Source organism: Battus philenor, unplaced genomic scaffold (assembly GCF_028537555.1).
Source record: "Battus philenor isolate CCGP_79_NKW_IND1 unplaced genomic scaffold, ilBatPhil1.0.hap1 SCAF_1, whole genome shotgun sequence".
NCBI classification, from domain to species: domain Eukaryota; kingdom Metazoa; phylum Arthropoda; class Insecta; order Lepidoptera; family Papilionidae; genus Battus; species Battus philenor.
In genome coordinates, this window is record NW_027181661.1 from 11,059,909 (window position 1) to 11,111,496 (window position 51,588).

The window sequence follows — 51,588 nt, forward strand, 5'->3', positions numbered from 1 at the left end:
CATAGTTACAATTTCACAGGATCGGGAGGCCGCCGAGCTCTAAGTTCGCTTCAGCGGGTGCTCCGTAGAACCCTCGAGGGGACGTTGGCCTAGCCGTCGAAAATACCCGTTTAGCTTTCTAACACAAAGTCGTTTAAAAAGGTGAACTTTAACTTGTTTGGTTGCTATCACCTGGATAATAACAATACTACAACTTCCCAGTTAGTGGTAGAAGAAGTGACGAAAGCAAAACCCAGCAACTTAGTATCTACAATAGTATGATTGGAGCGGCCTAAGCGCGAGAAAGGGAAGGATGTAAGTATCTTTTCGGCGAAAGCGCACGCAGGGGCGGAGGGTAATGAGAGGGCGGACCAGTTGGCCAAGGACGCGGCCCTGAAGAGTAAGTTATTTCGTCTCCATAAATCTTCTAATTCCACCGAGGATTAGTTTTTCGTGGATTTTCTCAACAGACTGATTGATTAGGGATCAGCGGTAGCTGAAAAGATTTTCGGATTTTGGTGTAATTAAAAGCGGTTTTGGTCGTTGTGATGCCTGGGGTAGTAGCATCAAAGCAAGGTAAGACCAGACAGTGGTAAGATTTAATAGAGATCTCAAAGTTCGATGCGTCTCAGAGGGCGTCGGGTGCACTCCGTCGATCGTTGACGGGCATGGCATTCCGTTTGGTGTATTTAACTTAGTAGTATTCAGCCAAAATGGTCACCTCTCTAATTGTAAATAATGCATCAGGGTCCGAGCGGATGAGGATAGAGTGACGCTGTAGTGATAGGGCCCTGGCCTGTCATGACTAGACAACAGACCGAGGCCTCTCGATGATGAGATCTAATGGGCACGTAACGTAAAAATATTTTATAATAGATTAAGGTACTGCCGAGAGAGGTAGCGCCAATTATAAAACGAGATTATAATTAAGGACTTTCAGACCCTCTTTGAAGGTTTGTCAATATGTAAGATTACATAAATTGGTAATATTTAAAAAGCTATTTTAAGGGAGTCAGCGGTAATTATACTTTCCTTGTTTCTTGAGAGGGCTAGCTCGTAAGGTCTGTTTCAAAGCTAAAGCATATGGAGGCATCTGCTTACTATGTATTTATACAAAAATTAATTCCTTTTAAATTATACATAAACATATATAATTTCACACGAATTATTTTTACACACATATACATATATATATATATAAAATATTTCTATGTACATATTTCAAAATACTGAATTTTGAAGTATTTATATAGTAGTGTGTAAGCATAATACGAGACATTATTACTTAAAAATATTCTACGATTTCTCTGAAGTTTATAATTCAATTTAAATTATGTAATATTACACCTTTATTTTAATTTTTCTTATTGAAATTTGTAGAATTGCTGATATCAAATGTATCCTAATCAACTGTATGTAATTAAAACAAAAAAATAGAAAGCATTATTTATAAACCTTGTTTAACACAAGGATTTCGTAAGCTTACCATTACTTATAATTAACCGTGCTATTTTTTGTTGAATGGTAAAACTAATGAGACAAAGTTTGATTGGTATCAAACTGCAAAGAAAGAGTTATCATGTGAATAATACATATTTTGTTACGTTATTGTTTAGCAACTGATTATTACAAAATATTTGTGAGCTCTAGAACAAACGTGTGTTCACCTTTAGCAAAACTTGTGACTAATGTATTTATTTTGACAAACTAAGTTATTTTGTTATATTTATATGTTAAAATATTAACAAATAATAATTTTTGAATAATTACTATAGGGAAAAGTACAAGTGCGGACTAAGCAATTTCAATGCAGCTATAAATGTTTAAAACTAAGTAACAGTTAATTAAACAGGAATAAATTTTGTTAGTGTTTTATATAATGATTTGTCCGACGGCCTAGTCAAGACATTTCTTCATTACATTCAGTCGGGCCATCTTCACCTTTGCCCCGATGAAAGTAGCTTGCCTCTCTACGTATGAACTCACTCATATATAAGCCTGTGCATACACTCACACACATAAGCTTATTGTATTAATTAGTGTTTTCTTGTTTTACACAGGTTTAGACTGGGTGATGTAACAATATATAGCGCAAAAAAATTGAAAATATAATGTTTACCACTACTGTTAAAACATATACACTCGAAGGGAGACAACAGAGAGAGAGAGAGAGAGATTAAAAACCGTAACGCACACGGTGAAAATCATTATCACAATATCACAAAGGAATTTTATTTCGAATATATTTAAGAAAAAATAAGTAAAGTTTTAAGGTACAGTCGACCTAATGTACAGCGACATTTATAGCTTTTGCAAATCTGCTGAGATACTCAACAAGAATATTTGAAGTGTATGTTATATTCGTTAATTATAGTTTCGGATGGCATGGATAGTATAGATATTATTATGACACAAACCAAAAACCTTTTTAATGCACCATACTTTTTGACGTAAATTTTAATTAATATTTACTAACAAATCGGGCCACGGTATCGCTGCAACAGTGGAATATTCACCTTGCGCGAATGTTACAGTAATCGTAATGTCACAAATACAATAGAATTTACTCTATTTTTGAGATTACCAAACGTTTGAAATTACCAAACGTTGCCATGTGGACAATGATCGGTATGTGTCGTGGCAAACGTGCCTCTGTGCATATAAATCAGGCAAGGTATGCCGGGTGGCGGGCGGACCAGTGCAGCGGCACCGAAACTTGGAGTGTACCCGAGGTGTTCGTGTTGGAACGGCAGATCAAGCGTGGCCTCCGTACACACTAGACCTGCACATAGACGCTCCGCGGAGAAAGGACTAACAGCAGTGATTCTTGCGACATTCGCGGGCCCGATATAAACATGAAGATTCTTCCATTGTGAGTAACTGCACATCACTTATCTTACGTAGCTCCTCGCTTTCTATATTCTGTAGTTAAACTTGTAGTACGAGTGCTGAGCGACTGCGATAGCGATGTCATTGTAACTGATCATTCACAACACGTATTGGTGTTTGCAAATTGTAAAATTAGGTAAATAAATGGTAGTATTCGGTTAATTTTAATTATAAGCTTCGCGATATAATGTTAGCAGTGAGACGCATAGACAGCAATAAATATTAGTATTTAAAATTGCATATTTTTAAAAAAGATCCCAGAACAATAACTTGTACAAAGTGATTTTCTTTAAGTGTTTTGCCTTTCTAATATGAACACGATTGTTGTTGGCGTCACAAGGGTGTTGTGACTGTAAACAATGTATGGCATACGGATCTCGTGTAACAAATATAACCTTTGGTAAATACCACTCTCTGACAATTTATTTTTAAGATTACCATCTCATATATATAAAGTAATGGATCCAAAAGTTTATTTTAATAATTAAAGGTCAATAATTATTTCTGAAAATGTTCTAGGTACAATAGGCTAGACAATTTAGTAACAAAACTTAAATTAACTGGCAGTTTAAACAAAAACAAATTAGACTGTAATAATGTGTTAAAACCATGTTTAGAGAATGAACAAAATATTTTATATTTTAAACGATAGATGATAGAAAAATATCGGTGTAAAATAACAACTTCAGTAACTTTGTTTAATTTCTTAATTAACGTTGCTTACCGAAGTTATAATAGCGACTTGAAGTAGAATGAAACCACCGAACCAAATAATGTTCAAATTAATTGAGTGAAACCACGAACCGGTCATTTGACTTATTTGGTCCCGTGTTGAAAGTCAGATGCGCAACTTTTGGTTAAGCAATTCGCTGTTGTGCGGGATGAACAGTCATAGTTACCAGCAAAGTCAACTGTTCTATCGCTTGTATTGTAAGTTACCTGGCCTAACAGAGCTTTGAATACGACTTATTTGCATAGTTAAAATACTAGAACCAACATATCAAAATTCATCTCAGTCACAAAATTGCACTTTGCTTATTAAGTGTATAGGATTGCTAAGGTTCAACAACATGCGCTTAGTTAACTCGTAAAAAGTCCTTAAGGCTACCATCCCTTAATGATTGAGTGAATAAAAATGTTCCTCTGTTTCCATCTTTATTAAAAAATACCATCTTAATCTTAAATCGATTCGTCTTAAAATAATGAAAACAGTTTTTCTGAATATATTATAATAATAATTTTTTGTGTTTTATATAATGTGACCTTTGCAAAGGAAAATGATACATTTAATGTCCTTGCGAATCAATTAATGTTATTTAAACTTGTTTCTTGTGGTATATACCAGTAACGTTGCTACCTCTCCACTATTGAAAGGATTTTTGAGATATAGACTTTTATGACAGTTACAATTGTAGACGATTTTTAAAAGTTTCATTCAACTTGCCTTTGAAACTATTATTTCTTTTTGTTATGGCATTTGCTAATCTCGTCGTTGTTTACTATCATTTAATAATAAACTAAGCAAATCAAAGCACCCCCATATAATAGAGACCATCTATTTATAATCTATAAAATATTTTTGAAAATAAAATTTAAATAACGCAACAATCAACATCATGCTCATAGCCAGAATAAATATGCTTAATAATACCTCCAAACTTTTACTTTACGCACATAGAGATTTAGCAATAAAATATTGTTGCGCAACTAAACTATTGACATTTACCTATAATACGCAGGGAGTTGCATGCATTCTATATTTCATAGTTTGTTTCGCACTTAACACATATTTTATATAACGTCAAAAACAACTCGGCTCTTACAGATTAGAGGATTTCTTTTGGCATGGCTTAGACCAATGCATTGTTTATGCAACTCTTGTCGTTTGCCTAACTTTAATTGTCCGTGCGCTGAATTGTGAGAAGACGCCTCGGGTATGCTTCTCATGCCATCGTCCGATCAATTAGATAAACTCAAGATTCGCAAGAAAGTCAGTTATAGCGTACAGATGCAATTATATGTTTAGTTTTATAACGTAACTAGCGTTGAAAAGTATGAAGATTTTCAGGAATTTATTGATTACTTTACCTTGTCTGCTCGTCACAGTCCAAGGGCTGTACAATCACTATGACAGGACAGGCAGTTGTATTTTATTACAAGGTCAGTTTTACTTCTTGCTCCTTTTGGTAATCATTTATATAAATTGAAAGGCGGTCCCTTTAATATTCAGATCATCAATGCACACCTCATAATAAATACTTCGACCATAGAAAGCTACACTTCTTTTCCGACGTGTCCTGGAACATAAATGTTTCGAGTTTCTCGCCTGGGATGAATACTAAACTATGTATTTAGTATAGCAACAAATACTATCGCTTCAGAAATTGTAATTCAAGGAGTGTAACGTAATTGTTATTAAATTACTTCAATTCCCACTGTATTGGTTTGGAAGTAATACAGTTCAGACGAGTTTACATTGTTGTCGTGACTAGTTATCTAAAGCATCTCACGGTTGCCGATGAAACGCGGACTATAACAAATTTTACATTTGGAGGTTCTATCACTTATAGGCAAAGCTGGATGAAATGCATACATTGTTATATAAGAAGGAAGAGAAGAAAAATAATAAATATTTTTTGTAAAGTGGTTGTTGATCGCCGCGGAACCTCTCACCAAGAAACACCCATCTGGTCGGAAGCGGATGCGGAATCGGTCGCCATTTGAATTGACCCTGGGAGTAACCTGTTACTCAACTATCTGAGTAAAGTAAAGCGCTGACCTTTATCATCGTAGAACTCTTCGCATTCGTATTTCTGAATAGCGAAAGCTGAACCGAGAGTTAAAGCGGCCCACGTCCGTACGCGGCAGTCATCTAGCCTCGGCGTGCCGCTCTCAAGTGACATTAAACGCCATTGAACTATTTGGCCTACATTTCAATGGTACTCGGATTTAAAAAATACAGACAGGAAGTAATATTTTTAAACGGTACTAGTTTGTTGAATTATTTTGGGCATGCTTTTAATTGTTTTTGAACATTTGCTTATAACTTGTTCCTTTATTTATCACGATTTCGTGCATTCCTGCGACCAGTAGGTAAATGACTGCGTCAACTTATAAAGGTTGGACGGACAAGGACAAAACTTGCAAAAACTTTATACGAGTATTAAATCCACTAGACGATTCAAACAAATTTGCACGTGTGTTGAGGTTTAATAGATTTGACGCTGCACTTTATACAGACATCCCTGACATTTTATTGAAGCTCAAAGAAATCTTTTGCTACACAGTTTATAAGTTATTGCGTATCTGTATTGATTGATGATAAAAGTTATGAGCGTTACTTAACGGGTGGCGTTCATAATCATACATTACTTGTTTCTTTTTTCGGATTGCGAAACGTCGACGCAAAAGATTACGGGCAGATATCGTAGTCTTATGTAAAACTTATCATTCGTTCATTTGCATAGCAAATTTATTAGAGTAAATAGATAAGTGTTAATAAGTTGGCGAACCTCTTTTTTTTTCTAAAAAAAATAGCGTAACCCTTTTTTGCACACAATATTTTATCAATTTCAGGATCGTTTTCTTGACGTGTTTGGCGTGGCAAGCATCTGCACGGGCTCAGGACGAAGGCGAGGCCAGAGCGGCGTCCTCTCGTGGCTTGCTCAAACGTGGCTTGCTCACCAAGGGCAAGGCGACCACAACTACCACCACACCTGCGCCACAGGTAATGAGAATCGAGTTTCATTAAACAATTAAATATACTCAACTACTCTAGGTAAAAGTACCTATATTGTCTTTTATCTGATTGCCATTTCTTTCTGTGTAGCTTCATTATTTTATAAGTTAAATTTTGCGTTAGTTATAACAGAAAGAAATTATACAATTTAGTAGCTTATGAATAAAATTTAGTAAGTAATTTTATGAGAATCGATGAATTAAAAAATTAACTCCTTCTCGTGCGTTATTCTTACTTTCTAGAAAGAGCTGTGATTTATAGTTTTACTCTTTCTAGAAAGCGTACCTATAAATAATCACTTTTATCATACAGGGCAGTTAGATACAATCTTACGAGATTTTTGTTTTATTACATTTTACACATTACATTTTATTACATCTTAATTATTACAGTTATGTTGTGTTGTGTTGTATGTAAAAGATAAGTAATTCTGAAAGTGTAGAGTTCGTGCGGACTTATTTAAGACAATTATTTTATGTATATTCTACTTCTCTACCTTCGAAAGATCGCAGCCTTAATGTTTCTCGATTACTTTCTGGTTTCGAATTCTAACGAGATTTGGTTCAAGAGTAGGACACTGATACTATTGCGATTGAAGTGCCGGCGATTAAACTGGTTTCAAGAGCAGGCCTTCGACCATACCATATAGGACTATTACGTCCGCCTATGTTACATACATATATGTACAACGCAATTATGTTTATCAAATTATACTACATTCTTTGTTGATAATAAGCATGATATGTAAACTTTATTTATGTACTCTAAATATTATCACTGAACAATGTGAAATTACTTAATCATATATATACAAAGCAGACATTTGTTTTTATGTTTTGTTTAGTTATATTTATTCACCGGCCTTCCTATTTGTCATTACGGCCACGTTGATCAGGAGTAAAATTCTTGATGAAACGGTGCATAAAGTTACTGTATATAATATATAACATATAAATATAACATATATATATATATAAATATAATAATATAATATATAACATTTTAAAAACAGTTGAACTATCAAGGCAAATAAAATTTCCGCATTCTTTATGGCTACTGTCGATGCTTTTCATGCAGCCTACTAAAGAAATACTTCTTAAAAAAATAAAAGTTGCATAAGGTAAAGAAATAAATAGTAACGCATAGATATATAAGGCGTACAAGCTAAATGCTGAATAATTATTTTGTATCAATCTAAGACCGGATAAACCTTCCTTAAGCATAAGTGAGCATTCTAATTGTGAATGGTAATTATAGTTTTACGTAATAAGACAGTATACATTTGTTTTTTTTTTTACCAAAATATATGAATGTTAAAACCGCTCTCCAGTAATGACTTTTGATTGACTTGGAAGATATCATTTTATTATTTACTTATATTATATACGTGTTACATTTTTCTTTATTGATGAACAAGTTTCATACGCAGTCTGCTCCTTCTAGTACCAATACGAAGAATCTTAAATTCAGCTTAACATGAATATAAAACCTATATTTCATAATACGGAATATCGCCAAAAAGATTGTAACTTTTAATATCATTGTTTATTGTGAGTTCAGTACGTTTTTCAACCTTTTTTACGGTTTTTATAAAGGTACCCCTATTAAGAGATTAAATGTTAATTTTTTTCTATCGCAGGATTAATAAATTATAATTCCGATCAGTAATCAATGGGCTTTGTAGAACTTTTCCTTTGCCCAACTTTGTCCTTTCTAGTAAGTTTAATTAAGAATATTTTTGTGACGTTAAAATGAAATAAAAAGATATTTTATAATAAGGTTGAATATGTTAATAACTAATAGAGTTTTATAGATTTTGGTCAAAATACGTACACAATTTTAGAGCAGTTTATCAATCTTTTCGTGTTAATTGCTATCTATTTGAGTATTTATTAAAGTAAGGGAGTTTTTAGTTCTATTTCATGACTTATTCAAATTTATTACGTCGTAGCAGAAGAGCTCCAGTTCATTTTTTATATAAGTTATCCCATATTTACTTATTCTTTATTCTATTACACATATAATGGCACAACCACGCAAACTCTCAACGCGGAATAAGGCCTGTACTTCTCTTATTATCTCATTTTTATTGTTACGATTAAATGAAATAAAATAATTCTGCAAAAAATTAAATTAAAAAAATATGTAGCTATTTAATTTACAGTTAAATTTATTTTTGTAGTTCTTAAATGTTTTAATTGAGTTCTGCTGCGTTAATAATTTTTTGCAAAATATAACTAGGAATGTACTTTTTACTTTAGAGTACTTCATGTACGAAGCGTTTGTATTTGTACAATACTTTAATCGTTATAAATATTTTCGATTTTAATTTACTTTTAATTTTTTCGCTAATTCTATTACCATAAATACAAATTTAAGTAACGGGAGGGTAATATGACTTTAAATTTTATTTTATTTTAATTTAAAGAAAGTCAATTGTTCTAAAATGTTTCAATCTTAACTGATATCCGTATTCTAAACTCATTTAAAAGAAATTAAATGTAATCTGATTATGTGTCGCTAAAACAGTTAAACTGTTATAGGAAATCATTCATATGGGAACTGAATTGTGATATGTCTGCTGTCCGTTCCATGTGGTTCAAGGCAAGTGGGACTGGTAACCGATGAGCGTATTACCTTCGCAGGTGACCTCTACATGAGCTACCTTTCTTTAGTGGCATTTCTACTCGAACACGTAGGTGAATGACGTATAGTAATAATTGAACTGGTTTCGCGAAGTAAATATTGCATTCGTGTAACAGAACTTAAACCGGTATGAAGAATATATCGCAACAAAATAACGATTTAATTTATCGCCGGTACTGCAATGTGATACGTAGGATTTCTTAATAGTAAAGTCTGAAACTGCGCCCTGAAACTATATTCATAACTTTTCTTTAAACATTTTTTACTCATTTAAATGAGTAGATTATATAACATAGCTTAAGCGATGCTCTGTTTGTTTTATATATTTACAAAAATCATGTTACGAGAAAGGGTGACTAATGGACAAGCAAGTTACCTAATGGCAGGCTGTATTGGCCGCTTGTTCACATGCAAATGCATTGTAACACCAAAAGCGTCCAATCATTACAAATTGTAGAGACAAAATATAGGTAACGTGTTACTTGATCACGTAGTAAGTAATTTTATACTTTTTATTATTTAACTTTGGATATTTAAACTGTTTAAAAGTGGCCAATAGTTTACTGAATGTATTTCTCTATTAAGAAAAAATCAGGATAGGAGTCATGGACTTCTGTCATCTCGCGGTAATGCATTAATAGCATCGGGTTTCGCTTTTATGACGCCTTGATAAATATTTATATAGTAATATAGAATTTCACTCCTATATTATTTTTTTTAAAGATAATCATTGGACTCATTCATATTCAATAAGTTATTCATCTTGTCTGATTTTCATTAAAAGCAAATATAGATCGCTTTTTGTTCATTCCAAAATAAATTTTAAATACTAGGATTAAACTTGTTTTGTTGATTTCTTAGCTATTACATATAGTAATTATTATAGGATTTATAATTTCACAAGAATTAAAAAATGTACGCGTTTTCATGGCTTATCTTGAAAATGATTTAAGTAAAAGTAAAAAAATTATGTAACGTTTGACCCTCTGTCATTAAATAGTTATTTCCTTTCAGGACGATGCCGAATATGAGGATGATGCTGAATATTCGGACGGCGAGGCGCAGGAACCCTCCACAGAAGCGCCGCCTTCTTCTACGGAGGGCAAGAAATTAGTGTCGGGTGGAGTGCGACCTTTTCGCAGCAACACAGATCTTTTGGAAGCGCTAAAAAGACGACGTGCCCAAGTCGCTGAAGGTGGTTATTTATTTAATAAATAATACACAAAAATTTGTTGGACTAAACATACCATGTCAAATTACGGCTTTGAAACAATGTTAAAGTAATAAAGGAATCTGTAAGATATAATAAGCTGAATTAGGAGACTAAAAACAAAAATAACTACGTACACAGTTTGTACATCATTGTTTATATATGATACCTATGTCATAGTAAATTTTCAACTTTCGAATTAATGCATGGCTCTTAATAGGAAAATTTTATATTGCCCAGATGTTAATAAAAATTAATTCTAACCTCATGGGTTAATTTTATTTTCAGCGAAAAACAATGGACAATCTTCTTCAGCCGTATCGCAGTTCCAAGACGCTGAAGCCTACAAATCCAGTAATAGTAAGTTTTTTGCACTTAAATGAACTATCAACTCTACGGTATCGGATACTTAGTTCTAATACCTCGGCTTATTCTCATTTCATGACAAATCTTTATTAAAGTTATAACAGCCGTATGAAGTCCTCAGCTAAACATAGGCGCATTCTTTACGTTTCCGATAGGGCAAGTTAAAAGAGCCCTGCATCCAGTGTTTCGATTATAATTCTGAGGAAGTAATTTTAGGTAACATTGTTTTAGTAAATATGTACATTAATCTAGGACTATATCTACATTTAATGTTTCAAATGCACTTTGCATAGTTCCTAAATATTATAACTGACATAAATAAAATACTAAATAATATTTGATTGTTGTCACCGTAATTGAGGCTATATTGCACTTCAGCTTTGTATCTTGTCTGGTTAGCCTTGAGTTTTATGGCCCTGTGCATATAACCGCGACGATAATTGAGTAAATCTTACGACAGAACTCGACCGCATATCAATGCAAAGCGGTCGAAAAACTTCTGGCATTTCTCTGTCACTTAAACTATTCAATTTTATTTAAAGGACTTTAAGTATCGTCAAATTTATGAACTTTGTTTCCACTTTACTTACGACATTGAAACTTGATCTCACACTCTGACCTTCATTAGCAAGATCACAGTCAAACAGACATGGGGAGAGATTTATCAGTGAGATTGAATAAGGGATGAGGAAATTTTTCTTTTCCTTTCCATTCCTTCGTTGTCACATAAATGTTGATGAGGACTTCTGCTTTCTTATGACTGCTGATGTTTTATTTTATATTAGTATATGTTCGTGTTGATAATATTTGTCTGATTATAGGTAAAAAACGTTTCAACACCGCCACACGGGAGACAAACGTCGAAGACGCTCCTGCACCACCCAAACCTAGTAGAGGCCGTTTCGGTCGACGTAAGTAAAATAACAAGCCCTCTAGAATTCAAGATATATATATAAGATTTTTCCATGCTTTTACTTTTTTTTCGGTCCCCTTTAACGTACCTGTCTACTTGATATCTCTGCACCGCTTTAGGTTGACTGGTCGCAGTGTAAAAAGATAGTATTCATAGAATAGATTCAAAGAAAAAAAAATACATTTCTCTATGCGCATGTTTGAAAATATGTTTGATGAAAACAAAAGCGATAAATTTTACATATTCCTCCTTTTTGTTTGATAAAAATGTTTTAAAAATGTTATCGCTTTTGTGTGCAACCTGGGAGAATAATTAAAAGTTTAAATAAAATCACTTCCGTTGAATTAATAAATTCACCAACTGTTATAAACATGTATACAAACACATGATAAAATATCAATAGCTGTTACTAAATTAATTTAGATATTAACAATGTATTATTGGTCTACAGCGTCATCAAGATCGACTCAAGAAACTGAACCGGAAGAACAAAATGATGCCGCCCCTCCAGCGAGAACTGGCAGGACGTTCTCCAGGCGAGGAGGGAACTAAATCATACTCTAATTTTTTACATTAATTTCCAATACTATTAACACGAACCCTGTCCCCATCCGCATTCCTGTTCCACCCTGGTGGTATCCCTCGAAAATAAATTCTGGTCTAAACTCGCCAATACAGATCACACAAGAATTGATTTTAACATCTACTTTATTGTAAATTATATGACATAAGTAATTTTTAAATAAATAATGTTTAATACGTTGTTTATTATTTATTTATTCATATTACACAAAGTGTTCGCCTGTTAACTGTTAAAAGTTCGACATTGGTGACTGTGGCAAATAAATATTTTTGATGAACCATTTACATAATCTTCATAATAAAAAAATCCAGTAAAAATATGAATAGACGTTAGGCTGTCTAAAAATCAAAATGATGCGAATACCATTTTTCTTTAGTGGGAAATCTGCAGCGGTAAGTGAAGGAAGTCGGTAATTTCTTTGGTGAAATATATCTTTTATTTTACAGGAAATTAATGTATGGAACTCAATAAAAATTCTTGAACTTAATAATTTTATTGGTTTATTTGGAAAGAACCATTATGGGTAGAAAAATAAACTTTAATATTATGTTCACATTAATTATTAAAAACAATGAACAGAACTTAGAAACAAAAATATATATATGCTATAAGTAAAGGACTTTGCAAGTTGCTACTTCAGTATATGAGGCCGTTCACTTGGAGAGAACCTGGGTCACCTCGGCCAGGGGTGTGGCGTAGGATCCGGGCTTTACCAAGTTCACAAGTTGTTCAGCAATTTCTTGACCCACACGCACTTGGGCTTCCTTTGTAGAGGCACCTGCGAATTTTTATTAAAAAAGTTTAATTAAATTAATTAAATTATTTTTTTTTAAACAAATCACTTTTATTATTTTTGTAAATAACCTTTTAAAAAATTGGTATCAGTCGACAAGCGACCTTTGTCAATCTGATAAAACCAAATAAAAGAAATAAACTAGAGTTCTAATCATTAGGCGCCGCATTCCTGTTTTCAAAATTCATTAACATGATCAAGTTAGTTAACATTTAAAATATCTAAACTAACATGAATCTGATTTCGAGACCATTGTAAATGAAAGGCAGTTTTATATAAAAGCGTGTCAAGTGAGATTCAAGGTTCTTACCGGGCAATGACAAGAGCACGCAAACCTTACGATCTACCTGTTATTACACTAATTATGTTCGAGTTAGAATATTGAACCGGTGGAGCGGGTTTTACATTCCATACAGTTTTCAAAAACTACTCTTATCAAAAAAATCATACATTTCCATTAAAATTAGATTGATTAGAATTAAAATGTAATATCAAAGTATACCGTGTAATTATAACTAATAAAAAAGTAACTAAAAAATCTGTATGTTGGTACTGATATATATGGATATACATTATTTTGCTAAGAAGTATTACTCTAAGTCTTAATATTTAAATTTTCAATTGATATTAAAATAATTACAGTTATATAAATAAATTTATTAATGTGTTTAAATACAATTTAAAACTATCGTTAATAATATTTTAAATGCAAGGTCAATACAAGCTCAATGTAAATCCAAAATAATAAAAGAAAATATAATTAAAATGGATACTGCAAGTTCCTGCATTTGTAGTGAAAGTATGATGTTGATTATGTTTATTTTAAAATAAGGATGACGCTATTATTGGGTATAACGTAAAAGTCAAGGTTTTAAATGTTTACTAAATGTCGAGTCATTAAATATTATACATGAAAGTTTACCTCTTTAATACTTTCCAGGATATTGTTAGATTGCTTCAAACAACTACTTTCTTTGTAACGAGTCCTTAATAGGTCAATATAAAAGTTAAGTAGGTAGATGTACTTCAATCTTTTTTAGTTATGCAAGATCTTAGTTGACATGAAACCAAGTTGTAGCGCATTCTTCCGGGACGATTCTGAGAAACGTGCACTAGGTATTCAAATTACATAAAAGTGTCTATTATTTTTTAATACTTACCGAGATGTGGCGTTGCTATTACAGCCGGATGCTGAATAATCTCCAAGGTCAGTGGGTCTGTTGGAGGTTCTTGTTCAAACACATCGAGCGCTGTTCCACCGACCTGAACAGAATAAAAATACATTTTAAAAATAAATGTAAAAACAATAATACTTTTTTTAATAGGATCTATATTAAACGAACTTCAGCGTCCGTGTCATTTTGTTTACAATTACGTTCAACATTCTCGAAAATTATTTTGCTCACGTTTTTGCATGTAACAGTGTTTAAGTCTCTTAAACTATTTACTAACTTAAATCGTAAACTATTTAAATTAACTTACTAATTATATTATGATCATTATTTTTTTTTTAAATCATTGGTTTCTTGTTTGTTTTTAATGACGCCCTGACAATGTCCAGTTTTTAAAACCACTTCCTCAAATGACTGCACGAACCGTAATTTTAAAAGTAAGGATCTCTACTCCATATTGCCATCCTCAGGTTGTACGCCATGTATGCCATATATGCGTATGAATTTTGAGATCGCATCTTGGGTCTTGTCCATGTAATACACGCATTCGTGTTCGAATTCGTGTAACGTGATATTGCTACCACCGCATGATGTTATATAGCCCGAAGGTGACTATTGTTCTCCGAACAGGCCTTGAGTTTAGATATTCCCAGAATAAGGATGCCTACTCGAGATGGTGCACCATCTCCTTGGGCGAATATATGCTTTTGTACACCTCTTTTAGGGCATACGCCACATCCATCGAGTTTCTGTGGGTGCACAACATCTCCTCCTTCCGCTGAAAGAAATAATCTGGGTGGTTGTACCTAAGTGGGAACAAGTTGTTGCGTTCGATGAAGGGCAGTTGATTCACGTCGCCTGCTATGGTGATCTCTTTCGATCCGGATAGTTAGGCTGCCATCACTACAGCACCGAAGTGTTTTATCAACAAGGAGCTCGTCGCACTTATCTTTTAGCCCGTTCACCAGGAGTGATGCCAGAATTCTGATACTACCTCGGGCGTTTTCTCCCTAGCATTCCTACAGTTTGGAAGTGAGGGTTTTCGCAGCCTCTTTGGTGGTTGTCGCTACCACGTGCCTATCAGAGCCCAAGTTCTTGATAACCCATGAAATCTCTCCGCTGCCTGAGCCACCGTTTATCCAACTACCTGTCGCTATACCGAAGCCCACTGACGCGCCGCCTGACGAAAGATCACTTTCAATGGACCTCGCTATTGAAAATATGCATCGTGCATTACGTCCGTGCATCTCGCAACCACTACAAACTCCTAAGAAGCTGCGAAGCGCAATCTGCCTGTCTGTAGATGTCTCCCTTTATTAATGAGTACAAAACTTCCTGTCACTATAGCCCGCCCTATACCTGTTTGCAGCTTTACTCCTACTTCACCGATATTGTTGTAGATGGCCGCACTGTTTTCCTCCAGTTTATATCTATTATACCTTTGCAAATGTATTATATATATATTATATTAGCCTCCCTGGTAGCCCGAGTGACTGTAACAAACTTGCGAAAGGCATTCTGCATGTGATGTTCTACAGAGGACTCGTCCCAATACCTCAGAGGATCAACTATGCCCATCGCCGCTTATGTCGGTCGATGTCTCAAAGGTTTTTGAGGGACGTTAAGACATTTCTGCGGCGAGCTTTTCGTTATGTGATGTTTTATAAACGCTCGTATTATCATTTTGGGAATACGCGTTGCGCAGGCGCTAATCGCCGCCAGGAAGGCATTCAGGTTTCCCGCACACGGTTTTTGATGTTGGGAACGCATTTTGCCTCTTTGTTAAGGCATTCTTACAATCATCGCGCTGCTGCTTATAGACGAATACGCCTAACCTTCCTCTGCCTATATTCATGAGCACGGGACTCCCTTCGTTTTGACTGACATTCTGCTGAAGGCCGTGTTCTGCGAGTCCGATACACTCTTTGATGATAGTAGGCCTCCCTGATGTCTGTGCTGTATGAGACGAGGCATCGACTAGTCGAGTTCCCGATTTCTGTGTCGCTTGAACAGCCCTTCGAGCCAACATCGGAGGTACTTCGATCTGTTGCTCCGCCTAACTGCCACTATGAAGGCGGTCTCGGCGAACTCGACGAAGTCTTCTGCTCTCTGCATCCGCCATGATGTCCGGCGAGTTGTGTAAAGTAAGTAAAGCCCGAATTCGCAGTTCGATGTCCAGCTCTGTGACGGTGAAGCGAAGGCAGTCAAACAGTATGCCTCCATGTCCTGCCAAAATCTGAACCTGAATCAATATCGGTCTCTGAGCTTTGTATATATATATATATATATATATATACAAAAAATAAAAAGTTAATTCTAAAAATCATATCTCTTTGATCCCTTTTTCTTGTAAAAAGACAAATATCAATCGAACTATAATAAAATAATTAAAGCGACATGATGTTTTATGAAACTTTTACTTGCAATACTCTCTAAATTTTTTTTTGACTTTTTTGCCACTACTGCTCATTTACACGTAAATCGTTATGTTAATTAAAAACCAAAAGATACCTTTAAATATTATCTAATATGTTACGGAACAAAAAAGTGGGTTTCTCTTGAATCAGACCAGGTCATTATTAAAGACAACGGAAGAAGTTTGCGAGGAAACTTTTAATTGAAACAAACCCGTGGTCGGCGCTAGGTAGCACTGGGCAGGACACATAGCGCGCAGAAAAGGCCGCTGAGGCCTTAAGGTTTTGCGAGTAAAGACCAGAGCAAGGATGCAAGCGGCTTCAAACCGGTATAGCTGGACATCTACAGATGAGGTCTATGCCTAGCAGTAGATATACTACTGCTGAAATGATGATGATGAATGCGTTCCTTACCTGTCCCGAATTGAGTGCTTCTAGCAGATCTCTCTCATTGATCAGGCCACCGCGTCCTACGTTTATTATCTTCACGCCTTTCTTACATTTTTTGAGCACATTTGAATTGATGAAATCTGTGTAAAATAAGGACAAGGTATTCATGAAAAATATAAGTAAACATAAAAAGTTATTAACCTAAATATTTAATTATAAGTAATAATAATCACGTATTTAATTAAAAAAATATTAAACGCTTAGGAGGTTTAATATTTTTTTAATGTCCCCTTTTTGGCGGCCTCTTAACTATCTTAACTTTATGTCGGGAACTTAAGTGTCAGATAATTTTTTTATTCGCGTTTTCTTCTGTCATCCTTTACTATTTTTTTATTTACTATTTATTTTATATTTTCCGTCATCTTTTACTATTTATTCTTTCACATTTTACATTTTCTTGTATACTCTTTTCTTTCACAATCTTTACACACATCGCCTCTTTTCCTTTGCCGCATTCTTTTAGTATCACAATTTAGTTCACAATTTTTAATTTTTGTTCTTAAAAAAAATATATTTTAATTGTTTCTAATTTTATAATACTTTTGTTACTCATCCATATACTTATTTATTATTTTATAACCGCAATTTAAACATTTGTGGCGGCATTCTTCATATTCCAATACAGAGGCCATGGTGTCAATTTCTATCATTACATCCAACTCCACTTCGAACTCCCGTCTTTCCCTTGCGAACACGGGACAACTTGTAAATGCGGGCATCACGAGGGATTCTCTCTGAGCTTAAGCCTATATACTCAGCGAATTCCCCGTACCCCGTGTACGTATGGGCCAGATGCGTGTTCAGCTCCACTTTCCACAGCGTGCGGTAGGCCGTCTCGGCGTCTGTGAATAACTTTCATGTTCTCGAAGCCATCTCGCCTTCCACATACCTTCTATTCCTTTCGCCAAGCGAGTCCAGCCTTAGCTGTCGCTGGACGAACGAAACTGGGCAACCTTCCTTGGCCAGCTGATCCACTCCCTCATTTCCCTCTAACCCCGCGGGTTCTTTCACCTAGTACAACCTTATATCTTTCCCTTTCTCTCACGCTCTCACAATGTTCTCCTTTACTCTCAAAGCTAGGGGATGGAAGTAAGTTGTCAGGTATTGCAAAAGTTTTAAAGGGCGGATCGCAAGTTGCTCATCACTGCAATGGATAGCGCCAGCCCACAAGCCGCGTATCCCGTTCCTTCCGCTAATTCCAACAACTCTGCCTTGTATACAGTGCAGAGGTTGCCCTACGTGAGTTTTTTTTTACAGTGAAGCTGTGTGGCGCCGTGCATAATGCAGAATACCGCACCCACCTTATTATCCTATATGCGGCTGTCGTCTGTGTAAATCACAAAATCGGGCCGCTTCTTTCAGGTAGAAGAATTCCACACCAAGCTGTCCAGATGGTTGTGGAAACCTCAAGTAACTGACCGGTGCCGAGGTTTCATAATTAAATAATGCTTTGATTTAAAATTTCGCACACGATAGTCAAATTCCTATCCAATCCTAGAGAAATAAATAGAAAATCCTATCCATTGCAAGTGGATGACGTTAAGAAAATCCCATCATCAGTCCACTTTTTAAAATTAAATGAACTTGTTAGACGATTTTTAAATCTTTACTGTAAATAACAAAGAAATAAACGTAATATTTAAATTAATACTTTAGTTTTAAAACAATGTACAAATTATCAAGAAAATAAAACTACACCTGCACAATAGTTAAGAATGTAAACATTTAATCACATTGTATAAACTATGTGATTTTTCATCCACTAATAATTTCTGGCAAGTAATTTCAAGTATTTAAAGTTCCTAAGAATTAAATAAGAAGAGCACATATAACAAATATTCTTCTTTAAGCTTTTTATACTCACTGCGAGTAGATTCAATAAGGGGGGTGTGGAGAGTTATATAATCAGCGACTGGCCAAATTTCCTCAAGCTCCATTTTGGTTGCGTGAAATTCTGCACACTGTTTTGCCGTAACAAAAGGATCAAATCCAACAATCTGAGAAAAAATGAAATTATAAAAATTATATATATTGCTTTACATTATTTTTCACAATGGTGTTTATTTTTCATTAGAGTTTATTCATTTTAATTAGAAGACTGTAATGATTTAAATTGAAAATTATAATAGAATACAAAATTGCAGCATTTTCTTTGTACTGCGCTAGTTTACTGTGCTATTTAATGTTTCTTACATAAAGTATAATATATTTTTATTACACAGATGATACTAAAAGTTTTTAGATCTGGATAGATTAAAATAATTTTATTATAATTATTAACAAATTAACTAAACAATGTGTTCAGAAATAGAACTCTTTAATAATTTACTTTTAGCAATTAGTGGCAACTTTATAATGCATTTCAGCATCCTTCAAAAGGAATGCCTTCAAAAATTAAGAGAGGAACAAACGTAGGGATAAAAATCGCCTTACTCTTTGGTCGGACAAACAATATTGTACAATAATTGTTCTCTTTATCTGTTATTCAAGATAGCTTTTTCCGTTATCAATGTCCACACAGCAGAGTCCCCTTCATCAGGACTAAGCAATAGCGCACTCGGAGAAACTAATAATCAAAAATGATGAGTCATAACCATTGTAGGCCCGACCTTGCACAATGCGACCTTTGATTATTAACAAAATTGAAGAAAAAAATCGAACACGGTTTCACAATTCTAAAAGTAGGGCACTGCTTCTCACGACACTTGTAGGAGACAACTATGCATAGATTTTTTAAAAAAAAAGTTACAAAAATGAAAATAGTATCCTGTTATGTCAATTTTTTGTTATTCAAAAAATTTTGAGTGTCATTTCCCTTATAATTAATGCTCAGCATAAAATGTTTGCAAAATTCAAAAATGTGCAGTCGCAAATAGTGGCAAACATCCTCTGGTTACGCCGTTTAGCTTGACATGGGGGTCATTCATTGCAATCCTACAATTTATTATAGTGGTGATTAATTGTGTTATGTTATTATGACGAATTTAATTAATTAATGTTTATATGAAAAAAAATAATTTATCAACTTCGGTCGTATAATTTAAAAATAAGACAAATTTAAAATAATTTGAATCGACAAATTTACATCTTCGTTTCTAAACAGGCAAATAACGGCGAAAAGCATTTAATATTTTTTATTATCAATCGCTTAAGATAATTCAAGAATAGTAATATTGTCACTAAAATATTCTTTGATATTTATTTCTTTAAAAATAAGTTTTATAAGTTTTATTTAAAATTTAGTTAGGAATCGTATCCTAGAGCGATCTAAAAAATCTAGTGAATGCTAGGAGTAAATAAGATATAATTGTTTGCGTGGCATTCAAGTTTACAATATCTTACATGCTTTACCATTCTTGTAGATTTAATGTATCGCCAAGCAGACTAACATTCTTTTTTTATCCTTTACCAAGAAGAGAGCAACGCTTTACGCAGAGCAATCAAATTTATTTAGCGAGGCGCCGTGCATTATGTGCGAAATAATCATAACCGCCTTTATGAGCCCTTATTATTAAAAAAAAGTAAAACAGATTCATTCAGTCAGCTGTTAGACGCCCACTGCAAGGTATAGGCCTATCCCAAAGATCGCCACAACAGCCGGTCTACAAGTAAATAACTATAAATTTAAAGTTTCTACACATATAACCAATCACAATGTATAGTTTGTTCACTTTTTAAATAGCTACTTAAAACATGGAATTTGAAGAAAAAATATATTTAGCGTTATTAAAATTCTGTCAAAAGGCGTCCCTGCTTAACAGCATTGTGCAGTGCAGCATCCTGCCTGAAGTTCCTCCTGCACGTTTTGTGCAGAAACTTCATAAATTCGTTTTGATTTGACCTCTTCTCCGCAATAGAAATGTTTGTCAATTCTTATCGTGATGAGTCAGGTCATCATCACCATCATCATATCAACCGACCCAGCGCTCTCCGCATCCAGCAACTACCCGGGACCTTAACTATGCTGTCGGTCCATCTGGTGGCGGGCCCGCCTACGGCGCGGCTCCCGGCTCATGGTCCGTTCGAGAACTTTTCGGCCCCAAAGGCTATCGATTGCAGAACAATTACTCGATTCTACGTCGGTGACTTTGGGGGGCCCCAAGCCTTCTTATAAAACCCATCGTAAGAAACCACGTCTCGGACCCGTAGGTCACCCTGGTCAATTCGGCAACAAACTGGTCAAAAACCTGCGTCTTCAGGCATTGCAGTATTTTGGATAGGTAGATGTTATGACGCTTTTCGAATGCTGCCCATCCAAGTTAAATTTGCTGAGTGATCTCTGCATCGTTGGTGGACATACATATATATACCGAGCAGGTGAAGTAAAGTTTGAAATTCGCACCTTCATTCCAAAGGCATGCATACGGACAGCGACCTCTCTACCCACCCGGCCGAGGCCGAGGATAGCTAGAGTGCGCCCGTTAAGCTCGGTACCGGTATACAGAGCGCGGTCCCAACGGCCACCACGAAGTGCTGTTGCAGCTGGCACCACGTGGCGAGCTAAAGCCATTGTAAGCGCACAAGTCAATTCGCACGCGCTCAAAGCGTTAGCGCCTGGGGCACTGAAAAATATTTATATAACATACAATATTACTTGCCACAATTCGCCCGCAATAAAATAATTAAGTTTTGTATTGCAAAGAATCATCAGTGTAAAGAAAAAAAATTTTTTTTTGACAATTTCTTTCTAACTACTAAAATCTATGATGTCCGTTTAAAATAATTATTTTGAGTAAAATTGGTAGCTATAATCTTTTGACAATCTAATCACATTATTTTTTGTGAAACTATATATTACCGAACCTTGGCAATGACAGATAAGAATCAACTCAACGATAGCGAAATAATATCAAAAAATATATGTATGTAATAAATAATATATGAACATTAGCTGTATGTGTGTAGAGTCATAATGCGGGCTTTTCCTGTGAGAAAAGAATCAGGAATTGAGTAGATGCTTATAGGAACGATGGTAACCACCATAACCCGATGGATTAGCAAGTAATAGCGGGTAGGCCTCTTGCTCGAAGGACAGATGGCCGCTCTGACCTTAAGGTTCTGGAGCGGAGACCACTGACGGCCAAGTGTAACGTAGGACGTTAACCAAGATCACAAGGTGCGCAGACAACCTTGTCATGGGCATCGGGGGACAATCCAGACAAGATACGATTCTATTGGAAATCTATTAGGAAAAAACCCAGGTCCAAGAGACGACCTACGGCTGAAGAGATGAGACCTATCTGTATTTAAAATCATAGGACTTTTTTGTATCGTTGAAAATAAATTTTATGTCTGGTACTTTTCCGGTTTGCAAGGAATGTAAATCATTGATGATGTAATGAAATCCGAAAATATTTTGTATGTACTGTATGTAATGTAACGTTACGATAGTGCTTAGCACTATAGGCTGTGTGCAGCTTTAAAGAAATTGAGCTCAAACAAGAAAACAGAGATCCATAAGCTAAATACTTTACCTGCCAGATTGTATTCCAGTTACAACGATGCCGCTCGCACGAAGAGAGACTATACCCGTTTAGGTGTAGGGTTTTGACTGAAGTGTAGTGTAGGTAAACTAAGCGAGGATAACTCGGTGGTCGGGAGCGACACGTACCTCTCCTGACCACACTTGAAGAACGTGAGCAAGGCAGACGCGCCCGCTTATGTTTACGGTTACGAGTGTAAAGAATGTGTATGTTATTCTTTATCATAAAAATATCTACCTGGATAAACCCCGCGAGATATTAAATAAATATTCAATCACAATACATAAACATAAATTTCTAGTGCGGAGAACACGAATCGGCAAGCGCAGCATATGTCGACCATCCATAAGGTGTACAGAAGACATTGTTCATGTCATCGGAAGACGCTGAATTGAGGCTGCTTCCATCCGGTCCTACTGGAGTTCTAGGGGGAATTCCTTGGGAATTTTAGCTGTAGATGTTTTTCGCATAAAATAATGACCGTGATGACATAAACTTACTTTATCACGCCGATTCCATTGCTACCTGCAGCTCCGACATCAATGTTATCAACTCCTGCCCCAGCACGACCGACTACTTTTAATTTCTTCCCAGCTTCCAAAACTTCCTTAGTGACTTTCGAAGCCGATCGCACCACTAACGCATCGTATTCCTGGTAATTATTTACACTTTGTACTAAATATATATTCTACTATCTTATATCAAAAATTATCTTAAAATATTATTATTTTTTCACACCGTGCATAAGTGCAATATTGTGTAAGACAGACAAATATTAAAATAACTTTAATATCATTATTACTTACAGGTATTTCTTTTAAGAGTTCATCTCTTGTTATTTTTGCCTTGTTAGTGACACTAATGCCGTGTGCGTTAAGGATTTTTGTGCAATTCTCTCCCACACCATCCACGACGAGAACTGACTTTATATCTAGTCCCATTTTTATATTGAAGACGCTCTGATAAATATTAATAATTATTACATATTATATTATTAAGTATACTATATTGAGTACAGCACCAATTACATGCAATAAATGCACTATGTATGCATTTCTATTTAAAAGACAAGCAATAATTTGCAACTAATACAAGATAAAACTAGTCATACTTCTAACATGTCATATGTTTATTACACTTTGTGTAGTATGTATAGGCTGCAGAACAACCTAAGAAAACAAAAAAAACAGTTATATTGCACAAAATAAACAACTAACTAACGAATAATAGACAAACGTTTATTTAAAAGCGCATACCCGCGGTATAGTTTGTTCCAATTACTATAAACCTAGATACAAGAAAATTATCATGTTTGTGATTCAAGTTACAAAAGCTGCCAACATCTTCGTAGAAAGTAAATAAACCATGATGTTATAAAATTATATTACATTCAATCTCAATATCAAATACATGAAAATAAACTAATAAATTGTACTTCACACACTTACAAGTTAGTTTGCAACTGCGGATATGAGTGTTTCGATGCTTGATTCAATCAGTACTGGAGCTGGTTCGCGGTCGAACAATTTGTGTAAAGTCTTTTGATTGGTCAGTCAATGTGCCCTTATCTTTATTGTACACGTCTTCGTTTCTTAGAGTAACCAAATTGCATATTAATATTAAGGATACGTGTTTATATACGTGATCGATCTGAGACTTTATACTTTAAATAATTTCATTTTTTGTGTCTTTTTATATTTTTTTATTCTGTACAAAAATACAAATATACCCGCTTCACCCATTTATTATTATTTTCCCTATGGTGATCGTAACGAATCAGTTATGTTTTCTCAAGCTTTGCTGTGTTCGTTAACTAATTTAAAAATATTAATTACTGTTTTAAGCACAGCATGTATTAAACAGCCATTTTTACTTTCACTTAGTTTTTTACATTTGGTTGCATTAAAGATTTATCCCTGGAAATACACAAAGCTTGGCTATTTTACTTCATGGCAGAGCGTGTTTATTAGCAAATTGTGCTAAGTTTGTATTTCATTTATCGTAAATACACTTCGGCATGTAAGATTACTAAAGAGAATAAATGAAAAAAAAAACAGCATATTTAATATTTATTAGGGCAAAAACATTGCAAAAAACATTTCTAAAGTTGATAACAGCTGTGTAGTACAATAGATATTATCTATCTATAAAACACTTTTATTTAAATATATTGGATTGTTAGAAATTATTAAATATCATAATAACTCGGTATAATTCATTTATTTGCTTGATATTTTTAAGCTATATTCTTTTAGTTTAATATAGAATTGTTTTGAAGTTGACGATGAGATGTATAATAATTGATATGATTTCGATTGTTAATCGTTCTTGTTTCGTAGTAATTGTTCTTGTTTAATAAACATTTACGGTAACTAGCTAAACGATTTAACAAATTATTTAACAAATAAAAGTTATACGATAACGCACGTTCTAAACATAGTTTCGTTCATATAAACATTATTATTGAGTGTTAAAGATAAGATTGATATTCTGTCAATAATTATTTATAGTATATTCGTCGATAACACGATTAATATTATTTAACGCAATTTTTAAAAGAAAGAAAAATTGTAATATTTATAAATCTAGATTAAAGGACTGCATAAAAAATTAAAATATAATGCTGGAAATGTTATTGACACATTCTAGTCAAAGATCAAAACAAAAACAATAATTTTTGTGGAGCAAAAATAATTTCTTGTTTACGTTAACAATCTATACTAGTAAGACTTAAATAAAAGGTTATCTTGTTCGCTTGGTTATGATAATAATCTGTTGTAAACTTCTATTAATATGTTAAATACATATTATGTAAATGTTATTGAAAATTAATAAGCTTGATAAATTTTCAATAATATTTAACATCATCATTTGAGGTCAGTGAAGCGACGTAGATACTTGATTTAAATTATAAACACTAACATAATCTTGTTAAAATTTTATATCTATTCTTGTTTTAACTATTGAACCACAGATTATTGGTTATAAGTGTAATAGTTTTAAAGAGCTACATGTATAGCAACTTATTTCCAATGAACCTATATAAAGTGATTACTTTGAAATGTATCACATTATTTTTTTTTATTACAATGTGAAAGGCCAATAACTCCTAGTTGTACAATCTGTAGGACCAGACTGTAAATAATAATAAAATTGAATTTGAAGTAGTCTAAATTTTTAGCATTATTTTTTCTACTTACTTTATTTTTTATTTCTAACTACATTAATTTTTGGAAAGAGTGGACCATACTTTGGCAGTGATTGAGCTATTTAATTAACTTTTTAAGACTTTTCCACCAATACACAATCAACCTGCTTTTTTATTATCTTTAATGCTCTTTAAATAATTGTTGGAGGTGTTATTAAATGAATATTACAAACATTATTTTCTTAAATTTAAGTTTATTATCACACTTACGAAAGATACAAAACATATCACGATGGCACTATCTATCAGTGCTTCAAGATACAAATAATGTCAAATTAGTGAAAATTTTTGAAACTATTACTTAACAACTTTTTTACTTAGACCCTAAAAAGGTTTCATCACTTAACAGTAATAAATTAAGAAAATTGATTATTACTTTGTCCTTTGAATACAAAACTGCAATAAATCATCGACATCTACAGTTCTAAATTGATGTAAATAATTTCTTAAAGGTTTCTCTAATTTTATATATTTATCTGTTGTAATTTAAAAAAAATTCATTTTGTCGGCTGGACATACATAAATATATATAAAACAATGTAATCAGAAATCTATTATCAAGTAATATGGATGCTTTGGCGAACACGTCCATTCTAAGACAATGGATTTGGGATGTCCGTGATTTGGTTGTAAAAAACCCGACGGTCAGATACTCGATACCCGTGGCCACGTACATGCATAACAATATTTAAAACTAATATGTACATAACTTGTATAATTAACGTTTCTTTACATCGAAAAGGTCAATTTGATTCAAGGACGAAATCATGAAAACTAAAGATTACGCAAGTGTTAAACACCTAGAAAATACGAATCTAAGTATATAATTCTTTATGTTTATGTATGTGTATATATATACATAAGTACATTATAATAATATGAATTCATACAGTACTTTACAGCTATTGGAGATATTTTGCAGGTTACATTTAAAGTTATACTAATCACTTAATAATTAGAGGAGTAAATTGACTAAAGTAAAATGACACACTTTGCAATGTTCCTAATGAATGTCACTGAGATAAAAATGTGAAAAATAGAAAACACGTCAGACACTAAAGTTTTGGAACTATTTAACTACGAAAGGGGTTTGAAAAGCTGTTGTATTGCGAAGTACATGCCATTAAACTAACGTGAAATTAAAACAATGCAGAAACATTTTGAGTGCACGACTGATCGAATTCGAAATTAATATACGGTAAGTACGGTTATATGGTTATATCAGTCATTGACATCAAATAATTATTACAAATGATAAGACGCTTGCTTCTATTTACATTTTATGGATAATTTAAATTGTGGATATTAACAGACATGATCCCACATTCGTTCCCATCTTGTCAATTAGGTGTAATCTAGGACTGTTCAATAAAGGTGTCGTACTCTCATTGGGTTTCCAAACGGGAAATATAAAAAGTTAGTTGTGAGAGCGAGCTCCCCTAGCGGGCCTAGCCACGCGGCCTCCGATGCCAGCAGCTCTGCGGCGAGCTATCAGAGCGTCTAAACCTCGCAACGGAGGAGCCGGTGTGGTCTCGGAGGGCTGGGCCTCGGTCTCCGTTTCACTCTTTTCGGCGCTTGTGCTTTCTTCAGTCGTCTCCGTAGAAACCTTCTTAGCCGCTTCTGTTGTGGCCTAGATAGTAGCAAAACAAATACATTTATTAATCTGTAATGTCTACATCATCATCAGACATCAGACGTCCACTGCTGGAACCACAGATCCCTTGAGCGTATGCTTCCGGCGTATTCAACCGACCTCAATAAGATCTTCTGTCGTTCCCCGCTGCATTTACTGCTCCGTTGTATCTACATTTAAATCTTAAAGCCTCTGCGGCCATTACTTATACAAGAGAGCTTTTAAAAACATGAAGAATCAAGATGAACTTAGTTTAGAAAATATAATGTGCTTATTACCTCTGTCGCTTGCTTCCTCTTTAATAATGGATTAGGACGACGGGCAGGTGGAGTTACAGCAACACGAGGTTTGGGAGATGGCGACACTTGAAGGCGGTTTCTAAGTTTTGGACCTAAACGAGGCGCTTCAGGTGCTGGGGTCGCCGGTGATCCCTAAAGTATAGAGACGTAGTATAGTATATAGACGTAGTATGGTATATAGCTTCAATTAAAACAAATCAAAGTTTTGGTCAAAATATTTTTTATCTTTCTCACCAAAAGTTAGCTCTTAATTGTACAAAGATACTACAATATTAACTTCAATAGAATGACCAACAATCAAAGAAGTTGCCGTCACAACTATTTACTTCAATATATTATTAATTATAACTCGGAACAATGGTTAAGTAATTTGGAGAATTGTAAGTAAATATGTATATAATCATCGGTTTTTAGTTACTTGCGAAATCTTGTGATTTATTTCAATTACCTTCTGATAAAACAGGCAACTTTGAAAATGCGCAATGACCGGTAATAATCAGAAATGCGAAAATATTTTCATACACACCAATCTATATAAAATAAACGGTCGATATTTTACAATATTTTAAATTTATGCATAGCGTACATTATAAGTGCTATTTCGATGACATTGAAGTATCAATAGGCTATAAAATAAAATAGTGTGGATTTTAACTCGAACAGCAAACGCGAAACTGATAGGCTCACCTACATAAAATAAATAAGAAATGTCAAATACCTTTTTATACTTCCATATAACAACCAAAATTATGAAAGTTTGTTTTAATTAATGATATTGACTTTGGTCATAAGACGTCGAAAAAAGCCATTAAAAGTCATGTCATGTTTATTTTTTGGTTAGGCCAGTGACTGCTGCCTAAATAACATTTGTAGATTCCCCGAATTCAAGGGGGCAGAGCGCAGATGCCACTTTACATTAACCTCCTATTGGTTATTTTGCTACTGGTTAACACGTTCACTGCGGGCCCAATTTTGAAGAACTTTCAGCTGGTGCGGCTGAGGTTGAATCAGCCTCAAGCTGAACTTCCTAGTAGTGCGGTTGAGGCCTTTTCTGCCTCATGTTTCAATCATTTTTTTTACAATATTGAGTCAATGCTTCGCAGACATAAAGAAAGCTATATTTGTCTTTGTCATATCACATACGGTTAAGTGTATACAGCCGCCGCACTAGAGAGGAAACACGAGTTTTACGCGCCGCACCAGTGCAAAGTCTACCATGAGGCTGAATCGGCCTCAAGCCGCAGTGAACGTGTTAACTGGCTAACTGGTTATAATTTTAGAGATAGTGTTCAAAAAGTCAGTTAGGTAACGTTATAAAGTCGTCGGAAATTGTTCATGACCGCGATCCGCGTCGTGGATTTTGTGTCCAGCGTATTACGCAATGCGCCGAACAAATTTAGGCACGATTACATATTTATAAACTAAAGTGACTGCCATTGTTTATGTTTAGTTCAGCAATTCAAAGCGAGTGGCGTAGTTGCGATACACGAAATCTACGTCATCTTGCCGCCGATGTTCACATGTTGTATTCTAAAATTAAGAGTAAGCAAAATAAATTTCCACCTCAGATTCAGCCTCAGAAGCGGGAGTCACCGGTGACTCTGAAGCAGAAGTCTCGGCTGCGGCACTCTCAGATGTCTCAGCTGGTGCAGAGGTAACCAACCCGGGCCTTACACGAGCGTTAGGACGAAGGTTAAGCCTGGGACCTGGTCGCAATGCAGGAACAGGACGAATCTGACCTGGTCTGCGTCTGAAATAATGTTGAATATTTTTTTGTAATAACTACCATAATTATTTTTGTTGATAACAACTCATATCATATAAATTTAGTTGGGGTGTGTAAATAATTTTAGCTTTACGTACAAATAGGTTCAAGGAATTTATATAAATCAATACATATTTAATTATTTTGGTGGTTTCTAATACATATTATAATTTATTATTACACGTCCTGTGACCCGTGAGGTCACGGGTCGCTCCAAATTGCCAAATATAGAGAAAAATGGAAAGCTTTAGAGTACCTTTTACCCTGACAGAGTGCATACAAATTTAGTATAAAATATAAAAACTTTTATCTAAAATATAAAAATAACTAATTTTAAGTCATTTGTGTGGAATGAAATAAAGCTTTATTATTATCATTATTATAATATGGGCTATACGAAATTTTGTAATGAACCATTTGACCACTACCGTTTAAGTTTGATTTTTTACATGGCTTACAGTGCTGCCCAAGTGGCATTTTAGGATTCCGCGGATGCGAAGGGGTAGGGCGCAGAGAGTGGTTAGTCTAAAACCTCTTTTAAGGTAGCGAAGTTCTAGAGCTCCCTAAAAGGCTCCGGCTAGGGCCGTCACTCACGGCGATATCACCGGATTGGGATGAGTTTGATAGGAAAGGGAAAACAGGCTTGTAACATTGGTTGTTGTAACAAACAAGCCTGTTTTTAAGTGCTTTGTTTTTTCCTTAAATTTTTTTTTACCCAATAGTTCTAACGGGAGCTGGTGTAGTCTCCGCAACTTCTACTGAGCTAGCGCTGGGCGCGGTGGAGTCTTCTGCGGACGAAGCGCCAGCAGCGGAAGGTGGCGCAGCAGTTGTTCCTGCAGTTGTTGGGCCACGCCTTAATCCCGGACGCAATCGAGCCCTGATGATTGTTATTTCATTGAATACTTTATTACATTTACCTGCACACCGAATTTCGCTTTCGTATAAAATACATAATTAAAAAATTGTGGAATATAAACATGTTAACACATACGGAAACACCACAGATTACACATATCAGGCTTCATTGGCAAGCTCAGAGAGCCATGGAGAGAGTGTGTGACATGTTCGAGATTTCTCGTCGAAATCGAGTACAAAGTAGAGAGATACGTAGAGTAAATAACCTACATAGCCCAGCAAGTTAGCAAGTTGGAGTGGCAGTGGGCTAGCCACATAGTGTGCAGAACAGATGGTCGTTAGAGCCTTAAGGTTGTGCACAAGGTGACCTTGTCAATGTAGACGGGAGATTCTGTATGCAAACCGCTTCCGTCGGATCCTATTGGACATCTATAGGGGAGGCCTATGTACAGCAGTGGTCGTCGTACGGACGACAGCAAGTTTCTTTTTAAAATCTGTCAACCAATTAACTCAGCGTTCGTTAAAAATAAAATTTGATAATGTATTTCATAACAATAGAAATATTTTAAATGTTGTTATAGTTCGTTTCGATGAGTAGGTAAGCATTTGTTACTTAACTCTGCATGCTCTGATTGTTTCAGAACAGGTTTTATCGACCAGCAGGTTTACACTTTGATAAAACCTTTGCATAGCACGATAGCACCGGATCGTTGCCTTTGTTGCTTAATGAGCTACTAGTTAAGTTCTTCTATACTTCATTTGTTCTAATTACATTATATAATATTTTATTGATATAATTGATTGTCAAATTATTCAATTTATTTAGATAAACGTTTTCTTGGTCGGTACTGTAAATTTATGAAACCGTGGTCAAATAAACGATATTTATGTCTTCGAAGTCATCTGCCCACTAGGTGGATAGACAATCTTGCAGAAGTCGGCGGAAGAAGCTGAATGCAGCCTCTTTCCAACTGGTCCTGTTAGGGATATGTCTGTATGTATGTAAGGTGAATGTCCAGCAATAAATGTTCTAAGGCTGAAGTGATGATGATTATGATGATGTCTTGCCTAGGCGTTGATGCTTCGATGGGATCGCCAGCCGAGTCTTGCGAAGGGGCAGCTGTAGTCGTGCTGGGACGAGTTCTGCCGGCAAACAATCCCCGACGACCGAAAGCCTATAACAATCATATAATTTAAAACAAATAACGCTAGTCCTTTGCAACATTAAGTTTTAAATATTAGTATAGGCGTGAGATGGTTTAAGGTATTAATGTTGTTCATTGCTGTCTTATTTAGTTATTCTTTACGATGTGATGTATACTTCCTTTAGTTTATGATTTGATGTGTTATATATTATAAGAAGCACATAAAAATAACATTTAATTGGAGAAATAGGCTTTTCGCGTTTTTTATAAACCTAGACACGTGGAAAATAACTTGTAGGAAACGTTAATTAATCAATATCACGTTTTTTTTATTGTGAAAGCTACATGTAATTATTCTTAAAATACGATTTCATTTAAGCCAACAATATTTGTTAAAAAATATTGTTAAAAATACTATAATTCATATATAATTAAACTTTATGACAATATTCCATAATATTTAAAACTTTCTATAAAATTACTGTTTGTAATCTTATATTTTTATTAGATAATTACATATTAATGTAATAAAAATGAGTGCTCACGGAAACTTTATTTTTATTAGGAGTGCGGTAACAAGTTGCCATAGTAGTGCATTTGATTTTACTTTTAACGTTATATTAATTAATGATTTTCGTCTTGTTTTTTTAAAAGAAATGTTAAATCCAATAAAATAAAATATGTTTGTTTCATTATTTTATATTATTCTCATTACTATAAATAAATAATCAAATTTGTAAAATTCAAAATTAGCTGGATACAAGCCGCTTCCAACCAGTCGTATTTGAATTCTGTTAAGGGGGCCAACGTCCAGAAATGGACGTTCTACGGCTTAAATGTTGATGATGAAAGCGTTATTTCTTAAATGGAATAAAGCTTAAATAATTTAATTATGTTTTCTTCCTTTAAAATTATGAGAATAATTATAACTTGGATATTATTTTGATGTTCTAAATTAAATGAACATGAATCTATAGTTAGTTATACGTTTAAATAAAAGTTTTATTCTAATGTAACGATTACGACATACAGTTTAAATAAAATGATAATTCGCATTGCAATCAATCGCAGATGCATGATATATTGCATAAGATTCGCAGTGAAATAATATATAGAGCAAATGGTGTGTCTAGATGCAAACCTTTGGTTGTGCAGCTGGTTTGTCAACAGGAGCGGCTGAAGTGGACTCGGTTGCAGCTGGCGCGCTGGCTGCAGTAGTTTTGCGCCCGCCATTAGGCTTACCGAATCGTCCTGTTGAGAAACACTTCTTTATTGCCTCAATACACGATTCTCCTATCTCCTAACGCTATAAGTCTCTAACAACATTTAATTTTTAAAGCGAATTAATTAGCTGATCTTGAAACAATTTGTGTAATGATGTTGTGTAACAATCAAACAATTTTTTAAATTATAAACAAGTGATGAGTCTAATTAAGAAAAAAAAAACTAAATTAATGAATAAATCAAGACAAAATATTGAATAACAATATTGTTAAAAATGCTTTAATAATTTTAATCTGCTTGTGAAATAAACATAAAGATAAAAGTAAAAATAAAACTCTCGTTACTATACGAGATAAGAGAGGTGTTTTTTTTTTTTAAAAAAAGAAACTAACAACACACAGTGGTCAAAGTGGCACAATGTAATAAATTGCAGTAATTTACTATTTCATAACAACGCATAACACAATCGCAAAGCAACATAGGAAAAATAGGTATTTCGCTCTCGCACCAATTTATGTCGTACAAACTAAATAAAGATACAACTAATCAAGATAATTAATGAAAGCTTAGCTATTAAAATGGTGGTATGAAGAGCCTGTTTTGTAGCTTACGCGATGACAACTTTCTCTTTACGCTCGATGTGTAAACAGAATTTAAAAAAGTTATTTGAATTTCAGTTTGTCTCTATACGTTTTATAATAACAAAAGTGGAACAAGTAATAGTGTAAGGTGTAGTCTATTTTGATTGCATTTTCTTTGTTACAAGGCAATGCATCCTTAGGTTTTAAATTTACCTCGGGCTCTGGTGGAAGTTTCTTGAGGCGCTTCAGTAGCGAGGCTGGTCGAGACAGGCGCACGTCCACGAGCTCCTGGCCGACCCTTGAATCTGGACGGGCGCGTCGAAGGCGCTGCGGTGGTGGTGGTCGTCGTGGTTGGAGCAGGAGTAGTAGTAGTGGTTGTAGTAGTTGTAGTTGTTGTAGTAGTAGTTGTAGTGTCTTCCTCTGTGGTAGTTATCAATTCTGTGGTCCAACCATCGTCGTCAACTGTGGTCGACCCGTCAAAACTCAATTGGTCATTAGTCGAACTTATTTCGTTATTCAAGTTTTCCCCAGCTAAGTAAGCGTAAAGATCGAGTGCAACCTTTTCCATCGCGGTCATTGTCGTGTATTCAGTTGTGTCCTGTTCATAAGACGTCGTTTGCTTATAGTCAGGAGGCAACTTTGAGTCATCTGTTATTTCTTGGAATTTAATATTGGCACTTAGACTGTGACCTTCTTTCACAGAGTCTTTAACGTGGGATGGTTCATTAAAAACTTGTTCATTTTCTGCGCTTTCTATAGCCAGCTTACTTTCAGACGAATATCTTGATGGAGGTTCTTTATACTGGGAAGGAATGTCTCCTGAGTGAGTCTTGAAACTGTCAAGATCAACGAGTTCAGAGCTTGGGCGTCTGAAAATAATAACAATTTAACAATTATCGTATAACCGAGCCGACCGAAACTTAGTAAGGTTAATTGGTAACGTAATATTACCGGACATTAGCTCGAGCTCTACTTCTTGATTGTCCGATTGATTCGTCAGCAACGCTGTCGCTTTGTGGACGACCTCGGTGCTTTATTACTTCCGACGTTACTTCCGGAGCGCGTGTTGTTGTCGGTGTCGCCGCGGCCAAGTTGCGGCCACGAGGCGGGAAACGAGTACTTGACGGTAACCTTATTGAAAAGAAAACATACATACATGTAAAATTATAATATCTTTGGTTTTAAAAAAAATATTGTTGAAATATATATTTCACCTTTCTTCTTCGATTTCTTCCTCCACTGGTGCGGGAGAGAAGTTGCGGCCTCGAGAACGGCCGCGTGATGCACTCGGTAAAACTTCATTCTGTACTTCGGCGGTAGCTGTGGTACTTATACTAGATCTATCAATGGTACTATATTTACTTCTTTTGCTGTCCTTACTTATTTGATTTTCAGATTCTACTTTTGGTGGACCGTCATGGGAATTCACTGCGAATTCTGTAATTTTCTCAGTAGTCGTTGTTTCTTTATCTTTTGGTTCTTTTTTACTTTCCTCATCTTCGTCGTAATAATAGTAAATATATTCATATTCATAATCTTGACCATTGGGACCTTTTTTGATCTGTATTCTAGAATGTTGTTTTTGTTCAGTTCCCGCGGTTTCCAGTTTAATATTTGAAGATAATAAACCAGTATTAATATCATCTATAGTGTCAAAATTTATTGGAATATAGTCATACGCTTTAGTAGAGCCGATTGCCTCTGTCGTAAGGACTGGTTTTTGAGTAGTTGTCCCTGCTTTATTACTCAATTTTCCTGATTCAGACATAGCTTCCAAGGCAACTGCCAAATTGGGATTTGTTTCTACAACTTTGGGATTTTCTTTAATTTTAATATCTTCTATTTTAGAAACTGGTACGTCTATTTCAATGGACTCCGTTGCTTTAATCTTCTGACCCTTTTTAAATAGTGTTTTTTTGTCTTCTTCGATAGATATAATACCCTCGGTTGGTACTTTGATTTTACCACTGTGTAATTTTTTGATAATCTTATCATTGTTTTCTTCTTGCTTGAAAATACGATGGTTTGGGTGTTTTTCTGGGATTTTGTGTGATGTTTCGAAATTTCTTAATGGTGTCTGTTGACCGGAACTAACAAGGACATATTCTTCCCCCGGTCGTGGTTCCGTGATGATGTCAACATCCGCACAAGTCGTGTGGATGAAAAGAAAACTTAATCTGTAACAAAGAGATCTTTGTATACTGACACAGATTAGTGTGATATCCACCTACGAAGTTGTACGCTGCGTCAATGCTCGATGACTCAGCACGACATCGGTCTGTTGCAGTGCCTTCGACTGTATGCGTACTCATTGTTCCCTACTAAAAGCAATAAACTATGACTCATAGAAAAGGACATTCTTTAGTCAATAAATTCTTGTTGCAAAATATACACATCACAGAAGAATGCTTTCAACAGAGCATGTGAGCACCTATATAAGCAACTGCTATTGAGAGTATAGACAATATGGTTCCGCTAACGCATTCGATGGAGTTATTGCTAATTCACCAATGAGTTCAAATATATAAAGAAATGGGAAAGCACACCGGGTAATTACAAAACACGTGTTGTAATACTTGCAAAATGTATAATTTGATCGTGAGAAATTGGAAGCGAAAATAGAGCGTGGGTGAAAATTACATAGACAAACACTACGAAAGTGTAAGTTGCCGGAACTCTGCGTGACGACCACTTTCGCTGAATAAACTTCTTCTTGCATTTCGATCCATAGTCCACTATGGTAAAAACCGGTAACGAACAATTAATTTTTACTTGCGTAATATAAATCTTTATAATAACATTAATATTAAGTAAATTTCAATTAAAAGACAGTTTGTTATAAGCTAGGAACTGTGCTTGTCGTTCCATTCAAATTATTTTAACTCGCTAACAATTAAATTAGATTAAGAGAGTAAGATTATTCATTTTCATAGCCATGAGCAGAACTAGGTTCTAATTTGATAAAAGAGCAAAGCTTTAAATGAAATTTCTGGTGAAATTTCAGCTTTAATTAATTTAATTTACTTTTACATTATTCACGAAAAAGAGCGTTACTTATAATAATATAAATAAATAACATAATGAACTGGCAAAGTCGGAAGAAGTCGACTTCCGTGAAATTTCTTACTACCGTCGCCATGCCGCACGGAAATCAAACTGGGGTTACCGCCGATGGATGTTTATTACTATACGTAATCGTTATAAATTTGATACGCTCGCCGCTTACATTACAAGCAAATTTTATGTAATATTTATTACGTCTATGACAAATAAGAAACTTGGATGTTATGTTAATTAGTTGTTAAAAGTGTTTTAAGATAATGAAATGGACGTTTCTGTTGAATAAATTAGCCTCAATTCCGCACACGAGCTAAATAGAACTGGTATATACGTCGCACTGGTTCAATTTCACTAGAGGTAAGGTCGCACCGAGCAAGGCTAGGTGAGCGTACCTACTTTAACAGTTCATAGACCATTATAAAAGGAACCAGCAATTACTTTGTTAATGCGACCACAAGAAAACTCTAGTAGAACGAAGGGAAGACCTCATTATACTGGCTTACATCGATTCCTTCAAACGACCTTAAGTTATATTAAAATTAACTCCGTAAGTCCACCGATTGCAATAAAAGGTGTTCATAAGATAACCGGTGTCGTTAACAGCTAATATTTATATATATGTATAAGGCAGTTTCTCTTTTTATTTAATCATATATTCATATGGAAATATTAAAATTGAAATGTAGTCTACAATGTTTTACCGCTTTTAAAATAAATAGCAGATTTTTTTTTGGATATTATAATAACTTTATAAAGAAATATAATATTATAAAACGAAATATATCAAAAGGTGTGGGTTGTGTCTGTTGTTAGGACAAATAAGTACAACAGTTACGGCTGACATATCGTTGGTATCGTCATCTCCACGACATTAGTCTATGTACTGGGCGTGCGTGTCGTAACTCCGATTTGCGTGACTCGATTGCGCCCGGGTTCGACAACCGGGCTCTCCACCAAATGTGCATTACACGTGGCTAAAGGGACCTACCGAGTATCTTTTTAAGAAATTCTCCTCTCAATAAAAAATCGACAATGTAAGACATTGGCCCATAATCTAGATGGAACTAATGTTATCCTTATTTACACATATTGGTTCTCATATTATTTTGAACGTGTTACATTATGTCATGTATATAGTATTATAGGTGCGTGTATATGTTAAAGTCACTTCGACACCATATTTTAAAGTATATACTTAACTTTATTGACTACCATAAAGTTAATTATATACTAATATAATAACATAAAAAATCCTTTCAACGCATCTAAAAGTAAGTTATGATAATTAAGGTCATGCTTGACAATGGATAATGGTTACATACACAATATACTTGACGATTACCTATAAAGGATGACCTTTCTAACGCCCAGCACAAGTCTAACATTAGGCACGGCATAGTCAACAACACTGTGATTAAATTTTATTGCATAAACAGTGACGCAATGATATTTGTTTAAATGAAAAGGTCAAAAATTGCAAAAGAGTTTCCCCTCAAAGGTATATTAAATAAATTTTTCAACTCAATCAATTTTGCATATTTGTAATGAATTATGTGTAAATTGTGGTGTTACAATAATCGCTTTATTGCAATATGTAGTGTCCACATGCAATCACGAAATGGTCCACATTCAAGTATTGTCAAAGGTTTATTACAAAAGAATTAAATTTAGAAATGCGTTAAAATTCTCTATATTATCGAACGACGGGCGGTACTTATGTTTAGACGCTGGTGTGATGAAGAGTCGTTTATAGTCAGTATTAAATAAAACGATGACGTTAGAACGCAGGATTGACATTTAAACGTCAAGTAACAGAAACTAGATGAAAAACAAGTTTGTCGCGAATAGCTCGCGCATCAAGTACTGCCGGAGTGTAATTTTAGACAGAAACGGCGATTGTTATTCGTGGGAGCTCCCCAATTTCATCTGCCCGGCGTCCTGCATTAGGTCAAGGACTGGCAACATTTCCCACAGCTACTCGTTTTCATTATTAATTAAACTTTATTTTAGAACACATTTGGAGCAGTTTCGAACTACAGTCTTGATTGTCTTTCTTTCTGTCTGGATTAAAATTACCCCTTCCCTTTTATTTAATATAACCTTGAAATTGTACATCTTCTAATGTACGTAGTGTCATTATCATCACTATTATCATTTCAGTCGTAGGATGTTCACTGTATGCTCACAAAAGCATTACAGACTTTGAATGTAAATACCAAAAACATAAATTAATTTTTATTTACCTTCATTGTGTTACTAAATCTTACTCTGGACAATATAATAGAAAAAGATCCCAGATGTTGGGAAAGCTCCTATAGCTAGATTGAAAAAAAAATTGTCAAAGACTCTTTGTGTCCTGATGATAAGCAAAGCTACCTAACCAAATTACTTCATAAGAGATGGCTCACATTGATCTGGTTACTTACAGGGTTTTTTAATGTTAATTAAATAAGACATTTTATTTTTTTCAGACGATTACATTGTCTTTCCGAATTTATTTCACCCGTTCTTCTTAGCCTGAGGTGTTTATTATCTTAACAGATGGAAAAATTATCTATGACACCAATTAAAGATGTAATCTATTCTATGTTGAATAAAATATTTCGAATTTGAACTTGAGACTAAAGATCAATACATTATAGCTTTTTAAAAGTGTAGGATTACGCTGTCAGGTGTTAATAATTGCATTATAAAGTAAGTCATTTCTGATGGCACATACCAATAAAGCTAAATGGGTAATGTGTATTACATTACTTCTTACTGTGTTGTTAAATAATGTAATTAATAGCCTTACAATGAAACGAAGCTGTAGTTCGTCAACTATGACCACAGCCAAGATACAGATAACCTATGACGAATATCTGTGTCTAATCATACAAAAATTACTTTTAATACAATGATTCATTTACCAAATCGACAAAAACTGTTAATCTGAAAATTTATATAAATTATATTTAATACATAAAAGTTTAAATATAATTTTCCTCTTAGGCTAAACGAACGTGACGACGGTTTATTTTTTGGTTTTAAGATTTAGTTGACTCATTCAGTCTGAATAAGGATATACAAGAACCAAGATTATTTCCTAAACCAAATAAGGCGCATTCCATGAAATCAACGATGGAAAAAACATTTTTTCTGTGTAAGGAAGTTCTTTACCTAAAACCATTATAAAATACAATGGGACAATAAAGACCTATTTGTGAATAAAGTCTTATAGCATGTTCAATACATTTTTTATGAATATAAAAATTGTATGCTGTTGTAAAATCATTCTTAATACTTAGTTTCTTAATATTTACGATTAACTTTGAGGTGAATTTAACTTTTGACTAACAAAATTAAACTTAACAATGTTTTATTTAAGGTTGATACAATATTTTATAATTAGTTTACACCTAAAACACCTGAATACCGTGCGACGTACAAATGATAACATTAGAAAGTGCTTTACACTGAAAGCATGTTATTGTTAGTTCAAATCAACGGCGTTTCAAGGTGAAAAAAAAAAACAAATTGTTATTCAGTCTAGCACGACGACCGTATTGCAAATCCTTAATACGTAGTTCACTACTCCTCGCCTTGTAGCCTTTTACACAAAAGCCTTGGATTTTTGTTTTAAAAGGTTAATTATAATGCATTATAACTTAGCTGTAACGACAATCAGCTGGAACAGTTGTAACTTTAGTGTCAAGGGTTATCTATTAACGAAAGTATTCAAATAACTTGGTACCAACAATAGGAAACTCCCTACAGTATTCATTGACACGGTACGATCCGAGGTGAGGCACCGGCGACAGTAAGCATAGCTTTGCTGTGTGTAAGGCGGTATCCTGACACAAGGTCTGGTTTGCCTGTCGTGTTCTCCGAGGTCACCAGTGAACGTACGGTAGCTAAAATGTAACTGTAGCCAACTACCGATTGCAGCACTGTTTGTCTCTTTTACTCACATTATTTTCGCATCGAAGAAGTGCTAGTTACAAATCTCTATATAATCGTTACTATATGACATTATAGTATTGCTTGTTTTCTGCCTATTTTTTTAAGAACAAAAATACGCTGGCATGGTGCGTACTGCCTTTTCTGACATAATTTCAGAAAATCCATTCTTAGTAATGTTTAAAATGCCAAAAAAAATATATTCTGGTCAACTTCTACATCTTTATAAATCCTATATGTAAAAGGGCTGTTGTTCAAAAAATGCATTTTTTAATGAACGTCTCCTCAACCCCCCCTGCGAGTGAAATTTTATAAAATCCGTTTTCTATTCTTTTAGATTACCTAAATTGCATATTGCCACCAATCGCCATATTGCATTTTCCCGTCCATTTTAACTGAATTAACAGTCATAAGTGCACTTCGATGTATGTGTTCATAATACTTTGAGACTTTAAAAAAGTACTCAGAATCAAATTTAAATTATATGCCAACATGAATGTGCACCCGCGTCAAGACTGGCACGAAAATTAATAAATCAAGAGTTCAACAAATCCTTCCGTCGTTCCACAAAATCAATAATTGCTGTTCGTAACGCACTGAACGGTATTTGAGTTCATCAACCCTGATGCGTTGCTGATTTCTGTCACGTAACAATTAACACTTTGAACGTGCCGCGAACGCAGATATCTAAGTTGGTACTCCATGCCATGAATGGCGTACTAGTAACGAACGGTCAACTTTATAATTCACTTACTCAATGTTCGGTGATATACACAATACCATAAAGTTATTAAAGTCTTAAGTTAGCCCAATCTTAATCTTACATAGAAACTTATGTAACTAAATTCTTAGTGTGTTTGCTGAACATTCAATAAGAGTTATTTTCGACTAAAAACCTCTAAATGTAAGAGTGAAATTGACGGTCAATTAATTTTAGTTAAGGTGTACGTTTATGTTGTAACGGTATTGTGCAAATATATTGCAGTACGGGACAATTTTTGTTGCCGATTAATGTGCAAATATGTTTAAATGCCAATGTTTCGGAATAAAACTTGCGCATGTAGTCTGACAGCAAATATACGCAATCATACTTGTTTCAGATATAATATTTTGAACTTTCAACGAATAGATTTTACAAAACAATATAATATATGGCACAAATCCAGGCTTGCAAAAAAAGAGCTTATTTGTTTTTCTCCTAAAAACTAGACCCAGAATTATTAAACCAAAACGATCGCCAACCGTAATAGATGAGAATCTTTAAAGAAAAAGAAACAACATTAAGTATTTGAGAACCTTTATAAATATATGTGCATGTTAATAAGGACGTTTAATAACGCACTTGTAAGTATATAACATTTTACATAGTTGTTTGCGGACGCAAACAGCACGAGTGGAATTACAAAGTGGCTCCAGACATCGCACAACGAGCGCGGCGCCCGTCTACGACTGACACGGACGCATTGTCGTGAATAATGCGTGGAACTTTAGTTATCAATAAATGGAATTTTATATATAATAAAATGGTATTTTGATTAAAGATATAAATTCAATTTGACTGTTTTCATTGAAACCAAAAATTATTAACGTCGGCAACAAAGATTTTAAAAGTTTTTTAAATGGTATTTTGAAAAAAAAAATAATAGGCTTTTAAACAAGTGTAGTCATAAAAATGTACACTCTATTTTTTATTGCAGGTTACGTGTGAATTACAATTTTTGCGTACTTTCGAGAAATAAAACACGAGAAATCTCGCGGACCAGTATTAAATGATGACCCCACCGCTTTCCATTGATGCCGTCAAGACCACATCTTTCGTTTCGATTTTTCGAATATTGTTAAACCAAAAGAAATCTTAGTTAGAAAGCTTAGTTTTCTTTCGGATTTTTATGTTTAGTAGTTTGATAAAACTGTCTACAATTTTTTTTAGCTACTATTTATGATATAGAGTATTCAACTACGACGGTTAAAACATGACATTTTGCAAGGTTAAATCCAAAAGTGTGTTTGTTATAAATAAAACTAACAATTGTGAGCACTTTACTCCTAAAAGACGTAACACATTGACTTTATTTCGTATAGTTTAAAAAATTATACAAGGAAAACAGCTTCAACTTTTATTTTTAAAAAGTGGAACGGAGCTTGGATGAAATTTCTCTATACTCCCGTAGTCATTCATGTCAAGGTTTAGTCGTTACTAAATACCTACGCTTCTCCGAGTAGAAAATCAACTTTTACAACATAAAACATGTCTGATAAACAGGAACTGCTCATACGCACGCACCGCGTACTTTGTCCACGTGTTTTCTTACACATAATTTTCTTTAAAAATCTATAATTTAATTGCTAATTTTTATGTTATTTTATCGAGCCAAGGCCCATTGGCTATTCTAGTAGAATCTTGTTCCTTTGTGATAGAATTGTTAGTAAATGTTTTAATTATCACCTTGAAATATTTAGGTCAAAGAAAAAAGGTTGGAAATGACATTTCGAAGTTATAACACAATTTTGGAAAAATCTTTCTTTGGATTTCCGTTTGCACTAAATTTGTGCCATAATGTGATAATTTATTTATGTTCCTATAATATCAAAATGTTTCGTAAGCTCACTTAATGCGGATTACGGACGTCGAATGAGCCAAGGTCGTCGCTTGAGTGGTCCAATCACAGGCGCGGAGCCTAAGATTCAATTGATTATGCATATCATAGCATTTTACGTCAGCTCACAATAATTCAACTCGATCGGCGGATGTCATGGGATTAACGTATATCGAAAGCGCATTTAAATTAGTTGATTTGATGACCAAATAAAAGTTGCAAAGCTAAAGTAAACGTCGGAGCAAATGTTTAATGTTTTATTCATCCGTTATCTCATCGGGCATTCCGTAAAAGGTCATCGTCACGAAAGTGAAACTGGTTAAAACCACAGTTTTGGTTATTAATGTTATAAAAATGAGAATAAATTTAACCTATTATTCTTGTCTTGCCTTAAAGAACTCAAGGGGCGAACCCGGATTCTATTCATTTAATGTCATTGACGTAACAACGTTTAACCAATGTCAAATACTTATGACACACCTCAGCCTTTTCTCCGAGAGTGATGCGCGGGTTGCTCTTACGAAACATAATGATATAACCAAGTTTACGCAAACATTGTTTGCCAGCATAACAAACTCTGTAGGCCCCACATTATTTTCTGTCTGCACGGGCCATGCTAAAAATACTTTAACATATGATCCATCGTTTGATGGATATAAGGTAACGGTAGAGACAATATAAACTATACACTGCAATATTTGAAACTGTAGCTCGGCAAAACTAGTGGCGATAAAATCCACTAACCTTAGTCGACCGGCCGTAATTAGTGATTTAATAAAACACCAAGCAAACAGATATACTAAGACAGGAGAAAAAGTTGGTTTTTTTGTTCTTGCAGAAGGCCATTCGGTTTAACTGTTATCAGCTAGCTATAATATAGTGCGTGACAACCAAATGTTACAACGAAGTCCGATTATAACATGAGCTGATGGGTGATTAGTTTCACTTTCGCCAATAACTACAATGATTTCGCCAATTTCTAACCGTTATTCAATCTCGTCTAAAGTACATATTGCTTGTAATAATATAATTTCTTTATTTATGATTCACACATAGGAATCAATACGTATGATAGGTTCTCTATGCACAATCATTAGCATCGCATCGCATTTAAATAGAAAACAGACCTTGATCTATTACATTTAAACAACATTATATACAATTTAAACACAGAGATACTTTAAGAAAATCATAATACTACAGGAATTCTTTAATCATCCTTTTTAGAATAAAATGCTTTTTACTACACTTTAATAATTAAATTAGATAAAGTCACTAAAGAAAAATCTAGTTTTATGAAGCGAACCAAACACAAATTAAACATTTGGGTCACGACCTAGCCGCATTCTTGCTTCGCGTCCATAAACTTGCATAGAATTACTACTTGCTACATTCCGTGGATTTTTATATTACCATTTTGTGTTCAGTTCATTTAATAAATAATATATCAGATAATTATGTTTAGTGAAAATAATATGACAGGTGTTGTCTTAAAAGTTTATAATCATCTGTTTTTACAAAATTTCTGCCCAGCTAATGTGATTCAAAGGGACAACGTATTGAGAAAATTTCCTTGGTAATTTACCGCTTCAAGCTTGATCGAGTGAAAACTAACGAGATTGCATCAACTTTGTAACAACCGCAAGTAAAGAAACAGCTACCGCGCAAGTCGTAAGGGATTTGCTCAGAAAGCGAATAACTAAACTTAGTTTAATCAGTGGAACAAAGATAGCAGAATGATTAAATTAAGTGATAACCAAAATATTTCCAATAATTGCGTAAGCGGGATAGCATTCACTGGAGACGATGAGTCGTGACCTGCCGCCGTGTCGTCACCGCTTGTTGCTCTTGACATATTGAAATGTAGAAAGCGCGAAACTTCAAACTTGACCAAACAAAGCCCCGATCACGATGTGTATCACGATGTGGCAAACATCAACGATCTAATGAGTAGTCTAATACCGGAGAACAACTGAGTTTAGTTACACGATTTTTTTACATAAATAGGATCAGTATATATATCAGTGTATATATATATAGTATCACTAGGTATAATCACAGCGTCCGCATCGTTTTCGACATTAATTGCAATCCATTTGTTATAGTTACCGCAGTAGATTTAATGAAGCCTTTAAAAACACCAAAGGCAAAAGTTAAGGCAGATTTATTCATTTGCCTAGAAAACACGATGAGCCCTCTAAATTAGAAATAAGTTTATATTAAATAGTAGACCTCTTATTTATGCGCTGTTGATATTTGCAAGGTTGGCTGCTGTATTAAAAACATTTTAGCTAAAGCCAATGATAGCTGTATTTCATAACTAATAAAAAATAGGAACATACTTTGTACTCCACAAGTAAAACTTTTTAACCTTTTCAATACCCTTTACTAACGTTAACGAATGATAAAGACTACGGTATTGAATGGTATTTTTAAGAAAATATCTATTTCTATACTTTACAAGATGCCTTTGACAATACTCGAAATTATCTTAATACATGATTCTTTGACCATATTTAATTATCAAATGAAGCATTTATTTTTTTTTAAAAACATAACTGACTTTGCTCTTTTATACTCCTCCGTGTCTGATTTAACGATAACAGAACTAATGTAATAATAATAAACGTAAAATTTTAAGTTAAAACGGGAACATAATACTTCTATTTGAGAAAACTGTTTATTAATTTATTCCCAACGGATTGGTAATTAAAAACATGTCTGCTGACACGACACACGAGGAGATACGCCGGAACACGTAAAAAGCGAAAGTGAAGGTCGCGCGAAGACGAACCGTTGCGGTGGACTAAACGATCGCCAACGAGCTCCACGTGAAGAATTGAAATCTATAGATATTTTAACATGAGTAATATCTATTATTCGCTAAGAATTATATACAATAATTTAACTCTAATCTTTGTGAACCAATGGTCACTAGTATCCAATGCACGGTTAATATGTAATGTCAAAAAGTAGCGAAATAAATTAACATTTTCGTTTAATCTCTTTCCGCTGTCATAAAAAATATATATTTGCTTTATTCTGAAATCATTTTATACTTAAAATAAAATAGTACCTCATCAAAAAACAAATAAAATTGTATTATACTGAAAAGATTTTCGATTAAAATGAAAAATATGAAAGGAAGGGATAATTACTTTTAGTTTTGTTTTAAAAATAAGGAAAGAGACACAATGTATATATTGCTATAATTATGCTTACAACTAAACTAATTTGTCAATTTCTCTTTTAATCGCTAATCAAAATACAAACAATACATCAACTACTAATGAAAAAAATAAAATAATTGTCAGTACTCATGCAACTATGTAACGTATTTGCTTTCACGTTCGTTAATAAATTTGGATCATTAGTATCGATATGTGTTCAGTAAACGAATGTACGTGGTATAAATACCTATTAATAGGTACTTTCCTTCCACGCACAACACTATATTAACGTTACAAAATCGAATCTGTAACACGGAGAAATTCCAAATCTGATTTGTATTCACAAAACGAGATTCGAAACGAATTACGCATCAGCGATGACAAAATTTAAGACGTGTTTTTCCTTTTTGATAGCGAAAGTAAATTAAACATAATAGAGCAATAGACGCGTATGAGAATACTAAAGATGTCTAATTAAGAAAGAACGGCGGTTCTGATTAAATAATTACGCATTTTTTAACAAAATTATGAGTGTACAATCACTTTTTTTCAAGAATACAATTTCAATCACTTAAACAAATGTTTTGTTTAATATTGTACATTTTTAACGTCCCTAAATTAATAATAAATTCTGTCTAAGTATATGTAAAGACATAAATAATATTCGAAACATCGTATGCGTAGAAAGTTTTTCGTCTTAAGCAGGTATATAACAATGTGTAAATCAATTCATGTGATTATATAAAGTGATGTAAAATACTCTATAACAAAGAATAGCGTGAATCTAATAACGTGATAGATTGGAAAAGTAGTTAATGAACATAATTTATAATTATTTCACCGCTTTTTGCTCTAAAATATCTTAAGTATTTAACTTTTATAGACATATTACTCTTTGTTTTATAAATAATTATGAAATATTAAAAAGCTTGCTATATGCAGCTTCCTTAATGCTATGAAGAGTTTTATGAACTTTTACGTCGTAAGGTTATTGTGACATCTTGTCTAGTCATAGAAATAACACTACACCTATTTCTTGCTACATTGCCGTGATTTTACTATATAACATAACATTTTTCTATAGAATCATTTGATTTTATAATATTCGTATAACTTTTTAATCTAGCAAACGATTGAATTTTTTTGGCACTCGCTTATCGTATTCAAGTGCAATGATTATGATACCTAAAACTTTTATAATAAAGTGTTTTCGATAAAATACAACCAATTTATTTAAATAAATATAAAATAAGCTATTTATGTATGTATTTATTAATAAACTACTATGGTTTTAAATTTAAACAGTAGTAAAAAAATTTTGGTTCTTAAACGTAATGCTAAAACCGGTACTCTCATCCATGACCAAGCAAAGCTTCGAAAGTGAACTTTGAAAACAGCATTCCTCCCGCAAATATTTATAAATACCAAATATATATACGTATGTATTGTTCATATAGTATTTTTTATAACAGATAACATATATATAAAAAATCAAAGAATTTATTTTCATAAAAATAATTTCATATTTTCAAATTGGAACTGACCGTATAGTGTAGTAGTAAATTTATTTGAATAGAAACAATTACAGAGAATCTAAGAATTTGTGATAGGGTGACAAAGTCTAGGGCGGGAACAATAAGCGCGCCTACTCTTGCATACTTTAAAGCAACGTTTCGTAGCCTTCATTGAGAAACATATGCCCTCATTTGTGATGTCAGTCGACTGTGGTTGAGCAACAAACACTTGATTTCCACATAAGAAATCAGACCAGATTTTCGCGGTATCGACATCTCCATGGTATATTCTAGTTGCCTAGCGAATTGTTAATTATAAAAAGCCTGACATTAGATTCTCAAAAGCAGAGAGTGAACGAAAACGAATGTTGTTGTTTTAGAAATTTCTATGTTTGTTATTAAATGTACGATTGGCATAGTTAAGCATCCTATTTACTTTCATAAATGTAACTTAGTTGCAGGAGTTTCTTGTATTAAATACTCACATTGCTATCCTGAGGAACATGATGACGGCGGCTAGATTGCGTTGTCGCGTGCGGAGCTTTGCGCACTGCCCGGCTCACTCGGGCGGCTGACTGCAACAGAAACCTCACATCAGCACACGCGCCTTTCCCAAACGACACACTGTTGCGACAGTGAAACTCGATGAGGAAGCTACATCACACATTTAAATGCAACGTTAATGCCAAAGAGCGCTTAAATGCCAATAGTGGCGACCTTTCGATTTTGAACTAGGTTGCGCAAGCGAGGATCGCCTGAGATCGTGTGAGAAAGGCGAGTGCGTGCAGGAACGTAAAAGGGTGGCGGGACGCACCGGTGGGGGCAGCAAGGGAAAGTGACACCGCAGGCGACGCGCTGCCGAACGGCGACTAACCTCGCCGCCGCGTGCGCACCTCATACTTATAGCCGCAGAGCGCCCGCGCGCCGTCGACCGCCAACTCACCCTCGCAACTCGACGCCGCACCGCGCCCGCCTCACACATCCCTGCTGCCATCATCCAAGGCTCGACGTCTTCACCATCTGCACGTGCACTATACTACAAGACTTGTGTATCAAATACCACATAACAGCTTACTCTGGAATTTTATATACAAAGAAGTTATGAGACACTAATTTGAATGACTAATCACGACGTTTTGAACTGAACTATCGCCTCGCTAATTCTTTTTTTCCTTAAAAAAATAGTTAAAGCTTTGTACGAAACCTTGATATAAAAGACATAAACGCGCGCAATGTTAGACTGACTCATTGTTTACACAATGCTTTAAAAAGTTTACATTTTAATATATACTATTTAATTGTGGGTTAAAATTCATCTCCGTGATATTGCAAAAATTGGATTCGATATTGTTAAATGTTACGTATACAGTTAAAGCACCTTTTTTTACGGAAAATTTGTAACCAAACTGTCATAGGTTTTTCTTTTAAAAATAACTATTTGATCTTTTTATCGATAAACATGTAAGGTCGCTTGATTTGTCTTCAATTAATATTCAAATACCTTTACTAGATCAGGAAGTGTTTTAAAACACACGGACGAATCAAATAGCGTGATAGGTATTTATATGTTGACGGGTAGTACGATCCAAAGTGGGTAATGCATCAAAAAGTCAAGGACGTGCGTACGTCGCGCCCGCCGCTGGCCAGTTCTTGCTCTTCTTCGTACTGGTCTCTGAATTTTAATGATTGAAAAAATAAAAATGACTCGAATAGTGCCCACGCGTCGTTGTCCAAACCTTATATATTACACTTAAATTCCCAGTTTATTGCGAACCCGTCAAGAATAATCAAGTAAAAAATATTTGTCTGTTATTACAAGCTTTTTGTAAAAAATATATTGACGTGTGATCATCCAAAGATCTAAATTCGTAATAAATTTTCCTGACTTCTTTAGTTTTTATGTATATTACTTTGTTAAACTGTTTCTGGATTCGTACATTTATTTTTTTTTAACTATAAAAGTTTTTTGTAACTAAATAAAAAAATAAGAACAATACGTTCTCCTAAATTATAACTTTTATTTTATAAATTCGTTATTCATTCCTCCGATTGCGGGACGTCGGGCTTGAAGAAATAAAACAAAAATAACATTTTTAAAATTTTTATTGACAAGGCGTATAATAATTGTAGCATATCAGTGTTGAAAATGTCAAAATAGTCATTAATTAATATCGTATTTTATTAATCATAGTATCAATTTGAAAATCATGAAAATTAAATTATTGAAAACAAATATATAATCAATCACAATACACTTACACGTACTTATTTATAAATTGAGCTAAGTATTTACAAATTTGGTTAATAATGAAGCTAATCATAAACCGAAAAAAACGGCCTAGCCACGACAAAACCTACGACACTAGATCCGTTAAACATAGAGGGTGCAAATAAAAAGTAACTTAATAAGGATTTCGATTGATACCATTCACAAATGTCGTGTTACTCACAAACTATTAGGAAACTCGCATCTCAATTATACCCAGTCTGAATATATTATTACGTCAATTGATTTAAAATTGCTTATAATGAAGGCATAACACAAAAGTCGGGTAAGGTCGGCCTAAGTTTCTTTGCGGTTATCACCTAGTTTGATTACCTAGATTTTTACGAGAAGCGGTAAAGAAGCTTATTAAAATGGTTTTTATATAAATGAGTTTAGAAGATAGACATATCTCTTGCTTTTAAGAAATATGAAAATATTAATTATGTGTTGCTATATTAAAATTTTGCTTTGTTATTAGATGGATTAAATGGTGCATATGAGAAAGAGTCAATGAATTAGAAGCCTTCACCCACTAATAAAATGTAATACAAGCAGTAACGAAGACGTTCGAATACAGTAAATGATTTTATAACAAAAAAGTAAACATAAGCTGACAATCTTTATCGCTACTACTAAAGAAATTAAATTTGAGTTGGAATATATATACATTAAAAAATGAAGAACTACACACAGAATAAACAAGTCGATGATAAAACGCTTTGTTTTGTACTCACTTTTCGTTTCTTATTGCGCATTGTTGCCTGATAACAATTACTGTAAATACTCATGTCAAAAATATGGCAAATCTTGCAAATTTGCTATAAATCTAAAAATTCTGCAAACTAACCTAATCTAAAGTTACGCTAAATGTTCGATATCTGTATTCATTGAATTATTAGTATCATTATTTATGAGGCACGTTTGAATTTCATCACGTTTAATGTTTATCAAGCACGAGTCGACTTGTGCCAGAAGAAAACTGGGACATATTACGATACATATATTAAACACGTACATGAAGTACAACATGGATTGTTTGTGGAAGCGCACTAAGCAATAGCATAAGTTTTTTTTAAAGTTCCCTCGAAGAATCATTTTGAAAACAAGGCTAAGGTAAGCCAAAGTATAATATGAAAATTATTTCATTATCTTTACGAACTTTTCCTTTTGTAAGAAAATATTTGAAGAATCTCAATGTTTGCAAAAGTACCAAAATTAACACGAAGAAAGAATAGTAACCTACAGATATTAGCTTTCCATAATCTACTGTCAGATAATGTCTATAACCCTTTTAGAATACTGTTAGAATTAGAGTCATTATAACACAAAAAGCATTATTGATTATGAAGGTCTCGGTTAAGAATATTTATTTTTTGAATTGAACCACTACGAGCTACAGTGTTATTTTAAAACAGTTTAATCCCTGTAGCGCTCGTAAAATAGCTACATCTTCGTTTTTGTTAGTTTCCATTGTAAGAATAAGATCGCACATATCCTCCAAAAAATGTTTTATCCATTATTATAAAACTTGTTTTATACTTCTAAACATTAAACCACTGCATGTTTTAAGTTAAAATGTATTCTTTAAATTTCATATTGCATTTTAGAAAATATCAGCAAACAATATTTATATTATTACACTAGCGTGTTTACTTTTGATTTGTGCGATGTAAATGATCAAAATGATGATCGCAA

The 51,588-nt window shown here is 34.1% G+C and overlaps 3 protein-coding genes across 3 annotated transcripts; 1 reads left to right on the forward strand and 2 right to left on the reverse strand.

Moving 5' to 3' along the window:
- Positions 1-2,683: 2,683 nt before the first annotated feature.
- Positions 2,684-12,484, forward strand: LOC137921844 (uncharacterized). Its single transcript, XM_068764662.1, has 6 exons — positions 2,684-2,851; positions 6,445-6,595; positions 10,268-10,448; positions 10,752-10,823; positions 11,651-11,740; positions 12,194-12,484. The coding sequence occupies exons 1-6, from the start codon at positions 2,835-2,837 to the stop codon at positions 12,292-12,294; spliced, it is 612 nt and encodes a 203-aa protein (XP_068620763.1). The 5' UTR covers positions 2,684-2,834; the 3' UTR covers positions 12,295-12,484.
- Positions 12,485-12,808: 324 nt separating this feature from the next.
- LOC137921828 (D-3-phosphoglycerate dehydrogenase) lies at positions 12,809-24,187 on the reverse strand. The gene is made up of 8 exons (XM_068764661.1): positions 24,086-24,187; positions 23,444-23,596; positions 23,138-23,289; positions 21,497-21,716; positions 19,019-19,151; positions 17,119-17,234; positions 14,279-14,381; positions 12,809-13,103 (listed from the first exon to the last, which is right to left on the reverse strand). Exons 2-8 carry the CDS (start codon positions 23,576-23,578, stop codon positions 12,979-12,981), a joined length of 984 nt encoding a protein of 327 aa, XP_068620762.1. The 5' UTR covers positions 23,579-23,596; positions 24,086-24,187; the 3' UTR covers positions 12,809-12,978.
- Positions 24,188-25,652: 1,465 nt separating this feature from the next.
- On the reverse strand, positions 25,653-48,495 carry LOC137919227 (pneumococcal serine-rich repeat protein). Its single transcript, XM_068762241.1, has 11 exons — positions 48,442-48,495; positions 48,113-48,202; positions 34,562-35,524; positions 34,299-34,478; positions 33,561-34,216; positions 32,684-32,793; positions 31,466-31,572; positions 30,258-30,419; positions 29,341-29,527; positions 27,757-27,909; positions 25,653-27,475 (listed from the first exon to the last, which is right to left on the reverse strand). The coding sequence occupies exons 2-11, from the start codon at positions 48,130-48,132 to the stop codon at positions 27,263-27,265; spliced, it is 2,751 nt and encodes a 916-aa protein (XP_068618342.1). The 5' UTR covers positions 48,133-48,202; positions 48,442-48,495; the 3' UTR covers positions 25,653-27,262.
- Positions 48,496-51,588: the final 3,093 nt, after the last annotated feature.

Excerpts from the sequence above, each read along its gene's own strand:
- LOC137921828 (XM_068764661.1), bottom strand. The coding sequence starts at position 23,578 with ATGGGACTAGATATAAAGTCAGTTCTCGTCGTGGATGGTGTGGGAGAG. Across the intron at positions 23,290-23,443 it reads AACTCTTAAAAGAAATACCT|GAATACGATGCGTTAGTGGT; the intron begins GTAAGTAATAAT and ends AATAATTACCAG. Across the intron at positions 14,382-17,118 it reads AAGCACTCAATTCGGGACAG|GTCGGTGGAACAGCGCTCGA; the intron begins GTAAGGAACGCA and ends TATTCTGTTCAG.
- LOC137921844 (XM_068764662.1), top strand. Across the intron at positions 6,596-10,267 it reads CCACCACACCTGCGCCACAG|GACGATGCCGAATATGAGGA; the intron begins GTAATGAGAATC and ends ATTTCCTTTCAG. Across the intron at positions 10,449-10,751 it reads ACGTGCCCAAGTCGCTGAAG|CGAAAAACAATGGACAATCT; the intron begins GTGGTTATTTAT and ends TTTTATTTTCAG.
- LOC137919227 (XM_068762241.1), bottom strand. The coding sequence starts at position 48,132 with ATGTTCCTCAGGATAGCAAT. Across the intron at positions 31,573-32,683 it reads AACCAGCTGCACAACCAAAG|GCTTTCGGTCGTCGGGGATT; the intron begins GTTTGCATCTAG and ends TGATTGTTATAG. Across the intron at positions 27,910-29,340 it reads CTTCTGAGGCTGAATCTGAG|GGATCACCGGCGACCCCAGC; the intron begins GTGGAAATTTAT and ends TCTATACTTTAG.